Source organism: Microcaecilia unicolor, chromosome 12 (genome assembly GCF_901765095.1).
Source record: "Microcaecilia unicolor chromosome 12, aMicUni1.1, whole genome shotgun sequence".
Classification (NCBI taxonomy): domain Eukaryota; kingdom Metazoa; phylum Chordata; class Amphibia; order Gymnophiona; family Siphonopidae; genus Microcaecilia; species Microcaecilia unicolor.
The window spans coordinates 73,635,809-73,707,539 of NC_044042.1; the positions used below are offsets into that span (position 1 = coordinate 73,635,809).

The 71,731-nt window shown below is 43.6% G+C and overlaps 3 protein-coding genes and 1 pseudogene across 6 annotated transcripts in view; all 4 read right to left on the minus strand.

The window, feature by feature from the left end:
- LOC115481334 (keratin, type I cytoskeletal 47 kDa-like) overlaps positions 1-2,294 on the minus strand; it is a 10,814-nt gene extending 8,520 nt beyond the window's left edge. For both annotated transcript variants that reach the window (XM_030220391.1, XM_030220390.1), the window contains exons 1-3: positions 1,634-2,294; positions 1,124-1,206; positions 594-750 (exon numbers count right to left, since the gene is read on the minus strand). In XM_030220391.1, coding sequence (XP_030076251.1) covers positions 594-750; positions 1,124-1,206; positions 1,634-2,221 — 828 coding nt within the window. In that variant the 5' untranslated portion in view covers positions 2,222-2,294. The remainder of the gene's footprint in view (positions 1-593; positions 751-1,123; positions 1,207-1,633) is intronic.
- Positions 2,295-17,878: 15,584 nt separating this feature from the next.
- LOC115481390 lies at positions 17,879-25,763 on the minus strand (annotated as a pseudogene).
- Positions 25,764-38,841: 13,078 nt separating this feature from the next.
- Positions 38,842-49,679, minus strand: LOC115481529 (keratin, type I cytoskeletal 47 kDa-like). Of its 2 annotated transcripts, XM_030220736.1 has the most exons (8): positions 49,019-49,679; positions 48,510-48,592; positions 47,980-48,136; positions 45,076-45,237; positions 44,851-44,976; positions 43,836-44,053; positions 41,504-41,562; positions 38,842-39,203 (listed from the first exon to the last, which is right to left on the minus strand). In XM_030220736.1, the coding sequence occupies exons 1-8, from the start codon at positions 49,604-49,606 to the stop codon at positions 39,115-39,117; spliced, it is 1,482 nt and encodes a 493-aa protein (XP_030076596.1). In that variant the 5' UTR covers positions 49,607-49,679; the 3' UTR covers positions 38,842-39,114. The 2 variants fall into 2 exon arrangements, with proteins under 2 accessions (XP_030076596.1, XP_030076597.1); XM_030220737.1 differs by lacking the exon at positions 41,504-41,562.
- A 12,918-nt stretch (positions 49,680-62,597) lies between these two features.
- LOC115482286 (keratin, type I cytoskeletal 24-like) overlaps positions 62,598-71,731 on the minus strand; it is a 10,588-nt gene continuing 1,454 nt past the window's right edge. The window contains exons 4-8 of one of the 2 annotated variants that reach the window (XM_030221957.1): positions 68,828-68,989; positions 68,603-68,728; positions 67,588-67,805; positions 65,258-65,316; positions 62,598-62,959 (exon numbers count right to left, since the gene is read on the minus strand). In XM_030221957.1, coding sequence (XP_030077817.1) covers positions 62,871-62,959; positions 65,258-65,316; positions 67,588-67,805; positions 68,603-68,728; positions 68,828-68,989 — 654 coding nt within the window. In that variant the 3' untranslated portion in view covers positions 62,598-62,870. The remainder of the gene's footprint in view (positions 62,960-65,257; positions 65,317-67,587; positions 67,806-68,602; positions 68,729-68,827; positions 68,990-71,731) is intronic. The other variant, XM_030221956.1, reaches the window with a different exon arrangement.

A 71,731-nucleotide genomic window follows, 5' to 3' on the forward strand; every position in this document is an offset into this window, starting at 1 on the left:
TCTCTTTCTGCCAGCAGCTTACTTGCCAGGTAAAAAATCTTCCTTGGGAGCCATGGAACCAGCCCATTTGACAGGCCCCTCCTAATCATGTGGGTCTTAGGCATGTGCCTAGTTTACCTATGCCTTAATCCTGCCCTAGTGAAAGAAGTGGGGTGTCTGCAGATAGGCATATGTCAAGTTCATGGATACCTTTGCTAAGGACAGTTGGGAATATTCCCAATTGGTGCACCAAGAAAACTGTAATATGTGTGTTTTTCTTTTTTAAAATGTGCTTAAAGGGAATATTAAATTGCAGTCTAATCTGGGGACTATATTCACCCAATGGCAGTTAGCATTTCTTTAAACGCTGGTTGCCATGAACTGACCTGTACATCCAGCGCCAACCCCCATCCAGACACAGCACTAGCACTGCATATCCGAGTCTGGAGTGACCACCGGGGGTTACTCAAGTGCCACCAATATTCAGCTATGGTGGCTGTGCAGTTGCCTGTTTACATTAGAAATGCCTCTTTGCTGTCCTAAGATAACCAGATAGCCACTGAATATCGGCAGCACCCAGGAGTATCTTGCAAGAAATTAGGAAGTATTCGTACCTCTTCATGGTTTTTCTTGAGGAAGAGCAGTTCCTCAGTCAGGCTCTCCACTTGCATCTCCTGGTGAGACTTAGTCAGGGTCAGCTCTTCCAGGACTCTGCGCAGACCGTTGATGTCAGCTTCCACGCTGTGGCGCAGCACCAGTTCATTCTCATACCTGAACAAGGAAATCAAAAAAGAAAAAAATGATTTAGAATGGAAATAAATTTACCTGCTCGGTTTTTTTTTCCCCTTTTCTAATTCCCAACAAACATCAATTCTGGATTCTCAGCCCTGTGGTGCTGCATGAAATGCAGTATAGAAAATGTTACATGCAAACTTTCCTTTGCTGTTTGAGCTTGCATAAATTTATGGTCATTGGATTTATGGCAATGTTTGCGTTTTCAAATGTTGTTTTGGTGACCTTAATACAAAGCGCTTAGACAGAGAAAGGAGATAGATTTGGCTGCTGTTTTCAGTTTTAAGGAACTCTTCTTTCACATGATGTGGTTTAGACATGTAGTATTATCAAAATAGCTTGTTCCACTTACTTCAGTTTGAAATCATCAGCAGCCAGCCGGGCATTGTCAATCTGTAGAACTATTCGACCATTATCAATAGTAGCATCAATGATCTAGAAGACAGGAGGATGCACAGAGAAAGATGTCAGTGTCTGATGGTACAGACTGACTAATAGTTTTCCTTTCCAGTTTACAAAAACAGCCTCTAAAAAAAACACATATTTGCTTGGATAATTGTCTCTCACACATATTAATACAGATTATTTATACATTTAATAATCTCTGCTCTCACCTGTCAAAGTTGTAAAAGGAACGGTTATGTTTGGATTTTTCTTTACTCAGGTTGAGCTACATAACTACGTGCAATGGACCAGATGCAAAATTTTGATAATTGTTAAAAGTCACCAGTGAAGTATGGTTGATGTCAGTGAGTTATTTTAAATTCATGGGGTCGTTTATTTTCATTTGGTTGAATAGCTACTATGTTATAGCTGCTTTTAAAACAAGGGTTAATATACAGTGATTGCTGTGATTCCTTACCTTTTTGTTGAGATCATCAATAGCCTGGTAATATTTGCTGTAGTCACGACCTGGTCCACCAGTGGATGATCCAGGGCGGTGTTTGTCATACCATTCCTTGATTTTACGTTCCAACTCAGTATTTGCCTCCTCCAAGGAACGCACCTTGTCCAGGTAGGCAGCTAGACGGTCATTTAAATTCTGCATAGTCTCCTTCTCATTACCAGGAAAAAGGCCTTCACCACCAATTACTTGGACACTACCAAAAGCACCATCTCCAAATCCACTACCAGCAAATCCAGCTTGGTCAAAGCCAAAGCCAAATCCAGCTTGGCCAACACCAAATCCAGCCTGGCCAACACCATATCCAGCATGGCCAACAACAGATCCAGCATGGGCAACACCAGATCCAGCCTGCCAACCACCAGATCCAGCTTGCCAACCACCAGATCCAGCTTGCCAACCACCATGACTACCACCAACTCTCAAACTTTGGCTTCCAACATGTCCACCACTACCTCCCTGGCCCCACAAACTATCTCCTCCATGCTGCCCACTTATGCTTCCACCTGCTCTCCTAATCGATACACTGCCAGCTTGAAAAGCCATTGTGCCCCAGTATAGATGCACCTTTACCAAGAGTAGAAATGTAGCTCCAGAGGGGAGTGTGATGTGTGGCTAGCCTTTAGCTTTTATATATATAAAACTGGAAGGGTGTGTCAGTCCAATTTCCTTTAGTGCCAGCTTATTATCTCTTGCCTATAGATCAATTATCATTATTAATAAGCTTATTTGTACATTTGCCCTTAGGATGTTCATTATTATTGGCTGTAACATGGGTGCAGCAGCGTGAAACTTTTGCTATATATCGCCTTCCCTAGTCTGATTATGGGGAAGCTGAGTAATTCTATTTTTTAGCATTCATGTCATTATTTCATCCACACATGCTTGCAGTCATCTTTCTTTATCCACCCTTTTTCTATTTTGGCACTAGTCTTTATCTCATATTCCAAGCCGGTGCATGTTAATCAAGTTTTCCCAACCAGCATTTCAGCTGGAGTTCTTCTTTTCCCAGACAAAATTTCATGCCCTCTTCACACATGCAAGCGAATGATAAATAATGGTCTTAGTGCTTGAAAATTGCTTGCCATGAACATAAATCATGATACGATTTTCAGTGGCCTTCAATTTTGAAATGTACACATTTACATAGGTAGCTTTAACTGAGTATTAACTGCAAATTTCTGACTGCAAATGGGACCTGCACTGTATCATAGGGTCTCATTTTCAAAGCACTTAGACTTTCAAAGTTCCATAGGTTACTCACGGAACTTTGTAAGTCTAAGTGCTTTGAAAATACGTCTCGCACACCTACTATTTCTGCCTGTGACTATTTGGGGATAAAACAATGCACGTGTTTGAAAATCGAAGGTACATAGGTTATTTTCCTGCTCCAATCTAAACATAGTCGAAGAACTCATCTTTTTTAAGTTAAAGAAGTATGCATATCGTGAACTTCAGAACCCTGTGCTTTGAGCAGGAGTGTTTTCATTTAGAACAATCAAATGTCTTTGAAAACTGTACTCCCCGTGGTAGAACAAGCAATGAACTGCTGTTCAGTTTTACTTTAGTTTGTATATATTTGCTATAGCTCCTTTCATGAACTTCAGTTCAAAGTGGTTTGCAAAGTTCAATCAACATTTGAGTTAAAGACGAGGGTACAGACATAAATCTTTAAAAACTAAGGGACAACATTAATACAAAGAGAATCAGGCAAGAACTGAGAGGAATACTTAGTCCAGGTAGCCCTGAAATGCCTTAGTGAAAAGAAAAAGTATCCTCATGCTAAAGCTGTTGACTGCTGCAGGTTGAATCTAACCTGACACAGCGATTTTCTTGTTGGGCCCTCATTGCATTCGATTTTCCTCACAGTCTCGTTGGTTCTTTTACCTACTGTATGGTACACTTACCAATCATTAGTCTTTTTAAAGGCTTGATTTGGTTTGTTCTTTCTTCAGTTCTATTTACTGGCATTGACAACATACAGACTCCTGAGGCAGGCGCTGTTCACCGAAACACGGTGCCGTGTCGAGTCTCATCCTTCATTAAAGAATTACCTTTAATTATTCATCTTCTTGGCTTTTTGGAAGTGTCGTGTTGATCATGCTACTTTTTGTTCTTAACTTTTCTCCTCGTGGCGGATTCAGTTTCCCCACTTTGGTGGTTGCTTTTTGAATCTTACCTAGGCCATGTCCGGGCCATGTCTGGGCACCAGCATTGATTATCAGAGTTAGCCGCCAACCTGGAAGTCATGCAGGTGCCAGCCGAATATTCAGCGCCAGCATCGGCATAACTAAGCGGGCAAAGATAGGACTGCCTTTTGTGCTTAAAATCTACTCTAAAGTTTTCAAATTTCTCTTGAAGAAGACCCGCTACATAGATAGGGTGGTAGGGACCCAGAATGTGTCATCAGTAGAAGGACACATGGAGGGGCATAATCGAACGTCGCCGGCGGTGCTACAGCTGGCTGGAACCGTATTATCAAAAAAGATGGCTGGCCATCTTTTTTTTCAATAATACGGTTTAGCTCGGCCAAATGCCAGAGTTCGCCGGGTTTGAGATGGCCGGTTTTGTTTTTCAGCGATAATGGAAAAAAATGCCGGCGATCTCCAACCCGGCGACATCCAAGGCATTTGGTTGTGGGAGGAGCCAGCATTTGTTGTGCACTGGTCCCCCTGACATGCCAGGACATCAACTGGACACCCTAGGGGGCACTTCTAAACATTTTTTAAAAACATACAAATACCTCCCAGGTGCATAGCTCCCTTACTTTGTGTGCTGAGCCCCCCAAAACCCACTCCCCACAACTCTACACCACTACCATAGTCCTTATGGGTGAAGGGGGGCACCTATATGTGGGTACAGTGGGTTTTAGGGGCGTTTGGAGGGCTCAACACTTACCACCACAAGTGTAACAGGTGGGGGGGGGGGGGGATGGGCGTGGGTCCACCTGCCTGAAGTCCACTGCAACCAACATAAACTGTTCCAGGGACCTGCATACTGCTGTCAGGGAGCTGGGCATGACATTTGAGGCTGGCATACAGGCTGGCAAAAAAGGTTTTTAGTTTTATTGTTTTAGTGTGGGAGGGGGTTGGTGACCACTGGGAGAGTACGGGGAGGTCATCCCCATTCCCTCCGGTGGTCAGCTGGTCAGTTCGGGCACCTTTTTGAGGCTTGGTCATGAAAATAAAAGGACCAAGTAAAAGCGGCGAAATACTGATTAATGCTCCTTTTTTTTCCATTATCCGCAAAAGCCGGCCATCTGGTAGCCACGCCCATGCCCGCCCATGTCCAGCCTTTGCTTTGTCGCCAACACGCCCCCTTGAACTTTCGCCAGCTTGGCGACGGGAAAGCGGCGATGGTGTCAAAAAGCAGCTTTCGATTATACCGATTTCGCCGCTTTTGCGAGATCGCCGGCCATCTCCCAATTTATGTCGGAAGATCGCCGGCGATCACTTTCGAAAATAAGCCTGAAAGACTAACTGTTGTGTTCTAGTTGGTCGATTCCAGTACAAAAGGCCTTATGAGAGAACAACAAGATTGCTCTTGGAAAACAGAAGCCATAACCAGAAAGCCTAGTTTTCTAGTTTAATCACAGGGGGGTCACTCAAGTGTGGAGTAAAACACACAGTTATGTGACTGAACACTGCAGCTTGATAACAATCATAAATAATAATAATAATAGTGATGGAGCAACTTTCAAATTAGCCCGAGAAAGTTGCAGGTCCCCACACAATTTCCCGATGGAAATATGGCTGGTGGTAGAAAGTGTGTACTTCTGTGGCAGTTTAACGTTTGCACTTAAAAGTACTGGTGCAAATTTCAAGTGAAATCAGCACATATACTTTCTCTCGCCCGACATAATCCCACAGTTTCTCTGGGAAGAAAACAGTTCACACACTTCTACCTGCATTAAATAAGGAGAATAATTTTCAAATCCTGTTTGTGGGTGAACATGTTTGTGCCTGCCTGTGATCTTTCAAACATTGCCCTATCAAATAGCATATTATTTCAAATATTAGCCCACCCTAATAATCCCCCCCCCCCCCACTTAAACACTAAAAACCCAGTAAAATTTAATCTTAAAGTCAAATTTAGATACCTCTCAATAATCGCCCACTCCCCCGGAATTTGCAGTAACCAGAATTGCTCTCCTCCACCCCCACCCCCGTGATGATTGGTTATGGAGCTGGACTGGTGTGGAGCCTTGATCATGAACAGATGCTCAAGGCCCCTCACTGGCCCAGTACCATGACACTGAGAAGAGGTAAAAAAAGCAATTTGTTTATCACGGTGGTAGATGGTGGAGATTGGAGGAGAGCAATGCAGGATGGATGAGAGAAATGGTGGTCATCACTGACAGGAAGGGTGGAGAGCAGAAATGGTACCTCCATTAATAGCCCACCCTGGACTTTAGAAAGCCCACAGTTTGTAATAATAGTCTGGACGTTTATTAGAAACAATACGGTATATACCTAGTGAACAATAGTATCTGTCTTTTTGTAGGTGATATCTATTAAAATACGAAGGAGGGAATTTTGGAAGCTTTGCTCTCCTTTTGCACCTTTAAAAGAATGGAGTTACATATAGAAACCAGCATGTATGTGTAAGTAGCAATTCTAGAAAAGTCACTACTCATATATACTGTATATATATATATCCAGGAAAATGTCCCCACTGGCAGGAAAATGTCCCCACTGGCATTCATGGTACATTTGCGTCAAATAACACATAGTTGTGATAGCTTCCTAAGGGTCCCTTTTACTAAGCTGTGTAAGTGTCTACGCATGCCCAACAAGCGCCAAAATGGAGTTACCGCCCGGCTACTGCATGGATCATGTGGTAATCTCATTTGTGGCGCGCGTCTGATACGCGTGCCTGAAAAATAATTTTTATTTTCGGACGCGCACATTGGACGCATGCTAAGTGGCATTTGACATGCCTAGGTCATTACCGCCCGATTTCCGTGTGAGACTTTACCGATAGGTCAATGGCTGGCGGCAGGGGAGTAGCCAGATGGCCAATTTTGGGTGGGCCTGAGCCCAAGGTGGGTGGGCATGGAATTTGGCCCTCCTCCAGTTTGCTTCTCTCTCCACCCCTCCCTTCCCACAAACCCCAAATATTAAATGTTTGAGCTGGCGGAGATCCCCAAACCCTGTCAGCTGAAGATTTCCTCCTCCTCCTCGAGCAGCCGGCACTCTTCCAAATGGCAGCCAGCAGCACTTGCCTCAAACTGATGCTGCTGCCGGCAGGCCGTGCATGCTCAGTGCTTTTGCATGTGCAAAACCTGAGCATGTGTAGAAGGGCTGGTCTCAGCTTCAGCTCAAAAGAGCTGCTGGATGCCCAAGGAAAGAAAATCTTCAGCTGGCTAGATTTGGAGATCCCCACCAGCCTCAGCAAGAGTGTCACAATTTTGGGTGGGCCTGAGTCCAAAGTGGGTGGGCCCTGGCCCACCCAGGCCCACCTGTGGCTACGCCACTGGCTGGCGGTAATGTCTCAGACTCAAAATGGGCGCGCGGCAATTTTCATTTTGCCGCACGCCCATTTTCAACAAAAATATTAAAAGGCATTTTTCACAGGTGTGCTGAAAAATAATTCTGCGCGTGCCCAAAGCACGCGTCTACACTACCGCAGGCCATTTTTCAGCACACCTTTGTAAAATGGCCCTGAATGAAAAGTCCATAAGCCATGATTAAGATGGACTTGGGGAAACCCCACTGCTTATTCTAGGATAAGTAGCATAAATGTATTGTACTGTTTTGGGATCTTGCCAGGTACTTTTGACCTGGATTGGCTACTATTGGAAACAGGATGCTGGGCTTAATGGACCTTCGGTCTGTCCCAGTATGGCAACACTTATGCACTTATGACTAAGTTCTTGTTTGTGCCTGGGCTTGGGAGGAGAGCTCAAGGGGGGGAACTGTGCTTACCTCAAGGATTCAAAGCCACCTCGAAATGCCAAATTTCCAGTATGGCTCCTTAATCAGATGTGCAGGTTTGCAAAATTCCACAACTTACCGGCATAAGTCACAAAATTACTGCTTATCCCCCAGATTCTATTAAAGTTTGCCTAAATTTGTGGGTGCAGAGCCCAGATACGCAGCAAATTTTGGTGCTAACAATTAGAGTTAATTGGCACTAATTTGGATTTACATGCACATCTACTTTATGCCCTGTTCTATAACGTTGCATGCCCAAAGAGGGGCATAATCGAAAGGGGCACCTGGCGAAGGGGTGGGGAAACCCGTAATATCGAAACAAGATGGGTGTCCATCTTTCATTTCGATAATACGGTCAGGGACGCCCAAATCTTAACATTTAGGTCGACCTTAGAGATGGTCGTCCTTAGAGATGGTTGTCCCTGATTTTCAGCGATATTGGAAACCGAGGACTCCCATCTTAGAAACGACCAAATCCAAGCCATTTGGTCGTGGGAAGAGCCAGCATTCATAGTGCACTGGTCCCTCTGACATGCCAGGACACCAACCGGGCACCCTAGGGGGCATTGCAGTGGACTTCAGAAATTGTGCCCAGGTGCATAGCTCCCTTACCTTGTGTGCTGAGCCCCCCAACCCCCCCCAAAACCCATTCCCCACAACTGTACACCACTACCATAGCCCATAGAGATGAAGGGGGGCACCTAGGTGTGGGTACAGTGGGTTTATAGTACCATGGAGCTGGGCATGATATTTGAGGCTGGCATAGAGGCTGAAAAAATATTTTTTTGAGGGTGGGAGGGGGTTAGTGACCACTGGGGGAGTAAGGGGAGGTGATCCCCAATTCCCTCCGGTGGTCATCTGGTCATTTAGTGCACATTTTTGTGGCTTGGTCGTAAAAAAAAAGGACCAAGTAAAGTCGTCCAAGTGTTCGTCAGGGACGCCCTTCTTTTTTCCATTATCGGTCAAGGACGCCCATGTGTTAAGCACGCCCCAGTCCCGCCTTCACTATGCCTCCAACATGCCCCCGTGAACTTTGGTCGTCCCTGCGACGGAAAGCAGTTGAGGACACCCAAAATCGGCTTTTGATTACCGATTTGGGCAACCTTGTGAGAAGGACGCCCATCTTGCGATTTGTGTCAAAAGATGGGTGTCTTTCTCTTTTGAAAATAAGCCTGAAAGTGTCTCACGTATAACCCAAAAGGGGGGTGTGGTCATAGGAAGGTCAGGGACATTCCAAATATGTAGCTGCAATGCTATAGAATACCGGGATTCTGCTTCCAACTTATGTGCCAGGATTTACACCAGGATTGAACAGGCAGAAGTCCTCATGTCCAGAATTGGGTGCAGGAATCTGCTCTAAGCGCTATTCTGTAAAAGGCATTCAGCCTGGAGCACTCTTTACTGAAAAGCACTTGCTGGAGATTTTTCCCAGTGCCATTTGTAGAAATTTCCCCCTATGTGCCAGACTCTATAAAATTCCATGAAAAAAATATGCCTATCTGTATTCTGTAAAGTACGCCTAAATTTTATAGAATAGGCTTAAATTTCCACGTGGTCTATAGAATACGTTGAGAGCCTCTCCACACAACCAAATGTAGTCACGACCATTTACACCATGATTTATTCAATCAATGTTCAATGTTGCCTTCGGCACCTAACCTGATACCTCTCAAGGAACCTAGACTGCCCCAATTTGACTGCCACTACTTGATTGTCTGTACATTTGTCCATTAGATTGTAAGCTGTCAAAGCAGGGACTGTCCTTCTATGTTATATTGTACAGCGCTGCGTAACCCTAGTAGCACTTTAGAAATGTCAAATAGTAGTAGTAGTAGTAGTAGTAGTAGTAAATCCCGACCCCTAAATTAGGCACAGAGCAGGTGTATTCTATAACAAGGCGCATAGGTTTTAGAAATGCCCATGCCCCACCCATAGCAACACCCTCTTTCAACTATGCGCATCACGTTACAAAATATGCTTAGTGACTTGTTCGTGTAAATTTTAACTAATGCCAATTAGTGTTGCTAATTGCTTGTTCACATCCAATTAACAGTGCTAATTAGCTAGTTAACCAATTAAGTCATGCGCATTATTATAGAATATGCTTCTATTTCTGTACGGAAATTAAGACGCGATATATAGAATCTGGCAGAATATGTGTACTTAGCGCAAATTACACATGCAGAGCCCCACATGATGGCACTCATTTTGGAACATTTCCTTTTGAGATTTGGCTTTTTTAAATGTGTATCTTGCTATATCCATGTACTTCTTTGATGAGGCTACATGTATTTTACAGAAGACTGCATTTTCTAAAATGCTAATGCGTTTTAAACACACAGTGGTCAATATTGAGACCAATGTCTGGTTACCTTCACCACATAAAATTGGGAAAGTCTTATTTCTGCCCTAACTTTATATAATTAGGGGTTTCTTAACCACCTTTATGAAGAGATTCACCCAAGGCGGTGTACAGCAGGTACAGTTTAACACAAAACTTACAATTTTGTTAACAGCATAACAATAGTAAAAATGACCAAATATAAACATAAATACAAAATAAAAATAATAATAGGACTACCATGAAACAGGATGAAAAATATACACATTTAACAGCACCGAATAAGCATAATATTACTGAAACATCTACAAAGCACACATTAGAGCATTCAAATAAGATAGATATGATGATAATGATTTTCTACAATACAGTTTACCATGCAGCCAAGGGGCTAAGTGCAGCTATATAGATGGGGACAAGATGGGTTGCTCAGAGTCAGTTGGGATAAATAGATGGGTGGCTAAACTCAAGGCAAGTTCTTTGTACAGTTAAACAAGATATAAGGAACTGGTCTAAGTTACGGTGTGTGTAGCAAGCTAGTCCAGGTGCAGAGAGGTATATAGTCAGTCAAGTTTCTAGTTGGTTAGAGGGCTGAATATCTCCACTAACCAGTTAGGTGGCTACTCTACCCCAACTCTGCCTCCGGCCTGCCCCTAACCTTGCTAGTTAGGGGTTGGCCTTTAAAAGACAATATTCAGTGGTAGTTTCTGGTTAAGTGCTGCTGAATATTGCTGCATAGTCCTTGACAAATGATTTAAATGGCTAGGAGCTCTGAAAATCAGGCCCACAGACTTAAATGTCCACTTTAGACCAAGGGTCTGCAATAAGTTGATTAGCATGAGTTAAAATTTCTACTGTGCGTTAGTTAACTAATTTTCATTCAAATGCGTGTGTGAAAGAAACCAAAACAGTCCAGAAATTGTGAAAGAACCCCTGCTAAGTGGTACAGCTGATGTAGTGCTACAGTGATACTAAAAAGAGTCCAAAGAGTAGGGTAGACTGGCTCTTCCAAAAAACAACAAAGGAGACGCTCACTCAAAATTATGATTTTTATTGCAAGTAACCAAACAACACAGCTGCCGAGTTTCGGCGCAAAAGCACCCGCTTCAGGAGTCTTATGGTGTAGGTTATGCAAAGGAAAAAGGTATTTCCAAAACCAAATACAACCATGAGCAAATTATGGTTATCCAAGGTGTATGGTAAACACTTTCAACAAATGTCAGCATAAGTCGAAAGAAAAGTGATGCTCCATAGTAATGCTGGAAAGAAGACTTAACCCCTATCGTCCATCTGTGGAACTCAGACCTTCATTGCCATGCGAACTGCTGGAACAAAGTCCTCTTCCCTGATAGTCTGCATATGCATCTGTACCCAACACCGAAGAGCCAAAGTGACACTCAGGAGTCGATATTCAGCCTCTGCGGTAAGAAAACTTAACTTTACCTGGAGCTTTTATTCCGCTTACACCCAAACGTTTGGGAGCAGATTACAATAAGAAATCCAGTAACAGTAACTAGGAAGTAATGCAATATCAATCTCTAAGGTCGACCTAAATGTTGAGATTTGGCCGTCCCCGACTGTATTATCAAAACGAAAGATGGACATCCATCTTGTTTCAATAATACAGGTTTCCCCGCCCCTTCGCCAGAAAGTCCTTAGAGATGGACTCCCTTAGAGATGGTCGTCCCCATTCGATTATGCCCCTCAGTGTGTGCTTAGGTTGAATGGGAAGACCCTCAGAAGCGTTCCAGAATTTCTGGAATAGTTATAGAGGGTGGATGAACGTTCTCATTCACTGCCTCTCCCACCCATGTGACTCTACCAAAGGTGTAATACAAACTCCCGTATCATAACCTATTACTTAATACCATGTAGACAATATCTTACTAGAAATATCTTACTAGTACTACCTTACTGATAATGTCCCATTTATAAACATACTCCACTTGATATTTAGTGCTATTTAACTGGTCAGAACGGATGGTGACCGGTTAAATAGCATTTAACCGGCTATCCTCCGCTGAATATCCATGGTTAGCACCTGGCGAATAACTGGCTATATATTATGTGATATAACCGGCTATCCACCAATTTTAAAACCGGGTTTGGCGGTCATATTGGCTTAGCCGGTTAAATTTAAACCGGCCAAAAAAACTCTGGAAATTCAATGCCGGTCACTGGAAATGGCCCAGGATTGAATATCCGGGTTCAGTGCAGATCGCCGTCTGTCTTCCGTGGTCTGAATATCGGGGCCACTGTGTAACGTTCAACATTCAAAATAACAAATGTAGCACTCTAGCTGATAAAATATAAATCTATAAAAGTCCAGCACTTATCTTAATGCTGCCAGATGTAAACTCTCCTACCCAGCAGTGCTGCAACACAATGCTCTTCTTTATGCGATGAAGCAGAATGCAGCTCCCCTCATAAATGCCTCATATTATTGTCTTCATGGTATTAAGTAATAGGTTATGATACAGGAGTTTGTGTTATACCTTTGGTAGAGTCATATGGGTGATTATGATATAGTGGGAAACCAAGGGATCCTTTTACTAAGGTGTGCTGAAAAAATGGCCTGCGGTAGTGTAGAGGCATGTTTTGGGCGCAGACAGAATTATTTTTGAGCGCACCTACAAAAAATGCCTTTTTAAAAACTTTTGCCGAAAATGGACGTGCGGCAAAATGAAAATTGCCGCACGTCCATTTTGGGTCTGAGACCTTACCGCCAGCCATTGACCTAGCAGTAAAGTCTCACACGGTGACTGGGCGGTAATGACCTATGTGCGCCAAATGCCACTTGGCTCACGACAGACACGCGTAGCAAAAAGTAAAAATGATTTTTCGGTCGCGTGTATCGGCCGTGTGCCAAAAATGAAATTACTGCAAGAGCCACACGACAGCCGTGCAGTAACTCTATTTTGGCGCAAGTTGGGCGCACGTAGATGCTTACGCAGCTTAGTAAAAGGGCCCCCCAGTGAATGAGAAAACATGTCCACCTTCCATAGCAATTACAGACGTTCTAGAATGCTGCATGGTGAGTTATTCTTCTGAGGGTCTTTCCAGTGGCATACTAAGGGCGGAGCGGTGGTCTGCCCAGAGTGTAAATCAAAAGGGGGTGCTCCGCTCCGGCTGCTCCAGTCCCTGTATTCAGGCTGCCACTGCTGCCACTCCTCTGGCCGGTTCCATGCTTTACTTAAGCCTCCACCCCTGCTGGGCCACCGCTGTTGCCTCTCCTCTCTTCTGGCCAGTTCCATGCTTTACTTAAGCCTCCACCCCTGCTGGGCCACCGCTGTTGCTTCTCCTCTCTTCTGGCCAGTTCCATGCTTTACTTAAGCCTCCACCCCTGCTGGGCCACCGCTGTTGCCTCTCCTCTCTTCTAGCCAGTTCCATGCTTTACTTAAGCCTCCGCCCTGCTGGGCCACCGCTGTTGCCTCTCCTCTCTTCTGGCCAGTTCCATGCTTTACTTAAGCCTCTACCCCTGCTGGGCCACCGCTGTTGCCTCTCCTCTCTTCTGGCCAGTTCCATGCTTTACTTAAGCCTCCACCCCTGCTGGGCCACCGCTGTTGCCTCTCCTCTCTTCTGGCCAGTTCCATGCTTTACTTAAGCCTCCACCCCTGCTGGGCCACCGCTGTTGCCTCTCCTCTCTTCTGGCCAGTTCCATGCCTTCTTCCAGCTGCCGCCTCCACCACTGCTACTACTTTTCCTCCTGCAGGGTGGCAAACAAATAAACCAGGAAGATCGCGGGGTCTGCACTACCCGTGGCTGCTGATCCCTCCTCTTTGATGTCACTTCCAGTTCCATTCTGGAGCAGACCTAGCAGCCTCGGGTAAGGCCACACAATCTTTTTGACATTTTTTTTTTGCCTTTTTCTGTTTGTTTGTTTGTTTGTTTTGCTGCTAGTTTGGAGTGGGAGTGGGAGCAGCAGTATGGTGGGGGGGAGGGTTGGATCAGATAAAAAGGAGAGAGAGGGGACACTGGATGGAAGGGAGAGAAAGAGAGCAGACATGGAAGGGGGAGAGGCAGACAGTGGATGGAAGAAAGGGCAGAAAGAGGGAGAGAGAGAGAGGGAGGGCAGACCATGGATAGAAGGGAGAGAAAGGGCAGATGGAAGGAGCAGAGACAGAGAGGGCAGACGCTGGATGGAAGGGGGAGAGAGAGGGGCAGATAGTGATTGGAAGGGAGAGAGAGGGCAGATAGTGGTTGGAGGGGGCAGAGATGGCAGACACTGGATGGCAGGGGCAGGGAGAGAGAGAAGGCAGACGTTGGATGGAAGAGAGAGAGTGAAGAGAAGATGAGGAAAGCAGAAAGCAGAGACAACAACGGTAGATAAAATACTTTTCTTTTTTTTGCTTTAGGATAAATAGTATTGGAACTGTGTTAATAAATGTTTATATATAGAAAATGCAAATAAGGTAATCCTTTACTGGACTAATTTTAATACATTTTGACTAACTTTTGGAGGCCAAAACCCCCTTCCTCAGGACAGGACAGACTACTGTAACAGCAGTATACTGTATTGACCTGAGGAAGGAGGTTTTGGCTGTATTAATATAATAAAATGGTATCTTATTTTCCATATTTGTTTTATTTCTATTTGTTAAATTTGTAAAGTGGTGATTGGTATTTGCTAGTTTTTTTCAAATTTACATCTGCTATCTTTTCCCCCTGCTTACTAAGCAGCGTGGCAATGCCAACATAGCCCATTCATAGGCCTACTTATTGAAAAAGTTCCAAACGGCTCAGAACACTGCGGCGAGACTCATCCTTAGAGAAAGACGCTTTGCTCACGCTGAACCACTGCACTTTAAACTTCATTGGCTACCTGTACAGGAGTGCATTGCTTTCAAGATCTGCTCCTTAACTCCTTAATTTGTAAGGGTGTCAAGTACAAGACGATCTTCGCCTCGTCCTTCCGCTATTGGAGTCCCAAGCACTGGAATGCACTACCTCGCCACCTTAAAACTCAACTGGACCATGCCCTTTTCAAGAAGTTGTTAAAGACATGCCTCTTTGCCAAGACCTACTCCCCAACTTACTCTGCTGATTGATGCATCCCCTGTCCCTTACCCTGCCTAGCTCACGCTGTTAGATTCTCCTCCCCTATTGCTTCTGTATACTTGCCTAAGTTTTAACTTTGTACTTCTATTTAATTCTCTGTAAGCCACATTGCGCCTGCTTGAGTGGGAAAATGTGGGATATAAGTAACCCATAAATAAATAACCATAAAGAGACAAATTAGAATTTGCAGCAGAAAGTTTATTGAAACATCAAGCAAAGAGAAATGAGAAGCACTTCATTTTAAGATTCCCACTAAAATAAAAGAAAATTCTAAATCTTGCAGTAGATCTTTCCAGAGAGGGTGGAAGGTGGAGAGGGCAGCCAGTTTGGAAAGTGGTCTCAGGCGTCTCCTTTGCAGATATGTAGGTTGGCTTCAGAAGGAAGAATGCAGCATGATATCTTCCCTTTCTCCAAATCAGCAACCTTCTAGTGGGTTGACATAACTTTTCCATTAGGACTCTTCCTTAACCCGGGTTGAGACGACTTTTCCATCATGAATCTCTTCAATAATTGTTCTCACTTTGTAACCTTGTTTGGTACTAAAAATCAAAGATTCAGAACGTTAACAGCGCTCTTCCAATGTCTGATAAAGCGTATTTCATTTTTCACCTATGTAGATAGCGAGCACTTGAGCTTATTTGTTAGTATCGCTTGCTTCTTATTTTCAGGGTTAGATATTCAGCGTTTAGCAGCAGCCATTAAACGTATAAAAACTATCTTATTCATGTATTTTCAGTGGCATTAAAGAAAAAGTGTATGCCCCCTTGGAGATACGCACTATGCAAGTTAAATACATATTGAAGGAATGGCGCTTAGGCAAAAATGTTGTGATTGATATGTGTACCGTATGTGCACACATACATGCATAAATGCCATTATTCTAAACATTTATGTGTGTGATACGTGCACAAATATTAGTACATAAGCACATAAGCATCGCCATGCTGGGACAGACCAAGGGTCCATCAAGCCCAGCACCCTATCACCGACAGCGGCCAAAAGAACAAGCAATTTGTCCCACCCATCCTAGAAATACTGTATTCCCTCGTCCAATAACATATGTGCATATGTTGTTACATTAGCCCATATCCTGGTACTGCCAGGGCAGTCTGGGGTGGAGCCGTGGCACCCAGATAAATATCTGAGCAAGTTAGGATAGTATAATAGCTGTCACACCTTGTCCAGATAGCTATTGGGGTACCAGCATTAAATATTGGTGGTGCCTGGATAATTGCTAGCCAATGCCAAATACCTGAATATTCATTGTTGGTGTCTGGGTAAGGCCTGGTGCTAAATAAGAAGTATTTAAAAAAAACACCCTGATGGTCAGTGTTTTAAAAAACACTGGCCACTTAAGGTTAATGTTACCCCCTATGTTTTCAAATGAAAATTCACCTATATTTAGGAGCTTTAAAAGGTTATACTTCTAAATTTAGGTCTGCTATTTATTTGCCTAGATTTATGATCCTAATTAAAGTGTCTACTGCTGAAAATGAGCAGTAAAGTAATTTTTCTTCCCCTGCTAAATCTGCCTCTCTTGCCACCCAATGTTTAGGCACCTTTAAATTTAGGAGTTTAGTGAAATTTTCAGCCCTAGTAAATTTTCAAAGAGTCCATTCACTAAAGTGTGGTAAAGGTTTTGCACTTACCATGGCATAAAATACAAAAATGAATGTGAATTAAGTGCAGAGCCTGGGCTTTCTCTTGTTCCCACAACATGTCCCTATACAGCTGCCACACAGAAGATACTGTACCACGTGGTAAGTGTAGAGAAACATGCATCTGGGTTAACCACAATGCGTAGCTCATACCCGTTCCCTGCTCATTTCTCACCTCATAACACACTAAGCAGGTGAAGGAATCGTATAACCTAGACAGGTGCAGACATTTATGCGTGCATTCCACAGGTAAATTGTTTAGAATATAGCAGATACTCATGTAAATGCTAGCTGGGCACCTATGTGCTAGTCTCCAAATAGCCACCTAGCACACACAGTGTGTATTTGCAAGGGGGCGTGCACAGGGGAGGAGCATAGGCGGTACTTAGGTGGGCTTCCACTTACACAGGCAACTTATAGAATACTGTAGTTAGGCGTGCCCCTGTCGCATTAGCCCAGGTCTATGGCTGGGTGTAACTGTGAGTTGCTAAATGTTAGGCATGCAGATAGCGGATTACGTTAGCATTCTATAAAAGAGCCTAGGTTCCATTACAGAATAAGTATCTACCACTCAAAAATATGTGAATTAGCACATGCTAACTGTCATGTCAGGTTACTGTGTTCATGCACTACTTTATGCACTACCTGGTTAGCGTAGTTTAGTAAACATGCCCTATCTCAAACCCTTTGAATATCAGTCTCCATATTTTATTTGATGTCCGCGCGCAAAATGTTTTGCAGTTTGTAGTCCTGCCATCCTAGTAGTAAAAAACGGTGTTACAAATTCTTAATGGCTTGCTCTGAATTTATAAACAGGCCTGGCGTCGAGGCTGAGAAACGCCAGGCTGCAGTAGTGTAGGAAGGAATTCTCCAAGGGAGGGGCATAGTAATTTTTTGCATTACCCAACAAAATGCTGGGGGGGGGGGGGGGGAGGAGGAAGCAGGACCGGCGTTAGGGGGCGGCAAACAGGGCAATTGCCCTGGGCCCCCATACTATAGGGGATACCAAAACCTGCTTCAAGCTAAAGGAGGGCATAGGCTGAAGGCCAGCTTTTGGGCCCCCTTCCCGGTTTCTGCCCTGGGCCCCTGAATGTCTACCACCAGCCCTGGGTGGGAGGGGGGAATGCCCCTCTCTTCCTTACACCTATGCTAGGCTGAGCCCCTGCAGAAGCTCATTACCTTAGCAGCTTGGCCCGAGGACCAGCTTGAGGAACTTCCACTGCTGCTAGATCCTGACCTGCAACGCAGAAATTAAGATTGAAATGTGTTTCCTATTTTCTTATTAATGGCCACTAAAAATGAACATGATTGTGCAAGTCAGTAAAAAGGCCCATAACATGTAGTATTCGTGAGTGTCCTGAAACTTGCAAATATATTTTCAAATTCTTGTATCATAATATTGATATTTTCAAACTGTGCCCAAACCCTATCTAGGAGAGAGTGCAGTAATATAATCATTGCTTTAAGTAAGCAACTACAAGTAGTTAATATTCAGTGGTACAATGAAAGAATCCTTCATGTTCTCACAAAGGAATTTTATGAGGTCTTCAGGATACCAGAAGTAGATTCCTCTTTTTGAAAAGAAGAATGAATTTCTAACAAACTAAAATTTGGATGGCCATGTAACTCCATGTCAAAAGAAGAAGACAAATCAATGCCATCTATTCCATTCCATGCAAGGAGATGGATCCCTGTTTTTACAACAGCCTGCATGAAGTGGGACAAAGCTGGGGCTTGCTCAGCAAGCTGTATATAGTCATGAGAGCCATGTTCAAACTTCTTGGCTAGTTTAGTCTGGTTGCACCTAGGCCACTGTGCCTTGCCTGACATGGACTGGCAAGTGACAATCCTACAAGACAATTGATATTACTTTAATAGCTTAGGTAAGGGGGACTGGTTTGGGTCTGACTGGGAATTTACATGCACGTCTACCCAAAGTGGACTGTATTGGCCATTGGCTACATCTGCTGTCATTTACTATGGGACAAATATTGAGTGCTCACAGCCATGGACTTTGCTGCTTCTGAAGAAATAGCAGTCAAATGGTGTTGATATTGAGTTTGAATGCTTTGTGTCTGTGTGTATATGAAAGAAAAAAAAAATCATACATGGTTCAGTTTATTTATGTGCCCTAATCAAATTTATAACTTAAAATGTATTGGGGTTGTTATTCAGGAGGAATCCAGATCCTACCTGGGTAAGTTTTATTGACTGGATCCGTACTTGGAATTTTCAGTGACATTAATATTTATTCGGACTCCCGTGACACTATCTGGGTACTGCTGAGGCGGCTGAAGGACAGAGCCAGGAGTTACCTGGTTAATGGTGGTATGCAGTCCACTAAACTGGCTAACCGTTTGGATACAGTTTGGACAGCAAAGAGGCTGAATACCTCCAGTACACAGATAAGTACTAGCAGCAACTTTATTCAGCAGTGGTATCCAGGTACAGCCCAGCGCTCAATAACTGGGAATAAAAAGCCTATGGCAGATGGCGTTTAAAAAGTACTGTCTGACACGGGCTGAATATTCACCCAATTATGTTTTCCTAAATAATGCAGGTAAAAATAAATGGGTCAATATTTAACACCTCGGTCTGCATGTTTTAAAAATGTCCACTCCGGTATTTAACTATAAGCTATTTGGATAGTGGCCGGTGCTGAAAATCAGGATATAGCTGTCAGCGCAGGTGGTGTCCGAATAGTGGCGATATTTGGTCCTGCTATCTAGATAACTATCCTGATGATGTAGGGCGACCTTATTCCCGCCTGAATCATTTCTCAAACTTCTCATGCTCCACCCATGCACCACCCTGCACTCTCCAGGTAGGGGATAAGTCTCTATAGGTCACATAAAGTTAGGCACCAGGATGAGGCAATTATATAATTGCATTATAGAATACTAGCATAAGTCTGAAGGACACACCGAACTTTAGGGCCGTTTTACTAAAGGGTTGGCAAGTGGCAATGGACTTGCCGCACGCCAATCCGGAACGACTGCCAGGCTACTGCAGGAGCCCGGCGGTAGTTCCCACCTCCAACACACACATTTCCGGCGCTCCAGCAATATTTTCTATTTATGTACTGCGGTGGTTACCACCAGGTTAGCGCAGGAGCCCTTACCCCCCCCCCCCCCCCCAAAAAAAAATAGCCACGCAGTAAATGGTTCATTTACCACATGGCCATTTCTTGTCGAGAGAGAAAAAAAGTCAGCCTTTTACCTGCTGCGGTAAAATGGGGCCTCAGCACACATAAAAATCATGAGCTGACGCTAGCACAGGCCCCCTTTTAACTGCAGCTTAGTAAAAGGACCCTTTAGGCACAAGCTCTTAACTCAAAGGCTACAGTAGTCAAACTGGAGAAGAGCTTCTTAAATATCAGGTCCAAATGAAACCATACCACCAAAGAAGGGCAGCCACGTGAGCTTAGGTTTCATTGCGATAACATTGGAATGAAATTTAGGAACTGAAAGGATTATTTTTCTAATAGTGCCTTTTGCTTACCCTCCCTGGTCCATCTAGCAGGCGTCGGTAGGTCTCAATCTCCTTCTCCAGCGGGTCTTGATGTCTAGCAGCTGTTCATAGTCCGAGCTCTGTTGCTCCATGTCTGCTCTTATGGCTGCCAGTTGCTCCTCAATGCTGCTAATCGTAGCCTGCATCTGCGCAATCTGAAGACAGAAGCGCCCTTCTGTTTCCGCTAGGGTTTCTTCCAGAGTTTTTTTCTGTCAATGCATAGAGAAGAGGAAGAGGAAGATGCCCATTCAAACAGATAAGCACAATTTTTGCCCATGAGATATATAGATTGTATGCTCACCAAGCATGGATAATGTTTCCTATAGCCATTACATTTTCAATAGTGAATCTTTTTCAGTATGAGCCTCTCAACTCCTAGAAAAATGCTTTACCAAAGTAACTTAAAAAAGTAAAGAATGGCCATAAAGAACTTAAAGGAAACTTCAGAAAATGCATAATAAAAAAAAAAATGCCCAGTTAAAATAAGAAAAGCTCAGAACATAACGCAGAGTAGCATGTAAATCAGTTCTTCTGCATTCCTTTGCATCCTTGCAGTAGTGTACTGGAGTTCAGAAATTTCTGGAAGAGTTTAAAATTGACGAAAGACATGCTGCTGGGAAAAGGTAATACTACAGCTCTATCACATCTGAAGAAGAAGGGACCTGAGTGGTCTTGAAAACTCATGTGCTATTCCACCTTTTTTTGGTTAGCACTTGTCGATTCATGTAAACAGAGCATTTGGGTCTAGTTCAATCTATCTGTTCATTCGAAGGGATGAGAATTTCAGCTATAGGGGTTGGAAAGGTGGAATATAGACCAACCCTACTGAACATGATCAATCTAACAAGAGTGAGGTAATTTTTAATGGAGTCCAGTCAAAACTGCTAGAAAATGCGTGCACAAGCGTTGCTTTTCATGCCCTCCTCTGCTAGCCTGCTTACAAAGGCTTCATTTTTCAAAAACTTTGCATTACAAAAGCTGTCTAAAGTGAGTTGGCACATACATGGGCAAGTAATGACTGCAGCTCTATCTCCAAAGCCTGAAGAGAACGCCTGAGGTCTGTCATTTCGGTTTTGCTGGTCTGACCTTGCTGAAGGTTGCTCGAAATCTGTTGTTTCAGGTCACCGCTCTGAGAGGACAAAAGAAAAGAAATTAAATTTCTTGATAATAAAATGGGTTTCTGCTATCAATTTTGCCTGATAGAGTAGGCCAGACAGAATCACCCACCCTTTTGTGGAACTGCTCTTCAGCTTCTCTGCGGTTCTTCTCAGCTAAACCTTCATACTGAGCTCTCATGTCATTCAGGATCTTGGTAAGATCAATACCTGCTGCGGCATTCATCTGTACATCTATATCTCCAACAGGGGTTCCTTTCAGACCTTTCACCTCCTGGAAACAGAGAAAGGAAAATGTCTTTAAATGCAGGCATGCAGTGCCAAACAGAGAATTTTTTTTTTCATTACCAGGTATTATTGTCTTATCCAGGAGCTTTGATCTTCTGTTGGAGGACAAGTAATGAAATATCACAGTTTGTCGATAATATAACATATACAACATAAGGAACCTTGAAATCGTGCACTTGTCAAGTTACATACCCAGCCTTCCAAGACAGGAAGCCTAGAGCTAACGACAGAGGGATGGTGCCAAGGATCTTGATTTGAATTGGGGGGGGGGGGGGGCAAACAGTGAGCAATTAACATGCTCCAGGCATTGGAGAGCCCAGTCATAGTACTGGGGCATTAATCCCATCCACTACTCAACCAGTACGCAAATTTAAAGAAATGCATAAACCAATCATGATAGGATTGGCTTTACCATTAGAAAGGGTAGGTGCTTGCCTAGACATCAACTTCTGGGGTGTGGAAGAGAGCAGCTGCAGTCAAAGACAATCGGATCTTCTCTAAATCACTAAAGGCTTGGCTATTTGGTCATATAAATGAGTAGTCATGTTTATTGGATTTCAGATTTGCTGATTTTCTGTTTTCTAATGTGTTGGTCCCAGATTTAATGATGTTGTGTTATGTTATATTTTATGCTACTGTAAGGTTTGGAACATTGAAAACTGCCAAGCATGATCTACCAGGGATTCTCAACCCAGTCCTCGGGACACACCCAGCCAGTCAGTTTTTCAGGATATGCAAGAAATAAATTTGCATGCACTACCCCCCATTGTATGAAGCTCTCTCTCAATGCTAAATAGTAGTAGTAGTAGTCTCAATGCATACTCATTGTGGGTATCCAGAAAACCTGGCTGGCTGGCTGTATCCTGAGGACTGGGTTGAGACCTCAGGTCTAAACAATAAGTCATGACACTAACGCCCACTAAAACAACCACCTGTGTGTTTTTTATCTTCAGATGGCTTTTGAAAATTGCCCTCATGAGGGATTATTTTTATGTTGTTTCTTATGGGTGCAGAAAGAGGCATTTATAGCACCAGAGAAGTAGGCACAGTTGCCCATTCGGTCACCCCTCCAAAGCCTAAGTCCACATGAGCAGCTGTAAATGATAACAACTGGTTTTTTTTTTAAGTATTTGTATAAACACTGCTCAAGCCTACTAAAATGGCCTCCAAAACATTATAAAAATAGGGGCTGGGTAAGCCTTCAGAGAAGCCACACAGTGACAGCCTTCCACACTGATCCTTTTAAATCAGGGTTTATGGCCTGCTGTTCCACCCACCACCCCTCACATTGTTGTTCTGTTTGAGTGAGTTAATGAGCCTATGGACCTAGGAGAAAACTGGGTGGAAGACAGGGAAGGGATTAAGTAAACAGACATGAGGGCCACTCCCCAGCACCAACATAAGTATTTATTTATTTGGTGGGATTTATTAACGCCTTTATGAAGAGATTCACGCAAGGCGGTGTACAGCAGGAACAGTTTAACATCAAACGTACAATTTTGTTAACAGCAGAACAATAGTAAAATGACCAATATAATACAATAAATGAGGTCAACTTGAAAATGGGAAATGAAACCTAATAATAGGACAAATCAGAAATATACACATTTAACAGCACTGAAATTCAAATAACAGAGATATGATATGATGTCAGCATAATACTCATATTGGGTCAGACCAATGGTCCATGCAGCCCAGAATCCTGCCCCCAACATTGGCCAAGCCAGGTCACAAGCACCTGACAAAAACCCAAACAGTGGCAACAGTCCATGCTATCAATCCCAGGGAAACAGTGGCTTCCCCATGTCCGTCTCAATAGCAGACCATGGATTCTTCCTCCAGAAACCTGTCCAAACCCAGATATGCCAACCACTGTCACCACATCCTCTGGCAAAGAGTTCCAGAGCCCAACCATTCGCTGAGTGAAAAAATATTCCCTCCTATTTGTCTCAAAATACTTCCATGTAACTTTCCTGTGTTTCCATTTTAAAACTCTCCAAAGTGGGGTTCTGGATGGTTCTGACTTCAGAGGAAGAAGCAGCAGGTAAGAAGTATCACTTCCCAATTTTTGCTGCCATAGAAAAGAGGGGGGGGGGGAGTTCTGGTCCCTGTGACCCCATTCTCTTTCTGCCAGCTTGCTTACTTGCCAGGTAAAAAATCTTCCTTGGGAGCCATGGAACCACCCATTTGACAGGCCCCTCCTAATCATGTGGGTCTTAGGCATGTGCCTAGTTTACCTATGCCTTATTCCTGCCCTAGTGAAAGAAGTGGGGTGTCTGCAGATAGGCATATGTCAAGTTCATGGTACCTTTGCTAAGGACAGTTGGGAATATTCCCAATTGGTGCACCAAGAAAACTGTAATATGTGGGTTTTCTTTTTTAAAATGTGCTTAAAGGGAATATTCAATTGCAGTCTAATCTGGGGACTATATTCACCCAATGGCAGTTAGCATTTCTTTAAACGCTGGTTGCATGAACTGACCTGTACATCCAGCGCCAACCCCCATCCAGACACAGCACTAGCACTGCATATCCGAGTCTGGAGTGACCACGGGGGTTACTCAAGTGCCACCAATATTCAGCTATGGTGGCTGTGCAGTTGCCTGTTTACATTAGAAATGCCTCTTTGCTGTCCTAAGATAACCAGATAGCCACTAATATCGGCAGCACCCAGGAGTATCTTGCAAGAAATTAGGAAGTATTCGTACCTCTTCATGGTTTTTCTTGAGGAAGAGCAGTTCCTCAGTCAGGCTCTCCACTTGCATCTCCTGGTGAGACTTAGTCAGGGTCAGCTTCCAGGACTCTGCGCAGACCGTTGATGTCAGCTTCCACGCTCTGGCGCAGCACCAGTTCATTCTCATACCTGACAAGGAAATCAAAAAAGAAAAAAATGATTTAGAATGGAAATAAATTTACCTGCTCTTTTTTTTCCCCCCCTTTTCTAATTCCCAAAAACATCAATTCTGGATTCTCAGCCCTGTGGTGCTGCATGAAATGCAGTATAGAAAATGTTACATGCAAACTTTCCTTTGCTGTTTGAGCTTGCATAAATTTATGGTCATTGGATTTATGGCAATGTTTGCGTTTTCAAATGTTGTTTTGGTGACCTTAATACAAAGCGCTTAGACAGAGAAAGGAGATAGATTTGGCTGCTGTTTTCAGTTTTAAGGAACTCTTCTTTCACATGATGTGGTTTAGACATGTAGTATTATCAAAATAGCTTGTTCCACTTACTTCAGTTTGAAATCATCAGCAGCCAGCCGGGCATTGTCAATCTGTAGAATTATTCGACCATTATCAATAGTAGCATCAATGATCTAGAAGACAGGAGGATGCACAGAGAAAGATGTCAGTGTCTGATGGTACAGACTGACTAATAGTTTTCCTTTCCAGTTTACAAAAACAGCCTCTAAAAAAACACATATTTGCTTGGATAATTGTCTCTCACACATATTAATACAGATTATTTATACATTTAATAATCTCTCTCTCACCTGTCAAAGTTGTAAAAGGAATGGTTATGTTTGGATTTTTCTTTACTCAGGTTGAGCTACATAACTACGTGCAATGGACCAGATGCAAAATTTTGATAATTGTTAAAAGTACCAGTGAAGTATGGTTGATGTCAGTGAGTTATTTTAAATTCATGGGGTCGTTATTTTCATTTGGTTGAATAGCTACTATGTTATAGCTGCTTTTAAAAACAAGGGTTAATATACAGTGATTGCTGTGATTCCTTACCTTTTTGTTGAGATCATCAATAGCTGGTAATATTTGCTGTGTAGTCACGACCCGGCAACCAGTGGATGATCCAGGGCGGTGTTTGTCATACATTCCTGATTTACGTTCCAACTCAGTATTGCCTCCCCAAGGAACGCCACCTTGTCCAGGTAGGCAGCTAGACGGTCATTTAAATTCGCATAGTCTCCTTATCATTACCAGGAAAAAGGCCTTCACCACCAATTACTTGGACACTACCAAAAGACCATCTCCAAATCCATACCACAAATCCAGCTTGGTCAAAGCCAAAGCCAAATCCAGCTTGGCCAACACCAAATCCAGCCTGGCCAACACCATATCCAGAATGGCCAACAACAGATCCAGCATGGGCAACACCAGATCCAGCCTGCCAACCACCAGATCCAGCTTGCCAACCACCAGATCCAGCTTGCCAACCACCATGACTACCACCAACTCTCAAACTTTGGCTTCCAACATGTCCACCACTACCATCCCTGGCCCACAAACTATCTCTCCATGAGCCCACTTATGCTTACACCTGCTCTCCTAATCGATACACTGCCAGCTTGAAAAGCCATTGTGCCCCAGTATAGATGCACCTTTACCAAGAGTAGAAATGTAGCTCCAGAGGGGAGTGTGATGTGTGGCTAGCCTTTAGCTTTTATATATAAAACTGGAAGGGTGTGTCAGTCCAATTTCCTTTAGTGCCAGCTTATTATCTCTTGCCTATAGATCAATTATCATTATAATAAGCTTATTTGTACATTTGCCCTTAGGATGTTCATTATTATTGGCTGTAACATGGGTGCAGCAGCAGCGTGAAACTTTTGCTATATATCGCCTTCCCTAGTCTGATTATGGGGAAGCTGAGTAATTCTATTTTTAGCATTCATGTCATTATTTCATCCACACATGCTTGCAGTCATCTTTCTTTATCCACCCTTTCTATTTTGGCACTAGTCTTTATCTCATATTCCAAGCCGGTGCATGTTAATCAAGTTTTCCCAACCAGCATTTCAGCGGATTCTTTTTCCCAGACAAAATTTCATGCCCTCTTCACAATGCAAGCGAATGATAAATAATGGTTCTTAGTGCTTGAAAATTGCTTGCCATGAACATAAATCATGATACGATTTTCAGGGCCTTCAATTTTGAAAATGTAACATTACATAGGTAGCTTTCTTTAACGAGTATTAACTGCAAATTTCTGACTACAATGGGACCTGCACTGTATCATAGGGTCTCATTTTCAAAGCACTTAGACATTCAAAGTTCCATAGGTTACTCACGGAACTTTGTAAGTCTAAGTGCTTTGAAAATACGCCTCGCACACTACTATTTCTGCCTGTGACTATTGGGGATTAAAACAATGCACGTGTTGAAAATCGAAGGTACATAGGTAGTTATTTTCCTGCCCAATCTAAACATAGTCGAAGAACTCATCTTTTTTAAGTTAAAGAAGTATGCATATCGTGAACTTCAGAACCCTGTGCTTTGAGCAGGAGGGTTTCATTTAGAACAATCAAATGTCTTTGAAACTGTGCTCCCCGTGGTAGAACAAGCAGTGAACTGCTGTTCAATTTTACTTGTAGTTTGTATATTATTTGCTATAGCTCCTTTCATGAACTTCAGTTAAAGCGGTTTGCAAAGTTCATCAACATTTGAGTTAAAGGCGAGGGTACAGACATAATCTTTAAAAAACTAAGGGAAACATTAATACAAAGAGAATCAGGCAAGAACTGAGAGGAATACTTAGTCCAGGTAGCCCTGAAAGCCTTAGTGAAAAGAAAAAGTATCCTCATGCTAAAGCTGCTGACTGCTGCAGGTTGAATCTAACTGACACGCAATTTCTTGTTGGGCCCTCATTGCATTCGATTTTTCCTCACAGTCTCGTTGGTTCTGTTACCTACTGCCTGGTACACTTACAACATTAGTCTTTTTAAAGGCTTGATTTGGTTTGTTCTTTCTTCAGTTCTTTACTGGCATTGACAACATACAGACTCCTGAGGCAGACGCTGTTCACCGAAACACGGGGTGCCGTGCGAGTCTCATCCTTCATTAAAGAATACCTTAATTATTCATTTCTTGGCTTTTTGGAAGTGTCGTGTTGATCACGTATTTTGTTCTTAACTTTTCTCCTCGTGGCGGATTCAGTTTCCCCACTTTGGTGGTTGCTTTTTGAATCTTACCTAGGCTATGCCGGGCCATGTCTGGGCACCAGCATTGATTATCAGAGTTAGCCGCCAACCTGGAAGTCATGCAGGTGCCAGCCGAATATTCAGCGCCAGCATCGGCACATAACTAAGCGGGCAAAGATAGGACTGCTTTTGTGCTTAAAATCTACTCTAAAGTTTTCAATTTCTCTTGAAGAAGACCCGCTACATAGATAGGGTGGTAGGGAAGAATGTGTCATCAGAAGTTAGAAGGACATGGAGGGGCATAATCGAACGTCGCCGGCGGTTGCTACAGCTGGCTGGAACCGTATTATCAAAAAAAGATGGCTGGGCCATTTTTTTTCAATAATACGGTTTAGCTCGGCCAAATGCCAGAGTTCGCCGGGTTTGAGATGGCCGGTTTTGTTTTTCAGCGATAATGGAAAAAAATGCCGGCGATCCCAACCCGGGACATCCAAGGCATTTGGTTGGGAGGAGCCAGCATTGTTGTGCACTGGTCCCCCTGGACATGCCAGGACATCAACTGGACACCCTAGGGGGCACTTCTACACATTTTTAAAACAACATACAAATACCTCCCAGGTGCATAGCTCCCTTACTTTGTGTGCTGAGCCCCCCAAAAAAAACTCCCCAAACTCTACACCACACCATAGTCCTTATGGGTGAAGGGGGGCACCTATATGTGGGTACAGTGGGTTTTAGGGCGTTTGGAGGGCTCAACACTTACCACCCTGTAACAGGTAGGGAGGGGGGGGGGGGGGATGGGCGTGGGTCCACCTGCCTGAAGTCCACTGCAACCAACATAAACTGTTCCAGGGAATGCATACTGCTGTCAGGGATGGGCCTGACATTGAGGGCTGGCATACAGGCTGGCAAAAAGGTTTTTTTTAGTTTAGTGTTTTAGTGTGGGAGGGGGTTGGTGACCACTGGAAGAGAGTACGGGGAGGTCATCCCCATTCCCTCCGGTGGTCAGCTGGTCAGTTCGGGCACCTTTTTGAGGCTTGGTCATGAAAATAAAAGGACCAAGTAAAAGCGGCGAAATACATGATTACTGCTCCTTTTTTTCCATTATCCGCAAAAGACGGCCATTGGTAGCCAGCCCATGCCCGCCCATGTCCAGCCTTTGCTTTGTCGCCAACACGCCCCTTGAACTTTCGCCAGCTTGGCGACGGGGGAAAAGCGCGGCGATGGTGTCAAAAAAGCAGCTTTCGATTATACGATTTCGCCGCTTTTGCGAGATCGCCGGCCATCTCCCAATTATGTCGGAAGATCGCCGGCGATCACTTTCGAAAATAAGCCTGAAAGACTAACTGTTGTGTTCTAGTTGGTCGATTCCAGTACAAAAGGCCTTATGAGAGAGAACAACAAGATTGCTCTTGGAAAACAGAGCCATAACAGAAAGCCTGTTTTCTAGTTTAATCACAGGGGGGTCACTCAAGTGTGGAGAGTAAAAACACACAGTTATGTGATGTGACTGAACACTGCAGCTTGATAACTCAAATCATAAATAATATATAGCAAGGGAGGAGCAACTTTCCAAATTAGCCCGAGAAAGGGAGAAAGGCAGTCCCCACACAATTTCCGATGGAAATATGGCTGGTGGTAGAAAGTGTGTACTTCTGTGGCAGTTTAACGTTTTGCACTTAAAAGTACTGGTGCAAATTTCAAGTGAAATCAGCACATATACTTTCTCTCGCCCGACATAATCCACAGTTTCTCTGGGAAGAAAACAGTTCACACACTTCTACCTGCATTAAATAAGGAGAATAATTTTCAAATCCTGTTTGTGTGGTGAACATGTTTGTGCCTGCCTGTGATCTTTCAAACATTGCCCTATCAAATAGCATATTATTTCAATATTAGCCCACCCTAATAATCCCCCCCCCCCCCACTTAAACACTAAAAAACCCAGTAAAATTTAATCTTAAAGTCAAATTTAGATACCTCTCAATAATCGCCCACTCCCCCGGAATTTGCAGTAACCAGAATTGCTCTCCTCCACCCCCACCCCCGTGATGATTGGTTATGGAGCTGGACTGGTGTGGAGCCTTGATCATGAACAGATGCTCAAGGCCCCTCACTGGCCCAGTACCATGACACTGAGAAGAGGTAAAAAAAGCAATTTGTTTATCACGGTGGTAGATGGTGGAGATTGGAGGAGAGCAATGAGGAGGATGAGGAGAAATGGTGGTCATCACTGACAGGAAGGGTGGAGAGCAGAAATGGTACCTCCATTAATAGCCCACCCTGGACTTTAGAAGCCCACAGTTTGTAATAATAGTCTGGACGTTTATTAGAAACAATACGGTATATACCTAGTGAACAATAGTATCTGTCTTTTTGTAGGTGATATCTATTAAAATACGAAGGAGGGAATTTTGGAAGCTTTGCTCTCCTTTTGCACCTTTAAAAGAATGGAGTTACATATAGAAACCAGCATGTATGTGTAAGTAGCAATTCTAGAAAAGTCACTACTCATATATACTGTATATATATATCCAGGAAATGTCCCCACTGGCAGGAAAATGTCCCCATGGCATTCATGGTACATTTGCGGTCAAATAACACATAGTTGTGATAGCTTCCTAAGGGTCCCTTTACTAAGCTGTGTAAGTGTCTACGCATGCCCAACAAGCGCCAAAATGGAGTTACCGCCCGGCTACTGCATGGATCATGTGGTAATCTCATTGTGGTGCGCGGTGATACGCGTGCCTGAAAAAATAATTTTTATTTTCGGACGCGCACATTGGACGCATGCTAAGGGCATTTGACATGCTAGGTCATTACCCGATTTCCGTGTGAGACTTTACGATAGGTCAATGGCTGGCGGCAGGGGAGTAGCCAGATGGCCAATTTTGGGTGGGCCTGAGCCCAAGGTGGGTGGGCATGGAATTGGCCCTCCTCCAGTTTGTTCTATCTCCACCCCTCCCTTCCCACAAACCCCAAATATTAAATGTTTGAGCTGGCGGCGGAGATCCCCAAACCCTGTCAGCTGAAGATTTCCTCCTCCTCCTCGAGCAGCCGGCACTCTTCCAAATGGCAGCCAGCAGCACTTGCCTCAAACTGATGCTGCTGCGGCAGGCCGTGCATGCTCAGTGCTTTTGCATGTGCAAAACCTGAGCATGTGTAGAAGGGCTGGTCTCAGCTTCAGCTCAAAAGAGCTGCTGGATGCCCAAGGAAAGAAAATCTTCAGCTGGCTAGATTTGGAGATCCCCACCAGCCTCAGCAAGAGTGTCACAATTTGGGTGGGGCCTGAGTCCAAAGTGGGTGGGCCCTGGCCCACCCAGGCCCACCTGTGGCTACGCCACTGGCTGGCGGTAATGTCTCAGACTCAAAATGGGCGCGCGGCAATTTTCATTTTGCCGCACGCCCATTTTCAACAAAAATATTAAAAGGCATTTTTCACAGGTGTGCTGAAAAAATAATTCTGCGCGTGCCCAAAGTACGCGTCTACACTACCGCAGGCCATTTTTCAGCACACCTTTGTAAATGGCCCTGAATGAAAAGTCCATAAGCCATGATTAAGATGGACTTGGGGAAACCCCACTGCTTATTCTAGGATAAGTAGCATAAATGTATTGTACTGTTTTGGGATCTTGCCAGGTACTTTTGACCTGGATTGGCTACTATTGGAAACAGGATGCTGGGCTTAATGGACTTCGGTCTGTCCCAGTATGGCAACACTTATGCACTTATGACTAAGTTCTTGTTTGTGCCTGGGCTTGGGAGGAGAGCTCAAGGGGGGGAACTGTGCTTACCTCACGGATTCAAAGCCACCTCGAAATGCCAAATTTCCAGTATGGCTCCTTAATCAGATGTGCAGGTTTGCAAAATTCCACAACTTACCGGCATAAGTCACAAAATTACTGCTTATCCCCCAGATTCTATTAAAGTTTGCCTAAATTTGTGGGTGCAGAGCCCAGATACGCAGCAAATTTTGGTGCTAACAATTAGAGTTAATTGGCACTAATTTGGATTTACATGCACATCTACTTTATGCCCTGTTCTATAACGTTGCATGCCCAAAGAGGGGCATAATCGAAAGGGGCACCTGGCGAAGGGGTGGGGAAACCCGTAATATCGAAACAAGATGGGTGTCCATCTTTCATTTCGATAATACGGTCAGGGACGCCCAAATCTTAACATTTAGGTCGCCTTAGAGATGGTCGTCCTTAGAGATGGTTGTCCCTGATTTTCAGCGATATTGGAAACCGAGGACTCCCATCTTAGAAACGACCAAATCCAAGCCATTTGGTCGTGGGAAGAGCCAGCATTCATAGTGCACTGGTCCCTCTGACATGCCAGGACACCAACCGGGCACCCTAGGGGGCATTGCAGTGGACTTCAGAAATTGTGCCCAGGTGCATAGCTCCCTTACCTTGTGTGCTGAGCCCCCCAACCCCCCCCAAAACCCATTCCCCACAACTGTACACCACTACCATAGCCCATAGAGATGAAGGGGGGCACCTAGGTGTGGGTACAGTGGGTTTATAGTACCATGGAGCTGGGCATGATATTTGAGGCTGGCATAGAGGCTGAAAAAATATTTTTTGAGGGTGGGAGGGGGGTTAGTGACCACTGGGGGAGTAAGGGGAGGTGATCCCCAATTCCCTCCGGTGGTCATCTGGTCATTTAGTGCACATTTTTGTGGCTTGGTCGTAAAAAAAAAAGGACCAAGTAAAGTCGTCCAAGTGTTCGTCAGGGACGCCCTTCTTTTTTCCATTATCGGTCAAGGACGCCCATGTGTTAAGCACGCCCCAGTCCCGCCTTCACTATGCCTCCAACATGCCCCCGTGAACTTTGGTCGTCCCTGCGACGGAAAGCAGTTGAGGACACCCAAAATCGGCTTTTGATTACCGATTTGGGCAACCTTGTGAGAAGGACGCCCATCTTGCGATTTGTGTCAAAAGATGGGTGTCTTTCTCTTTTGAAAATAAGCCTGAAAGTGTCTCACGTATAACCCAAAAGGGGGGTGTGGTCATAGGAAGGTCAGGGACATTCCAAATATGTAGCTGCAATGCTATAGAATACCGGGATTCTGCTTCCAACTTATGTGCCAGGATTTACACCAGGATTGAACAGGCAGAAGTCCTCATGTCCAGAATTGGGTGCAGGAATCTGCTCTAAGCGCTATTCTGTAAAAGGCATTCAGCCTGGAGCACTCTTTACTGAAAAGCACTTGCTGGAGATTTTTCCCAGTGCCATTTGTAGAAATTTCCCCCTATGTGCCAGACTCTATAAAATTCCATGAAAAAAATATGCCTATCTGTATTCTGTAAAGTACGCCTAAATTTTATAGAATAGGCTTAAATTTCCACGTGGTCTATAGAATACGTTGAGAGCCTCTCCACACAACCAAATGTAGTCACGACCATTTACACCATGATTTATTCAATCAATGTTCAATGTTGCCTTCGGCACCTAACCTGATACCTCTCAAGGAACCTAGACTGCCCCAATTTGACTGCCACTACTTGATTGTCTGTACATTTGTCCATTAGATTGTAAGCTGTCAAAGCAGGGACTGTCCTTCTATGTTATATTGTACAGCGCTGCGTAACCCTAGTAGCACTTTAGAAATGTCAAATAGTAGTAGTAGTAGTAGTAGTAGTAGTAAATCCCGACCCCTAAATTAGGCACAGAGCAGGTGTATTCTATAACAAGGCGCATAGGTTTTAGAAATGCCCATGCCCCACCCATAGCAACACCCTCTTTCAACTATGCGCATCACGTTACAAAATATGCTTAGTGACTTGTTCGTGTAAATTTTAACTAATGCCAATTAGTGTTGCTAATTGCTTGTTCACATCCAATTAACAGTGCTAATTAGCTAGTTAACCAATTAAGTCATGCGCATTATTATAGAATATGCTTCTATTTCTGTACGGAAATTAAGACGCGATATATAGAATCTGGCAGAATATGTGTACTTAGCGCAAATTACACATGCAGAGCCCCACATGATGGCACTCATTTGGAACATTTCCTTTTGAGATTTGGCTTTTTTAAATGTGTATCTTGCTATATCCATGTACTTCTTTGATGAGGCTACATGTATTTTACAGAAGACTGCATTTTCTAAAATGCTAATGCGTTTTTAAACACACAGTGGTCAATATTGAGACCAATGTCTGGTTACCTTCACCACATAAAATTGGGAAAGTCTTATTTCTGCCCTAACTTTATATAATTAGGGGTTTCTTAACCACCTTTATGAAGAGATTCACCCAAGGCGGTGTACAGCAGGTACAGTTTAACACAAAACTTACAATTTTGTTAACAGCATAACAATAGTAAAAATGACCAAATATAAACATAAATACAAAATAAAAATAATAATAGGACTACCATGAAACAGGATGAAAAATATACACATTTAACAGCACCGAATAAGCATAATATTACTGAAACATCTACAAAGCACACATTAGAGCATTCAAATAAGATAGATATGATGATAATGATTTTCTACAATACAGTTTACCATGCAGCCAAGGGGCTAAGTGCAGCTATATAGATGGGGACAAGATGGGTTGCTCAGAGTCAGTTGGGATAAATAGATGGGTGGCTAAACTCAAGGCAAGTTCTTTGTACAGTTAAACAAGATATAAGGAACTGGTCTAAGTTACGGTGTGTGTAGCAAGCTAGTCCAGGTGCAGAGAGGTATATAGTCAGTCAAGTTTCTAGTTGGTTAGAGGGCTGAATATCTCCACTAACCAGTTAGGTGGCTACTCTACCCCAACTCTGCCTCCGGCCTGCCCCTAACCTTGCTAGTTAGGGGTTGGCCTTTAAAAGACAATATTCAGTGGTAGTTTCTGGTTAAGTGCTGCTGAATATTGCTGCATAGTCCTTGACAAATGATTTAAATGGCTAGGAGCTCTGAAAATCAGGCCCACAGACTTAAATGTCCACTTTAGACCAAGGGTCTGCAATAAGTTGATTAGCATGAGTTAAAATTTCTACTGTGCGTTAGTTAACTAATTTTCATTCAAATGCGTGTGTGAAAGAAACCAAAACAGTCCAGAAATTGTGAAAGAACCCCTGCTAAGTGGTACAGCTGATGTAGTGCTACAGTGATACTAAAAAGAGTCCAAAGAGTAGGGTAGACTGGCTCTTCCAAAAACAACAAAGGAGACGCTCACTCAAAATTATGATTTTTATTGCAAGTAACCAAACAACACAGCTGCCGAGTTTCGGCGCAAAAGCACCCGCTTCAGGAGTCTTATGGTGTAGGTTATGCAAAGGAAAAAGGTATTTCCAAAACCAAATACAACCATGAGCAAATTATGGTTATCCAAGGTGTATGGTAAACACTTTCAACAAATGTCAGCATAAGTCGAAAGAAAAGTGATGCTCCATAGTAATGCTGGAAAGAAGACTTAACCCCTATCGTCCATCTGTGGAACTCAGACCTTCATTGCCATGCGAACTGCTGGAACAAAGTCCTCTTCCCTGATAGTCTGCATATGCATCTGTACCCAACACCGAAGAGCCAAAGTGACACTCAGGAGTCGATATTCAGCCTCTGCGGTAAGAAAACTTAACTTTACCTGGAGCTTTTATTCCGCTTACACCCAAACGTTTGGGAGCAGATTACAATAAGAAATCCAGTAACAGTAACTAGGAAGTAATGCAATATCAATCTCTAAGGTCGACCTAAATGTTGAGATTTGGCCGTCCCCGACTGTATTATCAAAACGAAAGATGGACATCCATCTTGTTTCAATAATACAGGTTTCCCCGCCCCTTCGCCAGAAAGTCCTTAGAGATGGACTCCCTTAGAGATGGTCGTCCCCATTCGATTATGCCCCTCAGTGTGTGCTTAGGTTGAATGGGAAGACCCTCAGAAGCGTTCCAGAATTTCTGGAATAGTTATAGAGGGTGGATGAACGTTCTCATTCACTGCCTCTCCCACCCATGTGACTCTACCAAAGGTGTAATACAAACTCCCGTATCATAACCTATTACTTAATACCATGTAGACAATATCTTACTAGAAATATCTTACTAGTACTACCTTACTGATAATGTCCCATTTATAAACATACTCCACTTGATATTTAGTGCTATTTAACTGGTCAGAACGGATGGTGACCGGTTAAATAGCATTTAACCGGCTATCCTCCGCTGAATATCCATGGTTAGCACCTGGCGAATAACTGGCTATATATTATGTGATATAACCGGCTATCCACCAATTTTAAAACCGGGTTTGGCGGTCATATTGGCTTAGCCGGTTAAATTTAAACCGGCCAAAAAAACTCTGGAAATTCAATGCCGGTCACTGGAAATGGCCCAGGATTGAATATCCGGGTTCAGTGCAGATCGCCGTCTGTCTTCCGTGGTCTGAATATCGGGGCCACTGTGTAACGTTCAACATTCAAAATAACAAATGTAGCACTCTAGCTGATAAAATATAAATCTATAAAAGTCCAGCACTTATCTTAATGCTGCCAGATGTAAACTCTCCTACCCAGCAGTGCTGCAACACAATGCTCTTCTTTATGCGATGAAGCAGAATGCAGCTCCCCTCATAAATGCCTCATATTATTGTCTTCATGGTATTAAGTAATAGGTTATGATACAGGAGTTTGTGTTATACCTTTGGTAGAGTCATATGGGTGATTATGATATAGTGGGAAACCAAGGGATCCTTTTACTAAGGTGTGCTGAAAAATGGCCTGCGGTAGTGTAGAGGCATGTTTTGGGCGCAGACAGAATTATTTTTGAGCGCACCTACAAAAAATGCCTTTTTAAAAACTTTTGCCGAAAATGGACGTGCGGCAAAATGAAAATTGCCGCACGTCCATTTTGGGTCTGAGACCTTACCGCCAGCCATTGACCTAGCAGTAAAGTCTCACACGGTGACTGGGCGGTAATGACCTATGTGCGCCAAATGCCACTTGGCTCACGACAGACACGCGTAGCAAAAAGTAAAAATGATTTTTCGGTCGCGTGTATCGGCCGTGTGCCAAAAATGAAATTACTGCAAGAGCCACACGACAGCCGTGCAGTAACTCTATTTTGGCGCAAGTTGGGCGCACGTAGATGCTTACGCAGCTTAGTAAAAGGGCCCCCCAGTGAATGAGAAAACATGTCCACCTTCCATAGCAATTACAGACGTTCTAGAATGCTGCATGGTGAGTTATTCTTCTGAGGGTCTTTCCAGTGGCATACTAAGGGCGGAGCGGTGGTCTGCCCAGAGTGTAAATCAAAAGGGGGTGCTCCGCTCCGGCTGCTCCAGTCCCTGTATTCAGGCTGCCACTGCTGCCACTCCTCTGGCCGGTTCCATGCTTTACTTAAGCCTCCACCCCTGCTGGGCCACCGCTGTTGCCTCTCCTCTCTTCTGGCCAGTTCCATGCTTTACTTAAGCCTCCACCCCTGCTGGGCCACCGCTGTTGCTTCTCCTCTCTTCTGGCCAGTTCCATGCTTTACTTAAGCCTCCACCCCTGCTGGGCCACCGCTGTTGCCTCTCCTCTCTTCTAGCCAGTTCCATGCTTTACTTAAGCCTCCACCCCTGCTGGGCCACCGCTGTTGCCTCTCCTCTCTTCTGGCCAGTTCCATGCTTTACTTAAGCCTCTACCCCTGCTGGGCCACCGCTGTTGCCTCTCCTCTCTTCTGGCCAGTTCCATGCTTTACTTAAGCCTCCACCCCTGCTGGGCCACCGCTGTTGCCTCTCCTCTCTTCTGGCCAGTTCCATGCTTTACTTAAGCCTCCACCCCTGCTGGGCCACCGCTGTTGCCTCTCCTCTCTTCTGGCCAGTTCCATGCCTTCTTCCAGCTGCCGCCTCCACCACTGCTACTACTTTTCCTCCTGCAGGGTGGCAAACAAATAAAACCAGGAAGATCGCGGGGTCTGCACTACCCGTGGCTGCTGATCCCTCCTCTTTGATGTCACTTCCAGTTCCATTCTGGAGCAGACCTAGCAGCCTCGGGTAAGGCCACACAATCTTTTTGACATTTTTTTTTTGCCTTTTTCTGTTTGTTTGTTTGTTTGTTTTGCTGCTAGTTTGGAGTGGGAGTGGGAGCAGCAGTATGGTGGGGGGGAGGGTTGGATCAGATAAAAAGGAGAGAGAGGGGACACTGGATGGAAGGGAGAGAAAGAGAGCAGACATGGAAGGGGGAGAGGCAGACAGTGGATGGAAGAAAGGGCAGAAAGAGGGAGAGAGAGAGAGGGAGGGCAGACCATGGATAGAAGGGAGAGAAAGGGCAGATGGAAGGAGCAGAGACAGAGAGGGCAGACGCTGGATGGAAGGGGGAGAGAGAGGGCAGATAGTGATTGGAAGGGAGAGAGAGGGCAGATAGTGGTTGGAGGGGGCAGAGATGGCAGACACTGGATGGCAGGGGCAGGGAGAGAGAGAAGGCAGACGTTGGATGGAAGAGAGAGAGTGAAGAGAAGATGAGGAAAGCAGAAAGCAGAGACAACAACGGTAGATAAAATACTTTTCTTTTTTTTGCTTTAGGATAAATAGTATTGGAACTGTGTTAATAAATGTTTATATATAGAAAATGCAAATAAGGTAATCCTTTTACTGGACTAATTTTAATACATTTTGACTAACTTTTGGAGACCAAAACCCCCTTCCTCAGGACAGGACAGACTACTGTAACAGCAGTATACTGTATTGACCTGAGGAAGGAGGTTTTGGCTGTATTAATATAATAAAATGGTATCTTATTTTCCATATTTGTTTTATTTCTATTTGTTAAATTTGTAAAGTGGTGATTGGTATTTGCTAGTTTTTTTCAAATTTACATCTGCTATCTTTTCCCCCTGCTTACTAAGCAGCGTGGCAATGCCAACATAGCCCATTCATAGGCCTACTTATTGAAAAAGTTCCAAACGGCTCAGAACACTGCGGCGAGACTCATCCTTAGAGAAAGACGCTTTGCTCACGCTGAACCACTGCACTTTAAACTTCATTGGCTACCTGTACAGGAGTGCATTGCTTTCAAGATCTGCTCCTTAACTCCTTAATTTGTAAGGGTGTCAAGTACAAGACGATCTTCGCCTCGTCCTTCCGCTATTGGAGTCCCAAGCACTGGAATGCACTACCTCGCCACCTTAAAACTCAACTGGACCATGCCCTTTTCAAGAAGTTGTTAAAGACATGCCTCTTTGCCAAGACCTACTCCCCAACTTACTCTGCTGATTGATGCATCCCCTGTCCCTTACCCTGCCTAGCTCACGCTGTTAGATTCTCCTCCCCTATTTGCTTCTTGTATACTTGCCTAAGTTTTAACTTTGTACTTCTATTTAATTCTCTGTAAGCCACATTGCGCCTGCTTGAGTGGGAAAATGTGGGATATAAGTAACCCATAAATAAATAACCATAAAGAGACAAATTAGAATTTGCAGCAGAAAGTTTATTGAAACATCAAGCAAAGAGAAATGAGAAGCACTTCATTTTAAGATTCCCACTAAAATAAAAAGAAAATTCTAAATCTTGCAGTAGATCTTTCCAGAGAGGGTGGAAGGTGGAGAGGGCAGCCAGTTTGGAAAGTGGTCAGGCGTCTCCTTTGCAGATATGTAGGTTGGCTTCAGAAGGAAGAATGCAGCATGATATCTTCCCTTTCTCCAAATCAGCAACCTTCTAGTGGGTTGACATAACTTTTCCATTAGGACTCTTCCTTAACCCGGGTTGAGACGACTTTTCCATCATGAATCTCTTCAATAATTGTTCTCACTTTTGTAACCTTGTTTGGTACTAAAAATCAAAGATTCAGAACGTTAACAGCGCTCTTCCAATGTCTGATAAAGCGTATTTCATTTTTCACCTATGTAGATAGCGAGCACTTGAGCTTATTTTGTTAGTATCGCTTGCTTCTTATTTTCAGGGTTAGATATTCAGCGTTTAGCAGCAGCCATTAAACGTATAAAAACTACTTATTCATGTATTTTCAGTGGCATTAAAGAAAAAGTGTATGCCCCCTTGGAGATACGCACTATGCAAGTTAAATACATATTGAAGGAATGGCGCTTAGGCAAAATGTTGTGATTGATATGTGTACCGTATGTGCACACATACATGCATAAATGCCATTATTCTAAACATTTATGTGTGTGATACGTGCACAAATATTAGTACATAAGCACATAAGCATCGCCATGCTGGGACAGACCAAGGGTCCATCAAGCCCAGCACCCTATCACCGACAGCGGCCAAAAGAACAAGCAATTTGTCCCACCCATCCTAGAAATACTGTATTCCCTCGTCCAATAACATATGTGCATATGTTGTACAATTAGCCCATATCCTGGTACTGCCAGGGCAGTCTGGGGTGGAGCCGTGGCACCCAGATAAATATCTGAGCAAGTTAGGATAGTATAATAGCTGTCACACCTTGTCCAGATAGCTATTGGGGTACCAGCATTAAATATTGGTGGTGCCTGGATAATTGCTAGCCAATGCCAAATACCTGAATATTCATTGTTGGTGTCTGGGTAAGGCCTGGTGCTAAATAAAGAAGTATTTAAAAAAAAACACCCTGATGGTCAGTGTTTAAAAAAACACTGGCCACTTAAGGTTAAATGTTACCCCCTATGTTTTCAAATGAAAATTCACCTATATTTAGGAGCTTAAAAGGTTATACTTCTAAATTTAGGTCTGCTATTTATTTGCCTAGATTTATGATCCTAATTAAAGTGTCTACTGCTGAAAATGAGCAGTAAAGTAATTTTTCTTCCCCTGCCTAAATCTGCCTCTCTTGCCACCCAATGTTTAGGCACCTTTAAATTTAGGAGTTTAGTGAAATTTTCAGCCCTAGTAAATTTTCAAAGAGTCCATTCACTAAAGTGTGGTAAAGGTTTGCACTTACCATGGCATAAAATACAAAAATGAATGTGAATTAAGTGCAGAGCCTGGGCTTTCTCTTGTTCCCACAACATGTCCCTATACAGCTGCCACACAGAAGATACTTTACCACGTGGTAAGTGTAGAGAAACATGCATCTGGGTTAACCACAATGCGTAGCTCATACCCGTTCCCTGCTCATTTCTCACCTCATAACACACTAAGCAGGTGAAGGGAATCGTATAACCTAGACAGGTGCAGACATTTATGCGTGCATTCCACAGGTAAATGTTTAGAATATTAGCAGATACTCATGTAAATGCTAGCTGGGCACCTATGTGCTAGTCTCCAAATAGCCACCTAGCACACACAGTGTGTATTTGCAAGGGGGCGTGCACAGGGGAGGAGCATAGGCGGTACTTAGGTGGGGCTTCCACTTACACAGGCAACTTATAGAATACTGTAGGTTAGGCGTGCCCCTGTCGCATTTAGCCAGGTCTATGGCTGGTGTAACTGTGAGTTGCTAAATGTTAGGCATGCAGATAGCGGATTACGTTAGCATTCTATAAAAGAGCCTAGGTTCCATTACAGAATAAGTATCTACCACTCAAAAATATGTGAATTAGCACATGCTAACTGTCATGTCAGGTTACTGTGTTCATGCACTAATTTATGCACTACCTGGTTAGCGTAGTTTAGTAAACATGCCCTATCTCAAACCCTTTGAATATCAGTCTCCATATTTTTATTTGATGTCCGGCGCAAAATGTTTTGCAGTTTGTAGTCCTGCCATCCTAGTAGTAAAAAACGGTGTTACAAATTCTTAATGGCTTGCTCTGAATTTATAAACAGGCCTGGCGTCGAGGCTGAGAAACGCCAGGCTGCAGTAGTGTAGGAAGGAATTTCTCCAAGGGAGGGGCATAGTAATTTTTTGCATTACCCAACAAAATGCTGGGGGGGGGGGGGGGGGAGGAGGAAGCAGGACCGGCGTTAGGGGGCGGCAAACAGGGCAATTGCCCTGGGCCCCCATACTATAGGGGATACCAAACCTGCTTCAAGCTAAAGGAGGCATAGGCTGAAGGCCAGCTTTTGGGCCCCCTTCCCGGTTTCTGCCCTGGGCCCCTGAATGTCTACCACCAGCCCTGGGTGGGAGGGGGGAATGCCCTCTCTTCCTTACACCTATGCTAGGCTGAGCCCCTGCAGAAGCTCATTACCTTTAGCAGCTTGGCCCGAGGACCAGCTTGAGGAACTTCCACTGCTGCTAGATCCTGACCTGCAACGCAGAAATTAAGATTTGAAATGTGTTTCCTATTTTCTTATTAATGGCACTAAAAATTGAACATGATTGTGCAAGTCAGTAAAAGGCCATAACCATGTAAGTATTCGTGAGTGTCCTGAAACTTGCAAATATATTTTCAAATTCTTGTATCATAATATTGATATTTTCAAACTGTGACCAAACCCTATCTAGGAGAGAGTGCAGTAATATAATCATTGCTTTAAGTAAGCAACTACAAGTAGTTAATATTCAGTGGTACAATGAAAGAATCCTTCATGTTCTCCACAAAGGAATTTTATGAGGTCTTCAGGATACCAGAAGTAGATTCCTCTTTTTGAAAAGAAGAATGAATTTCTAACAAACTAAAATTTGGATGGCCATGTAACTCCATGTCAAAAGAAAGAAGACAAATCAATGCCATCTATTTCCATTCCATGCAAGGAGATGGATCCTGTTTTTACAACAGCCTGCATGAAGTGGGACAAAGCTGGGGCTTGCTCAGCAAGCTGTATATAGTCATGAGAGCCATGTTCAAACTTCTTGGCCTAGTTTAGTCATGGTTGCACCTAGGCCACTGTGCCTTGCCTTGACATGGACTGGCAGTGACAATCCTACAAGACAATTGATATTACTTTAATAGCTTAGGTAAGGGGGACTTGGTTTTGGGTTCTGAATGGGAATTTACATGCACGTCTACCCAAAGTGGACTGTATTGGCCATTTGGGCTACATCTGCTGTCATTTACTATGGGACAAATATTGAGTGCTCACAGCCATGGACTTTGCTGCTTCTGAAGAAATAGCAGTCAAATGGTGTTGATATTGAGTTTGAATGCTTTGTGTCTGTGTGTATATGAAAGAAAAAAAAAATCATACATGGTTCAGTTTATTTATGTGCCCTAATCAAATTTATAACTTAAAATGTATTGGGGTTGTTATTCAGGAGGAATCCAGATCCTACCTGGGTAAGTTTTATTGACTGGATCCGTACTTGGAATTTCAGTGACATTAATATTTATTCGGACTCCCGTGACACTATCTGGGTACTGCTGAGGCGGCTGAAGGACAGAGCCAGGAGTTACCTGGTTAATGGTGGTATGCAGTCCACTAACTGGCTAACCGTTTGGATACAGTTTGGACAGCAAAGAGGCTGAATACCTCCAGTACACAGATAAGTACTAGCAGCAACTTTATTCAGCAGTGGTATCCAGGTACAGCCCAGCGCTCAATAACTGGGAATAAAAAGCCTATGGCAGATGGCGTTTAAAAAGTACTGTCTGACACGGGCTGAATATTCACCCAATTATGTTTTCCTAAATAATGCAGGTAAAAATAAATGGGTCAATATTTAACACCTCGGTCTGCATGTTTTAAAAATGTCCACTCCGGTATTTAACTATAAGCTATTTGGATAGTGGCCGGTGCTGAAAATCAGGATATAGCTGTCAGCGCAGGTGGTGTCCGAATAGTGGCGATATTTGGTCCTGCTATCTAGATAACTATCCTGATGATGTAGGGCGACCTTATTCCCGCCTGAATCATTTCTCAAACTTCTCATGCTCCACCCATGCACCACCCTGCACTCTCCAGGTAGGGGATAAGTCTCTATAGGTCACATAAAGTTAGGCACCAGGATGAGGCAATTATATAATTGCATTATAGAATACTAGCATAAGTCTGAAGGACACACCGAACTTTAGGGCCGTTTTACTAAAGGGTTGGCAAGTGGCAATGGACTTGCCGCACGCCAATCCGGAACGACTGCCAGGCTACTGCAGGAGCCCGGCGGTAGTTCCCACCTCCAACACACACCATTTCCGGCGCTCCAGCAATATTTTCTATTTATGTACTGCGGTGGTTACCACCAGGTTAGCGCAGGAGCCCTTACCCCCCCCCCCCCCCCCCAAAAAAAAATAGCCACGCAGTAAGTGGTTCATTTACCACATGGCCATTTCTTGTCGAGAGAACAAAAAGTCAGCCTTTTACCTGCTGCGGTAAAATGGGGCCTCAGCACACATAAAAATCATGAGCTGACGCTAGCACAGGCCCCCTTTTAACTGCAGCTTAGTAAAAGGACCCTTTAGGCACAAGCTCTTAACTCAAAGGCTACAGTAGTCAAACTGGAGAAGAGCTTCTAAATATCAGGTCCAAATGAAACCATACCACCAAAGAAGGGCAGCCACGTGAGCTTAGGTTTCATTGCGATAACATTGGAATTGAAATTTAGGAACTGAAAGGATTATTTTTCTAATAGTGCCTTTTGCTTACCCTCCCTGTCCATCTAGCAGGCGTCGGTAGGTCTCAATCTCCTTCTCCAGCCGGGTCTTGATGTCTAGCAGCTGTTCATAGTCCGAGCTCTGTTGCTCCATGTCTGCTCTTATGGCTGCCAGTTGCTCCTCAATGCTGCTAATCGTAGCCTGCATCTGCGCAATCTGAAGACAGAAGCGCCCTTCTGTTTCCGCTAGGGTTTCTTCCAGAGTTTTTTTCTGTCAATGCATAAGAGGAAGAGGAAGAGGAAGATGCCCATCAAACAGATAAAGCACAATTTTTGCCCATGAGATATATAGATTGTATGCTCACCAAGCATGGATAATGTTTCCTATAGCCATTACATTTTCAATAGTGAATCTTTTTCAGTATGAGCCTCTCAACTCCTAGAAAAATGCTTTACCAAAGTAACTTAAAAAAGTAAAGAATGGCCATAAAGAACTTAAAGGAAACTTCAGAAAATGCATAATAAAAAAAAAATGCCCAGTTAAAATAAGAAAAGCTCAGAACATAACGCAGAGTAGCATGTAAATCAGTTCTTCTGCATTCCTTTGCATCCTTGCAGTAGTGTACTGGAGTTCAGAAATTTCTGGAAGAGTTTAAAAATTGACGAAAGACATGCTGCTGGGAAAAGGTAATACTACAGCTCTATCACATCTGAAGAAGAAGGGACCTGAGTGGTCTTGAAAACTCATGTGCTATTCCACCTTTTTTTGGTTAGCACTTGTCGATTCATGTAAACAGAGCATTTGGGTCTAGTTCAATCTATCTGTTCATTCGAAGGGATGAGAATTTCAGCTGTAGGGGTTGGAAAGGTGGAATATAGACCAACCCTACTGAACATGATCAATCTAACAAGAGTGAGGTAATTTTTAATGGAGTCCAGTCAAACACTGATAGAAAATGCGTGCACAAGCGTTGCTTTTCATGCCCTCCTCTGCTAGCCTGCTTACAAAGGCTTCATTTTTCAAAAACTTTGCATTACAAAAGCTGTCCAAAGTGAGTTGGCACATACATGGGCAAGTAATGACTGCAGCTCTATCTCCAAAGCCTGAAGAGAACGCCTGAGGTCTGTCATTTCGGTTTTGCTGGTCTGACCTTGCTGAAGGTTGCTCGAAATCTGTTGTTTCAGGTCACCGCTCTGAGAGGACAAAAGAAAAGAAATTACATTTCTTGATAATCAAATGGGTTTCTGCTATCAATTTTGCCTGATAGAGTAGGCCAGACAAGAATCACCCACCCTTTTGTGGAACTGCTCTTCAGCTTCTCTGCGGTTCTTCTCAGCTAAACCTTCATACTGAGCTCTCATGTCATTCAGGATCTTGGTAAGATCAATACCTGCTGCGGCATTCATCTGTACATCTATATCTCCAACAGGGGTTCCTTTCAGACCTTTCACCTCCTGGAAACAGAGAAAATGAAAATGTCTTTAAATGCAGGCATGCAGTGCCAAACAGAGAATTTTTCTTTTTCATTACCAGGTATTATTGTCTTATCCAGGAGCTTTGATCTTCTGTTGGAGGACAAGTAATGAAGATATCACAGTTTGTCGATAATATAACATATACAACATAAGGAACCCTGAAATCGTGCACTTGTCAAGTTACATACCCAGCCTTCCAAGACAGGAAGCCTAGAGCTAACGACAGAGGGATGGTGCCAAGGATCTTGATTTGAATTGGGGGGGGGGGGGGGGGCAAACAGTGAGCAATTAACATGCTCCAGGCATTGGAGAGCCCAGTCATAGTACTGGGGCATTAATCCCATCCACTACTCAACCAGTACGCAAATTTAAAGAAATGCATAAACCAATCATGATAGGATTGGCTTTACCATTAGAAAGGTAGGTGCTTGCCTAGACATCAACTTCTGGGGTGTGGAAGAGAGCAGCTGCAGTCAAAGACAATCGGATCTTCTCTAAATCACTAAAGGCTTGGCTATTTGGTCATATAAATGAGTAGTCATGTTTATTGGATTTCAGATTTGCTGATTTTCTGTTTTCTAATGTGTTTGGTCCCAGATTTTAATGATGTTTGTTATGTTATATTTTATGCTACTGTAAGGTTTGGAACATTGAAAACTGCCAAGCATGATCTACCAGGGATTCTCAACCCAGTCCTCGGGACACACCCAGCCAGTCAGTTTTTCAGGATATGCAAGAAATAAATTTGCATGCACTACCCCCCATTGTATGAAGCTCTCTCTCAATGCTAAATAGTAGTAGTAGTAGTAGTCTCAATGCATACTCATTGTGGGTATCCAGAAAACCTGGCTGGCTGGCTGTATCCTGAGGACTGGGTTGAGAACCTCAGGTCTAAACAATAAGTCATGACACTAACGCCCACTAAAACAACCACCTGTGTGTATTTTTATCTTCAGATGGCTTTTGAAAATTGCCCTCATGAGGAGATTATTTTTATGTTGTTTCTTATGGGTGCAGAAAGAGGCATTTATAGCACCAGAGAAGTAGGCACAGTTGCCCATTCGGTCACCCCTCCAAAGCCTAAGTCCACATGAGCAGCTGTAAATGATAACAACTGGTTTTTTTTTTAAGTATTTGTATAAACACTGCTCAAGCCTACTAAAATGGCCTCCAAAACATTATAAAAATAGGGGCTGGGTAAGCCTTCAGAGAAGCCACACAGTGACAGCCTTCCACACTGATCCTTTTAAATCAGGGTTTATGGCCTGCTGTTCCACCCACCACCCCTCACATTGTTGTTCTGTTTGAGTGAGTTAATGAGCCTATGGACCTAGGAGAAAACTGGGTGGAAGACAGGGAAGGGATTAAGTAAACAGACATGAGGGCCACTCCCCAGCACCAACATAAGTATTTATTTATTTGGTGGGATTTATTAACGCCTTTATGAAGAGATTCACGCAAGGCGGTGTACAGCAGGAACAGTTTAACATCAAACGTACAATTTTGTTAACAGCAGAACAATAGTAAAATGACCAAATATATATACAATAAATGAGGTCAACTTGAAAATGGGAAATGAAACCTAATAATAGGACAAATCAGAAATATACACATTTAACAGCACTGAAATTCAAATAACAGAGATATGATATGATGTCAGCATAATACTCATATTGGGTCAGACCAATGGTCCATGCAGCCCAGAATCCTGCCCCCAACATTGGCCAAGCCAGGTCACAAGCACCTGACAAAAACCCAAACAGTGGCAACAGTCCATGCTATCAATCCCAGGGAAACAGTGGCTTCCCCATGTCCGTCTCAATAGCAGACCATGGATTCTTCCTCCAGAAACCTGTCCAAACCCAGATATGCCAACCACTGTCACCACATCCTCTGGCAAAGAGTTCCAGAGCCCAACCATTCGCTGAGTGAAAAAAATATTCCCTCCTATTTGTCTCAAAAATACTTCCATGTAACTTTCCTGTGTTTCCATTTTAAAACTCTCCAAAGTGGGGTTCTGGATGGTTCTGACTTCAGAGGAAGAAGCAGCAGGTAAGAAGTATCACTTCCCAATTTTTGCTGCCATAGAAAGGGGGGGGGGGGAGTTCTGGTCCCTGTGACCCCAATTCTCTTTCTGCCAGCTTGCTTACTTGCCAGGTAAAAAATCTTCCTTGGGAGCCATGGAACCAACCCATTTGACAGGCCCCTCCTAATCATGTGGGTCTTAGGCATGTGCCTAGTTTACCTATGCCTTATTCCTGCCCTAGTGAAAGAAGTGGGGTGTCTGCAGATAGGCATATGTCAAGTTCATGGGTACCTTTGCTAAGGACAGTTGGGAATATTCCCAATTGGTGCACCAAGAAAACTGTAATATGTGTGGTTTTCTTTTTTAAAATGTGTTTAAAGGGAATATTCAATTGCAGTCTAATCTGGGGACTATATTCACCCAATGGCAGTTAGCATTTCTTTAAACGCTGGTTGCTATGAACTGACCTGTACATCCAGCGCCAACCCCCATCCAGACACAGCACTAGCACTGCATATCCGAGTCTGGAGTGACCACAGGGGGTTACTCAAGTGCCACCAATATTCAGCTATGGTGGCTGTGCAGTTGCCTGTTTACATTAGAAATGCCTCTTTGCTGTCCTAAGATAACCAGATAGCCACTTAATATCGGCAGCACCCAGGAGTATCTTGCAAGAAATTAGGAAGTATTCGTACCTCTTCATGGTTTTTCTTGAGGAAGAGCAGTTCCTCAGTCAGGCTCTCCACTTGCATCTCCTGGTGAGACTTAGTCAGGGTCAGCTCGTCCAGGACTCTGCGCAGACCATTGATGTCAGCTTCCACGCTCTGGCGCAGCACCAGTTCATTCTCATACCTGAGCAAGGAAATCAAAAAAGAAAAAAATGATTTAGAATGGAAATAAATTTACCTGCTCATTTTTTTCCCCCCCTTTTCTAATTCCCAATAAACATCAATTCTGGATTCTCAGCCCTGTGGTGCTGCATGAAATGCAGTATAGAAAATGTTACATGCAAACTTTCCTTTGCTGTTTGAGCTTGCATAAATTTATGGTCATTGGATTTATGGCAATGTTTGCGTTTTCAAATGTTGTTTTGGTGACCTTAATACAAAGCGCTTAGACAGAGAAAGGAGATAGATTTGGCTGCTGTTTTCAGTTTTAAGGAACTCTTCTTTCACATGATGTGGTTTAGACATGTAGTATTATCAAAATAGCTTGTTCCACTTACTTCAGTTTGAAATCATCAGCAGCCAGCCGGGCATTGTCAATCTGTAGAATTATTCGACCATTATCAATAGTAGCATCAATGATCTAGAAGACAGGAGGATGCACAGAGAAAGATGTCAGTGTCTGATGGTACAGACTGACTAATAGTTTTCCTTTCCAGTTTACAAAAACAGCCTCTAAAAAAACACATATTTGCTTGGATAATTGTCTCTCACACATATTAATACAGATTATTTATGCATTTAATAATCTCTTCTCTCACCTGTCAAAGTTGTAAAAGGAATGGTTATGTTTGGATTTTTCTTTACTCAGGTTGAGCTACATAACTACGTGTAATGGACCAGATGCAAAATTTTGATAATTGTTAAAAGTCACCAGTGAAGTATGGTTGATGTCAGTGAGTTATTTTAAATTCATGGGGTCGTTTATTTTCATTTGGTTGAATAGCTACTATGTTATAGCTGCTTTTAAAACAAGGGTTAATATACAGTGATTGCTGTGATTCCTTACCTTTTTGTTGAGATCATCAATAGCCTGGTAATATTTGCTGTAGTCACGACCCGGTCCACCAGTGGATGATCCAGGGCGGTGTTTGTCATACCATTCCTTGATTTTACGTTCCAACTCAGTATTTGCCTCCTCCAAGGAACGCACCTTGTCCAGGTAGGCAGCTAGACGGTCATTTAAATTCTGCATAGTCTCCTTCTCATTACCAGGAAAAAGGCCTTCACCACCAATTACTTGGACACTACCAAAAGCACCATCTCCAAATCCACTACCACCAAATCCAGCTTGGTCAAAGCCAAAGCCAAATCCAGCTTGGCCAACACCAAATCCAGCCTGGCCAACACCATATCCAGCATGGCCAACAACAGATCCAGCATGGGCAACACCAGATCCAGCCTGCCAACCACCAGATCCAGCTTGCCAACCACCAGATCCAGCTTGCCAACCACCATGACTACCACCAACTCTCAAACTTTGGCTTCCAACATGTCCACCACTACCTCCCTGGCCCCACAAACTATCTCCTCCATGCTGCCCACTTATGCTTCCACCTGCTCTCCTAATCGATACACTGCCAGCTTGAAAAGCCATTGTGCCCCAGTATAGATGCACCTTTACCAAGAGTAGAAATGTAGCTCCAGAGGGGAGTGTGATGTGTGGCTAGCCTTTAGCTTTTATATATATAAAACTGGAAGGGTGTGTCAGTCCAATTTCCTTTAGTGCCAGCTTATTATCTCTTGCCTATAGATCAATTATCATTATTAATAAGCTTATTTGTACATTTGCCCTTAGGATGTTCATTATTATTGGCTGTAACATGGGTGCAGCAGCGTGAAACTTTTGCTATATATCGCCTTCCCTAGTCTGATTATGGGGAAGCTGAGTAATTCTATTTTTTAGCATTCATGTCATTATTTCATCCACACATGCTTGCAGTCATCTTTCTTTATCCACCCTTTTTCTATTTTGGCACTAGTCTTTATCTCATATTCCAAGCCGGTGCATGTTAATCAAGTTTTCCCAACCAGCATTTCAGCTGGAGTTCTTCTTTTCCCAGACAAAATTTCATGCCCTCTTCAGACATGCAAGCGAATGATAAATAATGGTCTTAGTGCTTGAAAATTGCTTGCCATGAACATAAATCATGATACGATTTTCAGTGGCCTTCAATTTTGAAATGTACACATTTACATAGGTAGCTTTAACTGAGTATTAACTGCAAATTTCTGACTACAAATGGGACCTGCACTGTATCATATTATGGGTCTCATTTTCAAAGCACTTAGACATTCAAAGTTCCATAGGTTACTCACGGAACTTTGTAAGTCTAAGTGCTTTGAAAATACGCCTCGTGCACATCTACTATTTCTGCCTGTGACTATTTGGGGATAAAACAATGCACGTGTTTGAAAATCGAAGGTACATAGGTTATTTTCCTGCTCCAATCTAAACATAGTCGAAGAACTCATCTTTTTTAAGTTAAAGAAGTATGCATATCGTGAACTTCAGAACCCTGTGCTTTGAGCAGGAGTGTTTTCATTTAGAGCAATCAAATGTCTTTGAAAACTGTGCTCCCCGTGGTAGAACAAGCAGTGAACTGCTGTTCAATTTTACTTTAGTTTGTATATATTTGCTATAGCTCCTTTCATGAACTTCAGTTTAAAGCGGTTTGCAAAGTTCAATCAACATTTGAGTTAAAGGCGAGGGTACAGACATAAATCTTTAAAAACTAAGGGACAACATTAATACAAAGAGAATCAGGCAAGAACTGAGAGGAATACTTAGTCCAGGTAGCCCTGAAATGCCTTAGTGAAAAGAAAAAGTATCCTCATGCTAAAGCTGCTGACTGCTGCAGGTTGAATCTAACCTGACACAGCAATTTTCTTGTTGGGCCCTCATTGCATTCGATTTTCCTCACAGTCTCGTTGGTTCTTTTACCTACTGCCTGGTACACTTACCATTAGTCTTTTTAAAGGCTTGATTTGGTTTGTTCTTTCTTCAGTTCTATTTACTGGCATTGACAACATACAGACTCCTGAGGCAGGCGCTGTTCACCGAAACACGGTGCCGTGTCGAGTCTCATCCTTCATTAAAGAACTACCTTTAATTATTCATCTTCTTGGCTTTTTGGAAGTGTCGTGTTGATCACGCTACTTTTTGTTCTTAACTTTTCTCCTCGTGGCGGATTCAGTTTCCCCACTTTGGTGGTTGCTTTTTGAATCTTACCTAGGCTATGTCCGGGCCATGTCTGGGCACCAGCATTGATTATCAGAGTTAGCCGCCAACCTGGAAGTCATGCAGGTGCCAGCCGAATATTCAGCGCCAGCATCGGCATAACTAAGCGGGCAAAGATAGGACTGCCTTTTGTGCTTAAAATCTACTCTAAAGTTTTCAAATTTCTCTTGAAGAAGACCCGCTACATAGATAGGGTGGTAGGGATCCAGAATGTGTCATCAGTAGAAGGACACGTGGAGGGGCATAATCGAACGTCGCCGGCGGTGCTACAGCTGGCTGGAACCGTATTATCAAAAAAGATGGCTGGCCATCTTTTTTTTTCAATAATACGGTTTAGCTCGGCCAAATGCCAGAGTTCGCCGGGTTTGAGATGGCCGGTTTTGTTTTTCAGCAATAATGGAAAAAAATGCCGGCGATCTCCAACCCGGCGACATCCAAGGCATTTGGTTGTGGGAGGAGCCAGCATTTGTTGTGCACTGGTCCCCCTGACATGCCAGGACATCAACTGGACACCCTAGGGGGCACTTCTAAACATTTTTTAAAAACATACAAATACCTCCCAGGTGCATAGCTCCCTTACTTTGTGTGCTGAGCCCCCCAAATCCCCCCCCCCCAAAACCCACTCCCCATAACTCTACACCACTACCATAGTCCTTATGGGTGAAGGGGGGCACCTATATGTGGGTACAGTGGGTTTTAGGGGCGTTTGGAGGGCTCAACACTTACCACCACAAGTGTAACAGGTGGGGGGGGGGGGGATGGGCGTGGGTCCACCTGCCTGAAGTCCACTGCAACCAACATAAACTGTTCCAGGGACCTGCATACTGCTGTCAGGGAGCTGGGCATGACATTTGAGGCTGGCATACAGGCTGGCAAAAAAGGTTTTTAGTTTTATTGTTTTAGTGTGGGAGGGGGTTGGTGACCACTGGGAGAGTACGGGGAGGTCATCCCCATTCCCTCCGGTGGTCAGCTGGTCAGTTCGGGCACCTTTTTGAGGCTTGGTCATGAAAATAAAAGGACCAAGTAAAAGCGGCGAAATACTGATTAATGCTCCTTTTTTTTCCATTATCCGCAAAAGCCGGCCATCTGGTAGCCACGCCCATGCCCGCCCATGTCCAGCCTTTGCTTTGTCGCCAACACGCCCCCTTGAACTTTCGCCAGCTTGGCGACGGGAAAGCGGCGATGGTGTCAAAAAAGCAGCTTTCGATTATACCGATTTCGCCGCTTTTGCGAGATCGCCGGCCATCTCCCAATTTATGTCGGAAGATCGCCGGCGATCACTTTCGAAAATAAGCCTGAAAGACTAACTGTTGTGTTCTAGTTGGTCGATTCCAGTACAAAAGGCCTTATGAGAGAACAACAAGATTGCTCTTGGAAAACAGAAGCCATAACCAGAAAGCCTAGTTTTCTAGTTTAATCACAGGGGGGTCACTCAAGTGTGGAGTAAAACACACAGTTATGTGACTGAACACTGCAGCTTGATAACAATCATAAATAATAATAATAATAGTGATGGAGCAACTTTCAAATTAGCCCGAGAAAGTTGCAGGTCCCCACACAATTTCCCGATGGAAATATGGCTGGTGGTAGAAAGTGTGTACTTCTGTGGCAGTTTAACGTTTGCACTTAAAAGTACTGGTGCAAATTTCAAGTGAAATCAGCACATATACTTTCTCTCGCCCGACATAATCCCACAGTTTCTCTGGGAAGAAAACAGTTCACACACTTCTACCTGCATTAAATAAGGAGAATAATTTTCAAATCCTGTTTGTGGGTGAACATGTTTGTGCCTGCCTGTGATCTTTCAAACATTGCCCTATCAAATAGCATATTATTTCAAATATTAGCCCACCCTAATAATCCCCCCCCCCCCCCCCACTTAAACACTAAAAAACCCAGTAAAATTTAATCTTAAAGTCAAATTTAGATACCTCTCAATAATCGCCCACTCCCCCGGAATTTGCAGTAACCAGAATTGCTCTCCTCCACCCCCACCCCCGTGATGATTGGTTATGGAGCTGGACTGGTGTGGAGCCTTGATCATGAACAGATGCTCAAGGCCCCTCACTGGCCCAGTACCATGACACTGAGAAGAGGTAAAAAAAGCAATTTGTTTATCACGGTGGTAGATGGTGGAGATTGGAGGAGAGCAATGCAGGATGGATGAGAGAAATGGTGGTCATCACTGACAGGAAGGGTGGAGAGCAGAAATGGTACCTCCATTAATAGCCCACCCTGGACTTTAGAAAGCCCACAGTTTGTAATAATAGTCTGGACGTTTATTAGAAACAATACGGTATATACCTAGTGAACAATAGTATCTGTCTTTTTGTAGGTGATATCTATTAAAATACGAAGGAGGGAATTTTGGAAGCTTTGCTCTCCTTTTGCACCTTTAAAAGAATGGAGTTACATATAGAAACCAGCATGTATGTGTAAGTAGCAATTCTAGAAAAGTCACTACTCATATATACTGTATATATATATATCCAGGAAAATGTCCCCACTGGCAGGAAAATGTCCCCACTGGCATTCATGGTACATTTGCGTCAAATAACACATAGTTGTGATAGCTTCCTAAGGGTCCCTTTTACTAAGCTGTGTAAGTGTCTACGCATGCCCAACAAGCGCCAAAATGGAGTTACCGCCCGGCTACTGCATGGATCATGTGGTAATCTCATTTGTGGTGCGCGTCTGATACGCGTGCCTGAAAAATAATTTTTATTTTCGGACGCGCACATTGGACGCATGCTAAGTGGCATTTGACATGCCTAGGTCATTACCGCCCGATTTCCGTGTGAGACTTTACCGATAGGTCAATGGCTGGCGGCAGGGGAGTAGCCAGATGGCCAATTTTGGGTGGGCCTGAGCCCAAGGTGGGTGGGCATGGAATTTGGCCCTCCTCCAGTTTGCTTCTCTCTCCACCCCTCCCTTCCCACAAACCCCAAATATTAAATGTTTGAGCTGGCGGAGATCCCCAAACCCTGTCAGCTGAAGATTTCCTCCTCCTCCTCGAGCAGCCGGCACTCTTCCAAATGGCAGCCAGCAGCACTTGCCTCAAACTGATGCTGCTGCCGGCAGGCCGTGCATGCTCAGTGCTTTTGCATGTGCAAAACCTGAGCATGTGTAGAAGGGCTGGTCTCAGCTTCAGCTCAAAAGAGCTGCTGGATGCCCAAGGAAAGAAAATCTTCAGCTGGCTAGATTTGGAGATCCCCACCAGCCTCAGCAAGAGTGTCACAATTTTGGGTGGGCCTGAGTCCAAAGTGGGTGGGCCCTGGCCCACCCAGGCCCACCTGTGGCTACGCCACTGGCTGGCGGTAATGTCTCAGACTCAAAATGGGCGCGCGGCAATTTTCATTTTGCCGCACGCCCATTTTCAACAAAAATATTAAAAGGCATTTTTCACAGGTGTGCTGAAAAATAATTCTGCGCGTGCCCAAAGTACGCGTCTACACTACCGCAGGCCATTTTTCAGCACACCTTTGTAAAATGGCCCTGAATGAAAAGTCCATAAGCCATGATTAAGATGGACTTGGGGAAACCCCACTGCTTATTCTAGGATAAGTAGCATAAATGTATTGTACTGTTTTGGGATCTTGCCAGGTACTTTTGACCTGGATTGGCTACTATTGGAAACAGGATGCTGGGCTTAATGGACCTTCGGTCTGTCCCAGTATGGCAACACTTATGCACTTATGACTAAGTTCTTGTTTGTGCCTGGGCTTGGGAGGAGAGCTCAAGGGGGGGAACTGTGCTTACCTCAAGGATTCAAAGCCACCTCGAAATGCCAAATTTCCAGTATGGCTCCTTAATCAGATGTGCAGGTTTGCAAAATTCCACAACTTACCGGCATAAGTCACAAAATTACTGCTTATCCCCCAGATTCTATTAAAGTTTGCCTAAATTTGTGGGTGCAGAGCCCAGATACGCAGCAAATTTTGGTGCTAACAATTAGAGTTAATTGGCACTAATTTGGATTTACATGCACATCTACTTTATGCCCTGTTCTATAACGTTGCATGCCCAAAGAGGGGCATAATCGAAAGGGGCACCTGGCGAAGGGGTGGGGAAACCCGTAATATCGAAACAAGATGGGTGTCCATCTTTCATTTCGATAATACGGTCAGGGACGCCCAAATCTTAACATTTAGGTCGACCTTAGAGATGGTCGTCCTTAGAGATGGTTGTCCCTGATTTTCAGCGATATTGGAAACCGAGGACTCCCATCTTAGAAACGACCAAATCCAAGCCATTTGGTCGTGGGAAGAGCCAGCATTCATAGTGCACTGGTCCCTCTGACATGCCAGGACACCAACCGGGCACCCTAGGGGGCATTGCAGTGGACTTCAGAAATTGTGCCCAGGTGCATAGCTCCCTTACCTTGTGTGCTGAGCCCCCCAACCCCCCCCAAAACCCATTCCCCACAACTGTACACCACTACCATAGCCCATAGAGATGAAGGGGGGCACCTAGGTGTGGGTACAGTGGGTTTATAGTACCATGGAGCTGGGCATGATATTTGAGGCTGGCATAGAGGCTGAAAAAATATTTTTTTGAGGGTGGGAGGGGGTTAGTGACCACTGGGGGAGTAAGGGGAGGTGATCCCCAATTCCCTCCGGTGGTCATCTGGTCATTTAGTGCACATTTTTGTGGCTTGGTCGTAAAAAAAAAAGGACCAAGTAAAGTCGTCCAAGTGTTCGTCAGGGACGCCCTTCTTTTTTCCATTATCGGTCAAGGACGCCCATGTGTTAAGCACGCCCCAGTCCCGCCTTCACTATGCCTCCAACATGCCCCCGTGAACTTTGGTCGTCCCTGCGACGGAAAGCAGTTGAGGACACCCAAAATCGGCTTTTGATTACCGATTTGGGCAACCTTGTGAGAAGGACGCCCATCTTGCGATTTGTGTCAAAAGATGGGTGTCTTTCTCTTTTGAAAATAAGCCTGAAAGTGTCTCACGTATAACCCAAAAGGGGGGTGTGGTCATAGGAAGGTCAGGGACATTCCAAATATGTAGCTGCAATGCTATAGAATACCGGGATTCTGCTTCCAACTTATGTGCCAGGATTTACACCAGGATTGAACAGGCAGAAGTCCTCATGTCCAGAATTGGGTGCAGGAATCTGCTCTAAGCGCTATTCTGTAAAAGGCATTCAGCCTGGAGCACTCTTTACTGAAAAGCACTTGCTGGAGATTTTTCCCAGTGCCATTTGTAGAAATTTCCCCCTATGTGCCAGACTCTATAAAATTCCATGAAAAAAATATGCCTATCTGTATTCTGTAAAGTACGCCTAAATTTTATAGAATAGGCTTAAATTTCCACGTGGTCTATAGAATACGTTGAGAGCCTCTCCACACAACCAAATGTAGTCACGACCATTTACACCATGATTTATTCAATCAATGTTCAATGTTGCCTTCGGCACCTAACCTGATACCTCTCAAGGAACCTAGACTGCCCCAATTTGACTGCCACTACTTGATTGTCTGTACATTTGTCCATTAGATTGTAAGCTGTCAAAGCAGGGACTGTCCTTCTATGTTATATTGTACAGCGCTGCGTAACCCTAGTAGCACTTTAGAAATGTCAAATAGTAGTAGTAGTAGTAGTAGTAGTAGTAAATCCCGACCCCTAAATTAGGCACAGAGCAGGTGTATTCTATAACAAGGCGCATAGGTTTTAGAAATGCCCATGCCCCACCCATAGCAACACCCTCTTTCAACTATGCGCATCACGTTACAAAATATGCTTAGTGACTTGTTCGTGTAAATTTTAACTAATGCCAATTAGTGTTGCTAATTGCTTGTTCACATCCAATTAACAGTGCTAATTAGCTAGTTAACCAATTAAGTCATGCGCATTATTATAGAATATGCTTCTATTTCTGTACGGAAATTAAGACGCGATATATAGAATCTGGCAGAATATGTGTACTTAGCGCAAATTACACATGCAGAGCCCCACATGATGGCACTCATTTTGGAACATTTCCTTTTGAGATTTGGCTTTTTTAAATGTGTATCTTGCTATATCCATGTACTTCTTTGATGAGGCTACATGTATTTTACAGAAGACTGCATTTTCTAAAATGCTAATGCGTTTTAAACACACAGTGGTCAATATTGAGACCAATGTCTGGTTACCTTCACCACATAAAATTGGGAAAGTCTTATTTCTGCCCTAACTTTATATAATTAGGGGTTTCTTAACCACCTTTATGAAGAGATTCACCCAAGGCGGTGTACAGCAGGTACAGTTTAACACAAAACTTACAATTTTGTTAACAGCATAACAATAGTAAAAATGACCAATATAAACATAAATACAAAATAAAAATAATAATAGGACTACCATGAAACAGGATGAAAAATATACACATTTAACAGCACCGAATAAGCATAATATTACTGAAACATCTACAAAGCACACATTAGAGCATTCAAATAAGATAGATATGATGATAATGATTTTCTACAATACAGTTTACCATGCAGCCAAGGGGCTAAGTGCAGCTATATAGATGGGGACAAGATGGGTTGCTCAGAGTCAGTTGGGATAAATAGATGGGTGGCTAAACTCAAGGCAAGTTCTTTGTACAGTTAAACAAGATATAAGGAACTGGTCTAAGTTACGGTGTGTGTAGCAAGCTAGTCCAGGTGCAGAGAGGTATATAGTCAGTCAAGTTTCTAGTTGGTTAGAGGGCTGAATATCTCCACTAACCAGTTAGGTGGCTACTCTACCCCAACTCTGCCTCCGGCCTGCCCCTAACCTTGCTAGTTAGGGGTTGGCCTTTAAAAGACAATATTCAGTGGTAGTTTCTGGTTAAGTGCTGCTGAATATTGCTGCATAGTCCTTGACAAATGATTTAAATGGCTAGGAGCTCTGAAAATCAGGCCCACAGACTTAAATGTCCACTTTAGACCAAGGGTCTGCAATAAGTTGATTAGCATGAGTTAAAATTTCTACTGTGCGTTAGTTAACTAATTTTCATTCAAATGCGTGTGTGAAAGAAACCAAAACAGTCCAGAAATTGTGAAAGAACCCCTGCTAAGTGGTACAGCTGATGTAGTGCTACAGTGATGCTAAAAAGAGTCCAAAGAGTAGGGTAGACTGGCTCTTCCAAAAAACAACAAAGGAGACGCTCACTCAAAATTATGATTTTTATTGCAAGTAACCAAACAACACAGCTGCCGAGTTTCGGCGCAAAAGCACCCGCTTCAGGAGTCTTATGGTGTAGGTTATGCAAAGGAAAAAGGTATTTCCAAAACCAAATACAACCATGAGCAAATTATGGTTATCCAAGGTGTATGGTAAACACTTTCAACAAATGTCAGCATAAGTCGAAAGAAAAGTGATGCTCCATAGTAATGCTGGAAAGAAGACTTAACCCCTATCGTCCATCTGTGGAACTCAGACCTTCATTGCCATGCGAACTGCTGGAACAAAGTCCTCTTCCCTGATAGTCTGCATATGCATCTGTACCCAACACCGAAGAGCCAAAGTGACACTCAGGAGTCGATATTCAGCCTCTGCGGTAAGAAAACTTAACTTTACCTGGAGCTTTTATTCCGCTTACACCCAAACGTTTGGGAGCAGATTACAATAAGAAATCCAGTAACAGTAACTAGGAAGTAATGCAATATCAATCTCTAAGGTCGACCTAAATGTTGAGATTTGGCCGTCCCCGACTGTATTATCAAAACGAAAGATGGACATCCATCTTGTTTCAATAATACAGGTTTCCCCGCCCCTTCGCCAGAAAGTCCTTAGAGATGGACTCCCTTAGAGATGGTCGTCCCCATTCGATTATGCCCCTCAGTGTGTGCTTAGGTTGAATGGGAAGACCCTCAGAAGCGTTCCAGAATTTCTGGAATAGTTATAGAGGGTGGATGAACGTTCTCATTCACTGCCTCTCCCACCCATGTGACTCTACCAAAGGTGTAATACAAACTCCCGTATCATAACCTATTACTTAATACCATGTAGACAATATCTTACTAGAAATATCTTACTAGTACTACCTTACTGATAATGTCCCATTTATAAACATACTCCACTTGATATTTAGTGCTATTTAACTGGTCAGAACGGATGGTGACCGGTTAAATAGCATTTAACCGGCTATCCTCCGCTGAATATCCATGGTTAGCACCTGGCGAATAACTGGCTATATATTATGTGATATAACCGGCTATCCACCAATTTTAAAACCGGGTTTGGCGGTCATATTGGCTTAGCCGGTTAAATTTAAACCGGCCAAAAAAACTCTGGAAATTCAATGCCGGTCACTGGAAATGGCCCAGGATTGAATATCCGGGTTCAGTGCAGATCGCCGTCTGTCTTCCGTGGTCTGAATATCGGGGCCACTGTGTAACGTTCAACATTCAAAATAACAAATGTAGCACTCTAGCTGATAAAATATAAATCTATAAAAGTCCAGCACTTATCTTAATGCTGCCAGATGTAAACTCTCCTACCCAGCAGTGCTGCAACACAATGCTCTTCTTTATGCGATGAAGCAGAATGCAGCTCCCCTCATAAATGCCTCATATTATTGTCTTCATGGTATTAAGTAATAGGTTATGATACAGGAGTTTGTGTTATACCTTTGGTAGAGTCATATGGGTGATTATGATATAGTGGGAAACCAAGGGATCCTTTTACTAAGGTGTGCTGAAAAATGGCCTGCGGTAGTGTAGAGGCATGTTTTGGGCGCAGACAGAATTATTTTTGAGCGCACCTACAAAAAATGCCTTTTTAAAAACTTTTGCCGAAAATGGACGTGCGGCAAAATGAAAATTGCCGCACGTCCATTTTGGGTCTGAGACCTTACCGCCAGCCATTGACCTAGCAGTAAAGTCTCACACGGTGACTGGGCGGTAATGACCTATGTGCGCCAAATGCCACTTGGCTCACGACAGACACGCGTAGCAAAAAGTAAAAATGATTTTTCGGTCGCGTGTATCGGCCGTGTGCCAAAAATGAAATTACTGCAAGAGCCACACGACAGCCGTGCAGTAACTCTATTTTGGCGCAAGTTGGGCGCACGTAGATGCTTACGCAGCTTAGTAAAAGGGCCCCCCAGTGAATGAGAAAACATGTCCACCTTCCATAGCAATTACAGACGTTCTAGAATGCTGCATGGTGAGTTATTCTTCTGAGGGTCTTTCCAGTGGCATACTAAGGGCGGAGCGGTGGTCTGCCCAGAGTGTAAATCAAAAGGGGGTGCTCCGCTCCGGCTGCTCCAGTCCCTGTATTCAGGCTGCCACTGCTGCCACTCCTCTGGCCGGTTCCATGCTTTACTTAAGCCTCCACCCCTGCTGGGCCACCGCTGTTGCCTCTCCTCTCTTCTGGCCAGTTCCATGCTTTACTTAAGCCTCCACCCCTGCTGGGCCACCGCTGTTGCTTCTCCTCTCTTCTGGCCAGTTCCATGCTTTACTTAAGCCTCCACCCCTGCTGGGCCACCGCTGTTGCCTCTCCTCTCTTCTAGCCAGTTCCATGCTTTACTTAAGCCTCCACCCCTGCTGGGCCACCGCTGTTGCCTCTCCTCTCTTCTGGCCAGTTCCATGCTTTACTTAAGCCTCTACCCCTGCTGGGCCACCGCTGTTGCCTCTCCTCTCTTCTGGCCAGTTCCATGCTTTACTTAAGCCTCCACCCCTGCTGGGCCACCGCTGTTGCCTCTCCTCTCTTCTGGCCAGTTCCATGCTTTACTTAAGCCTCCACCCCTGCTGGGCCACCGCTGTTGCCTCTCCTCTCTTCTGGCCAGTTCCATGCCTTCTTCCAGCTGCCGCCTCCACCACTGCTACTACTTTTCCTCCTGCAGGGTGGCAAACAAATAAAACCAGGAAGATCGCGGGGTCTGCACTACCCGTGGCTGCTGATCCCTCCTCTTTGATGTCACTTCCAGTTCCATTCTGGAGCAGACCTAGCAGCCTCGGGTAAGGCCACACAATCTTTTTGACATTTTTTTTTTGCCTTTTTCTGTTTGTTTGTTTGTTTGTTTTGCTGCTAGTTTGGAGTGGGAGTGGGAGCAGCAGTATGGTGGGGGGGAGGGTTGGATCAGATAAAAAGGAGAGAGAGGGGACACTGGATGGAAGGGAGAGAAAGAGAGCAGACATGGAAGGGGGAGAGGCAGACAGTGGATGGAAGAAAGGGCAGAAAGAGGGAGAGAGAGAGAGGGAGGGCAGACCATGGATAGAAGGGAGAGAAAGGGCAGATGGAAGGAGCAGAGACAGAGAGGGCAGACGCTGGATGGAAGGGGGAGAGAGAGGGCAGATAGTGATTGGAAGGGAGAGAGAGGGCAGATAGTGGTTGGAGGGGGCAGAGATGGCAGACACTGGATGGCAGGGGCAGGGAGAGAGAGAAGGCAGACGTTGGATGGAAGAGAGAGAGTGAAGAGAAGATGAGGAAAGCAGAAAGCAGAGACAACAACGGTAGATAAAATACTTTTCTTTTTTTTGCTTTAGGATAAATAGTATTGGAACTGTGTTAATAAATGTTTATATATAGAAAATGCAAATAAGGTAATCCTTTTACTGGACTAATTTTAATACATTTTGACTAACTTTTGGAGACCAAAACCCCCTTCCTCAGGACAGGACAGACTACTGTAACAGCAGTATACTGTATTGACCTGAGGAAGGAGGTTTTGGCTGTATTAATATAATAAAATGGTATCTTATTTTCCATATTTGTTTTATTTCTATTTGTTAAATTTGTAAAGTGGTGATTGGTATTTGCTAGTTTTTTTCAAATTTACATCTGCTATCTTTTCCCCCTGCTTACTAAGCAGCGTGGCAATGCCAACATAGCCCATTCATAGGCCTACTTATTGAAAAAGTTCCAAACGGCTCAGAACACTGCGGCGAGACTCATCCTTAGAGAAAGACGCTTTGCTCACGCTGAACCACTGCACTTTAAACTTCATTGGCTACCTGTACAGGAGTGCATTGCTTTCAAGATCTGCTCCTTAACTCCTTAATTTGTAAGGGTGTCAAGTACAAGACGATCTTCGCCTCGTCCTTCCGCTATTGGAGTCCCAAGCACTGGAATGCACTACCTCGCCACCTTAAAACTCAACTGGACCATGCCCTTTTCAAGAAGTTGTTAAAGACATGCCTCTTTGCCAAGACCTACTCCCCAACTTACTCTGCTGATTGATGCATCCCCTGTCCCTTACCCTGCCTAGCTCACGCTGTTAGATTCTCCTCCCCTATTTGCTTCTTGTATACTTGCCTAAGTTTTAACTTTGTACTTCTATTTAATTCTCTGTAAGCCACATTGCGCCTGCTTGAGTGGGAAAATGTGGGATATAAGTAACCCATAAATAAATAACCATAAAGAGACAAATTAGAATTTGCAGCAGAAAGTTTATTGAAACATCAAGCAAAGAGAAATGAGAAGCACTTCATTTTAAGATTCCCACTAAAATAAAAAGAAAATTCTAAATCTTGCAGTAGATCTTTCCAGAGAGGGTGGAAGGTGGAGAGGGCAGCCAGTTTGGAAAGTGGTCAGGCGTCTCCTTTGCAGATATGTAGGTTGGCTTCAGAAGGAAGAATGCAGCATGATATCTTCCCTTTCTCCAAATCAGCAACCTTCTAGTGGGTTGACATAACTTTTCCATTAGGACTCTTCCTTAACCCGGGTTGAGACGACTTTTCCATCATGAATCTCTTCAATAATTGTTCTCACTTTTGTAACCTTGTTTGGTACTAAAAATCAAAGATTCAGAACGTTAACAGCGCTCTTCCAATGTCTGATAAAGCGTATTTCATTTTTCACCTATGTAGATAGCGAGCACTTGAGCTTATTTTGTTAGTATCGCTTGCTTCTTATTTTCAGGGTTAGATATTCAGCGTTTAGCAGCAGCCATTAAACGTATAAAAACTACTTATTCATGTATTTTCAGTGGCATTAAAGAAAAAGTGTATGCCCCCTTGGAGATACGCACTATGCAAGTTAAATACATATTGAAGGAATGGCGCTTAGGCAAAATGTTGTGATTGATATGTGTACCGTATGTGCACACATACATGCATAAATGCCATTATTCTAAACATTTATGTGTGTGATACGTGCACAAATATTAGTACATAAGCACATAAGCATCGCCATGCTGGGACAGACCAAGGGTCCATCAAGCCCAGCACCCTATCACCGACAGCGGCCAAAAGAACAAGCAATTTGTCCCACCCATCCTAGAAATACTGTATTCCCTCGTCCAATAACATATGTGCATATGTTGTACAATTAGCCCATATCCTGGTACTGCCAGGGCAGTCTGGGTGGAGCCGTGGCACCCAGATAAATATCTGAGCAAGTTAGGATAGTATAATAGCTGTCACACCTTGTCCAGATAGCTATTGGGGTACCAGCATTAAATATTGGTGGTGCCTGGATAATTGCTAGCCAATGCCAAATACCTGAATATTCATTGTTGGTGTCTGGGTAAGGCCTGGTGCTAAATAAAGAAGTATTTAAAAAAAAACACCCTGATGGTCAGTGTTTAAAAAAACACTGGCCACTTAAGGTTAAATGTTACCCCCTATGTTTTCAAATGAAAATTCACCTATATTTAGGAGCTTAAAAGGTTATACTTCTAAATTTAGGTCTGCTATTTATTTGCCTAGATTTATGATCCTAATTAAAGTGTCTACTGCTGAAAATGAGCAGTAAAGTAATTTTTCTTCCCCTGCCTAAATCTGCCTCTCTTGCCACCCAATGTTTAGGCACCTTTAAATTTAGGAGTTTAGTGAAATTTTCAGCCCTAGTAAATTTTCAAAGAGTCCATTCACTAAAGTGTGGTAAAGGTTTGCACTTACCATGGCATAAAATACAAAAATGAATGTGAATTAAGTGCAGAGCCTGGGCTTTCTCTTGTTCCCACAACATGTCCCTATACAGCTGCCACACAGAAGATACTTTACCACGTGGTAAGTGTAGAGAAACATGCATCTGGGTTAACCACAATGCGTAGCTCATACCCGTTCCCTGCTCATTTCTCACCTCATAACACACTAAGCAGGTGAAGGGAATCGTATAACCTAGACAGGTGCAGACATTTATGCGTGCATTCCACAGGTAAATGTTTAGAATATTAGCAGATACTCATGTAAATGCTAGCTGGGCACCTATGTGCTAGTCTCCAAATAGCCACCTAGCACACACAGTGTGTATTTGCAAGGGGGCGTGCACAGGGGAGGAGCATAGGCGGTACTTAGGTGGGGCTTCCACTTACACAGGCAACTTATAGAATACTGTAGGTTAGGCGTGCCCCTGTCGCATTTAGCCAGGTCTATGGCTGGTGTAACTGTGAGTTGCTAAATGTTAGGCATGCAGATAGCGGATTACGTTAGCATTCTATAAAAGAGCCTAGGTTCCATTACAGAATAAGTATCTACCACTCAAAAATATGTGAATTAGCACATGCTAACTGTCATGTCAGGTTACTGTGTTCATGCACTAATTTATGCACTACCTGGTTAGCGTAGTTTAGTAAACATGCCCTATCTCAAACCCTTTGAATATCAGTCTCCATATTTTTATTTGATGTCCGGCGCAAAATGTTTTGCAGTTTGTAGTCCTGCCATCCTAGTAGTAAAAAACGGTGTTACAAATTCTTAATGGCTTGCTCTGAATTTATAAACAGGCCTGGCGTCGAGGCTGAGAAACGCCAGGCTGCAGTAGTGTAGGAAGGAATTTCTCCAAGGGAGGGGCATAGTAATTTTTTGCATTACCCAACAAAATGCTGGGGGGGGGGGGGGGGAGGAGGAAGCAGGACCGGCGTTAGGGGGCGGCAAACAGGGCAATTGCCCTGGGCCCCCATACTATAGGGGATACCAAACCTGCTTCAAGCTAAAGGAGGCATAGGCTGAAGGCCAGCTTTTGGGCCCCCTTCCCGGTTTCTGCCCTGGGCCCCTGAATGTCTACCACCAGCCCTGGGTGGGAGGGGGGAATGCCCTCTCTTCCTTACACCTATGCTAGGCTGAGCCCCTGCAGAAGCTCATTACCTTTAGCAGCTTGGCCCGAGGACCAGCTTGAGGAACTTCCACTGCTGCTAGATCCTGACCTGCAACGCAGAAATTAAGATTTGAAATGTGTTTCCTATTTTCTTATTAATGGCACTAAAAATTGAACATGATTGTGCAAGTCAGTAAAAAGGCCATAACCATGTAAGTATTCGTGAGTGTCCTGAAACTTGCAAATATATTTTCAAATTCTTGTATCATAATATTGATATTTTCAAACTGTGACCAAACCCTATCTAGGAGAGAGTGCAGTAATATAATCATTGCTTTAAGTAAGCAACTACAAGTAGTTAATATTCAGTGGTACAATGAAAGAATCCTTCATGTTCTCCACAAAGGAATTTTATGAGGTCTTCAGGATACCAGAAGTAGATTCCTCTTTTTGAAAAGAAGAATGAATTTCTAACAAACTAAAATTTGGATGGCCATGTAACTCCATGTCAAAAGAAAGAAGACAAATCAATGCCATCTATTTCCATTCCATGCAAGGAGATGGATCCTGTTTTTACAACAGCCTGCATGAAGTGGGACAAAGCTGGGGCTTGCTCAGCAAGCTGTATATAGTCATGAGAGCCATGTTCAAACTTCTTGGCCTAGTTTAGTCATGGTTGCACCTAGGCCACTGTGCCTTGCCTTGACATGGACTGGCAGTGACAATCCTACAAGACAATTGATATTACTTTAATAGCTTAGGTAAGGGGGACTTGGTTTTGGGTTCTGAATGGGAATTTACATGCACGTCTACCCAAAGTGGACTGTATTGGCCATTTGGGCTACATCTGCTGTCATTTACTATGGGACAAATATTGAGTGCTCACAGCCATGGACTTTGCTGCTTCTGAAGAAATAGCAGTCAAATGGTGTTGATATTGAGTTTGAATGCTTTGTGTCTGTGTGTATATGAAAGAAAAAAAAAATCATACATGGTTCAGTTTATTTATGTGCCCTAATCAAATTTATAACTTAAAATGTATTGGGGTTGTTATTCAGGAGGAATCCAGATCCTACCTGGGTAAGTTTTATTGACTGGATCCGTACTTGGAATTTCAGTGACATTAATATTTATTCGGACTCCCGTGACACTATCTGGGTACTGCTGAGGCGGCTGAAGGACAGAGCCAGGAGTTACCTGGTTAATGGTGGTATGCAGTCCACTAACTGGCTAACCGTTTGGATACAGTTTGGACAGCAAAGAGGCTGAATACCTCCAGTACACAGATAAGTACTAGCAGCAACTTTATTCAGCAGTGGTATCCAGGTACAGCCCAGCGCTCAATAACTGGGAATAAAAAGCCTATGGCAGATGGCGTTTAAAAAGTACTGTCTGACACGGGCTGAATATTCACCCAATTATGTTTTCCTAAATAATGCAGGTAAAATAAATGGGTCAATATTTAACACCTCGGTCTGCATGTTTTAAAAATGTCCACTCCGGTATTTAACTATAAGCTATTTGGATAGTGGCCGGTGCTGAAAATCAGGATATAGCTGTCAGCGCAGGTGGTGTCCGAATAGTGGCGATATTTGGTCCTGCTATCTAGATAACTATCCTGATGATGTAGGGCGACCTTATTCCCGCCTGAATCATTTCTCAAACTTCTCATGCTCCACCCATGCACCACCCTGCACTCTCCAGGTAGGGGATAAGTCTCTATAGGTCACATAAAGTTAGGCACCAGGATGAGGCAATTATATAATTGCATTATAGAATACTAGCATAAGTCTGAAGGACACACCGAACTTTAGGGCCGTTTTACTAAAGGGTTGGCAAGTGGCAATGGACTTGCCGCACGCCAATCCGGAACGACTGCCAGGCTACTGCAGGAGCCCGGCGGTAGTTCCCACCTCCAACACACACCATTTCCGGCGCTCCAGCAATATTTCTATTTATGTACTGCGGTGGTTACCACCAGGTTAGCGCAGGAGCCCTTACCCCCCCCCCCCCCCCCAAAAAAAAATAGCCACGCAGTAAGTGGTTCATTTACCACATGGCCATTTCTTGTCGAGAGAACAAAAAGTCAGCCTTTTACCTGCTGCGGTAAAATGGGGCCTCAGCACACATAAAAATCATGAGCTGACGCTAGCACAGGCCCCCTTTTAACTGCAGCTTAGTAAAAGGACCCTTTAGGCACAAGCTCTTAACTCAAAGGCTACAGTAGTCAAACTGGAGAAGAGCTTCTAAATATCAGGTCCAAATGAAACCATACCACCAAAGAAGGGCAGCCACGTGAGCTTAGGTTTCATTGCGATAACATTGGAATTGAAATTTAGGAACTGAAAGGATTATTTTTCTAATAGTGCCTTTTGCTTACCCTCCCTGTCCATCTAGCAGGCGTCGGTAGGTCTCAATCTCCTTCTCCAGCCGGGTCTTGATGTCTAGCAGCTGTTCATAGTCCGAGCTCTGTTGCTCCATGTCTGCTCTTATGGCTGCCAGTTGCTCCTCAATGCTGCTAATCGTAGCCTGCATCTGCGCAATCTGAAGACAGAAGCGCCCTTCTGTTTCCGCTAGGGTTTCTTCCAGAGTTTTTTTCTGTCAATGCATAAGAGGAAGAGGAAGAGGAAGATGCCCATCAAACAGATAAAGCACAATTTTTGCCCATGAGATATATAGATTGTATGCTCACCAAGCATGGATAATGTTTCCTATAGCCATTACATTTTCAATAGTGAATCTTTTTCAGTATGAGCCTCTCAACTCCTAGAAAAATGCTTTACCAAAGTAACTTAAAAAAGTAAAGAATGGCCATAAAGAACTTAAAGGAAACTTCAGAAAATGCATAATAAAAAAAAAATGCCCAGTTAAAATAAGAAAAGCTCAGAACATAACGCAGAGTAGCATGTAAATCAGTTCTTCTGCATTCCTTTGCATCCTTGCAGTAGTGTACTGGAGTTCAGAAATTTCTGGAAGAGTTTAAAAATTGACGAAAGACATGCTGCTGGGAAAAGGTAATACTACAGCTCTATCACATCTGAAGAAGAAGGGACCTGAGTGGTCTTGAAAACTCATGTGCTATTCCACCTTTTTTTGGTTAGCACTTGTCGATTCATGTAAACAGAGCATTTGGGTCTAGTTCAATCTATCTGTTCATTCGAAGGGATGAGAATTTCAGCTGTAGGGGTTGGAAAGGTGGAATATAGACCAACCCTACTGAACATGATCAATCTAACAAGAGTGAGGTAATTTTTAATGGAGTCCAGTCAAACACTGATAGAAAATGCGTGCACAAGCGTTGCTTTTCATGCCCTCCTCTGCTAGCCTGCTTACAAAGGCTTCATTTTTCAAAAACTTTGCATTACAAAAGCTGTCCAAAGTGAGTTGGCACATACATGGGCAAGTAATGACTGCAGCTCTATCTCCAAAGCCTGAAGAGAACGCCTGAGGTCTGTCATTTCGGTTTTGCTGGTCTGACCTTGCTGAAGGTTGCTCGAAATCTGTTGTTTCAGGTCACCGCTCTGAGAGGACAAAAGAAAAGAAATTACATTTCTTGATAATCAAATGGGTTTCTGCTATCAATTTTGCCTGATAGAGTAGGCCAGACAAGAATCACCCACCCTTTTGTGGAACTGCTCTTCAGCTTCTCTGCGGTTCTTCTCAGCTAAACCTTCATACTGAGCTCTCATGTCATTCAGGATCTTGGTAAGATCAATACCTGCTGCGGCATTCATCTGTACATCTATATCTCCAACAGGGGTTCCTTTCAGACCTTTCACCTCCTGGAAACAGAGAAAATGAAAATGTCTTTAAATGCAGGCATGCAGTGCCAAACAGAGAATTTTTCTTTTTCATTACCAGGTATTATTGTCTTATCCAGGAGCTTTGATCTTCTGTTGGAGGACAAGTAATGAAGATATCACAGTTTGTCGATAATATAACATATACAACATAAGGAACCCTGAAATCGTGCACTTGTCAAGTTACATACCCAGCCTTCCAAGACAGGAAGCCTAGAGCTAACGACAGAGGGATGGTGCCAAGGATCTTGATTTGAATTGGGGGGGGGGGGGGGGGGAAAACAGTGAGCAATTAACATGCTCCAGGCATTGGAGAGCCCAGTCATAGTACTGGGGCATTAATCCCATCCACTACTCAACCAGTACGCAAATTTAAAGAAATGCATAAACCAATCATGATAGGATTGGCTTTACCATTAGAAAGGTAGGTGCTTGCCTAGACATCAACTTCTGGGGTGTGGAAGAGAGCAGCTGCAGTCAAAGACAATCGGATCTTCTCTAAATCACTAAAGGCTTGGCTATTTGGTCATATAAATGAGTAGTCATGTTTATTGGATTTCAGATTTGCTGATTTTCTGTTTTCTAATGTGTTTGGTCCCAGATTTTAATGATGTTTGTTATGTTATATTTTATGCTACTGTAAGGTTTGGAACATTGAAAACTGCCAAGCATGATCTACCAGGGATTCTCAACCCAGTCCTCGGGACACACCCAGCCAGTCAGTTTTTCAGGATATGCAAGAAATAAATTTGCATGCACTACCCCCCATTGTATGAAGCTCTCTCTCAATGCTAAATAGTAGTAGTAGTAGTAGTCTCAATGCATACTCATTGTGGGTATCCAGAAAACCTGGCTGGCTGGCTGTATCCTGAGGACTGGGTTGAGAACCTCAGGTCTAAACAATAAGTCATGACACTAACGCCCACTAAAACAACCACCTGTGTGTATTTTTATCTTCAGATGGCTTTTGAAAATTGCCCTCATGAGGAGATTATTTTTATGTTGTTTCTTATGGGTGCAGAAAGAGGCATTTATAGCACCAGAGAAGTAGGCACAGTTGCCCATTCGGTCACCCCTCCAAAGCCTAAGTCCACATGAGCAGCTGTAAATGATAACAACTGGTTTTTTTTTTAAGTATTTGTATAAACACTGCTCAAGCCTACTAAAATGGCCTCCAAAACATTATAAAAATAGGGGCTGGGTAAGCCTTCAGAGAAGCCACACAGTGACAGCCTTCCACACTGATCCTTTTAAATCAGGGTTTATGGCCTGCTGTTCCACCCACCACCCCTCACATTGTTGTTCTGTTTGAGTGAGTTAATGAGCCTATGGACCTAGGAGAAAACTGGGTGGAAGACAGGGAAGGGATTAAGTAAACAGACATGAGGGCCACTCCCCAGCACCAACATAAGTATTTATTTATTTGGTGGGATTTATTAACGCCTTTATGAAGAGATTCACGCAAGGCGGTGTACAGCAGGAACAGTTTAACATCAAACGTACAATTTTGTTAACAGCAGAACAATAGTAAAATGACCAAATATATATACAATAAATGAGGTCAACTTGAAAATGGGAAATGAAACCTAATAATAGGACAAATCAGAAATATACACATTTAACAGCACTGAAATTCAAATAACAGAGATATGATATGATGTCAGCATAATACTCATATTGGGTCAGACCAATGGTCCATGCAGCCCAGAATCCTGCCCCCAACATTGGCCAAGCCAGGTCACAAGCACCTGACAAAAACCCAAACAGTGGCAACAGTCCATGCTATCAATCCCAGGGAAACAGTGGCTTCCCCATGTCCGTCTCAATAGCAGACCATGGATTCTTCCTCCAGAAACCTGTCCAAACCCAGATATGCCAACCACTGTCACCACATCCTCTGGCAAAGAGTTCCAGAGCCCAACCATTCGCTGAGTGAAAAAATATTCCCTCCTATTTGTCTCAAAAATACTTCCATGTAACTTTCCTGTGTTTCCATTTTAAAACTCTCCAAAGTGGGGTTCTGGATGGTTCTGACTTCAGAGGAAGAAGCAGCAGGTAAGAAGTATCACTTCCCAATTTTTGCTGCCATAGAAAGGGGGGGGGGGGAGTTCTGGTCCCTGTGACCCCAATTCTCTTTCTGCCAGCTTGCTTACTTGCCAGGTAAAAAATCTTCCTTGGGAGCCATGGAACCAACCCATTTGACAGGCCCCTCCTAATCATGTGGGTCTTAGGCATGTGCCTAGTTTACCTATGCCTTATTCCTGCCCTAGTGAAAGAAGTGGGGTGTCTGCAGATAGGCATATGTCAAGTTCATGGGTACCTTTGCTAAGGACAGTTGGGAATATTCCCAATTGGTGCACCAAGAAAACTGTAATATGTGTGGTTTTCTTTTTTAAAATGTGTTTAAAGGGAATATTCAATTGCAGTCTAATCTGGGGACTATATTCACCCAATGGCAGTTAGCATTTCTTTAAACGCTGGTTGCTATGAACTGACCTGTACATCCAGCGCCAACCCCCATCCAGACACAGCACTAGCACTGCATATCCGAGTCTGGAGTGACCACAGGGGGTTACTCAAGTGCCACCAATATTCAGCTATGGTGGCTGTGCAGTTGCCTGTTTACATTAGAAATGCCTCTTTGCTGTCCTAAGATAACCAGATAGCCACTTAATATCGGCAGCACCCAGGAGTATCTTGCAAGAAATTAGGAAGTATTCGTAC

What these genes read in the sequence shown, in the direction of transcription:
- LOC115481529 (XM_030220736.1), bottom strand. Translation starts at nt 49,606, where the DNA reads ATGGCTTTTCAAGCTGGCAGTGTATCGATTAGGAGAGCAGGTGGAAGC. An exon ending in TTGATGATCTCAACAAAAAG is followed by an intron (nt 48,593 to 49,018) that starts GTAAGGAATCAC and finishes CCTGTCTTCTAG; the next exon opens with ATCATTGATGCTACTATTGA. An exon ending in TGCAGTCATTACTTGCCCAT is followed by an intron (nt 44,054 to 44,850) that starts GTATGTGCCAAC and finishes ATGCATTGACAG; the next exon opens with AAAAAAACTCTGGAAGAAAC.